This window comes from Temnothorax americanus, unplaced genomic scaffold (assembly GCF_048541705.1).
Source record: "Temnothorax americanus isolate GAGA-0224 unplaced genomic scaffold, ASM4854170v1 Scaffold74, whole genome shotgun sequence".
NCBI lineage: Eukaryota > Metazoa > Arthropoda > Insecta > Hymenoptera > Formicidae > Temnothorax > Temnothorax americanus.
In genome coordinates this window covers 509460-581548 of record NW_027509797.1, presented here as the reverse complement: position 1 = coordinate 581548, position 72089 = coordinate 509460, and the positions used below count along the sequence as shown (strand labels likewise).

Genomic DNA, 72089 nt, shown 5'->3' with positions numbered 1-72089 from the left:
ATACAAGAAGAGGACGAAGAATGGTTGCTAGTAGGAGGTGATTTCAACGCGAGGACGGGAAGCGGAGGAGGACCGATAAATGAGGAGAAAGAGAAAGAAAAGAGAAGTGAGACTAGAAAGTCGGTAGATAAAGTTGTAAATAGAGAAGGACGTATATTAATAGATAAAATAGAAGAGAGGGGATGGGCTATATTAAATGGGAGTTTTGGAAGTGAAGGGGGATGGACGTATATAGGAGAATTGGGATCATCGGTTATAGACTATATCCTAGGGAATGATAGAGCAGGAGAAGACATTAATATGGTTGAAGAAGGAGTTAGAACAGAATCGGATCACGTCCCGCTGGAGGTGGAGTTGACAGGACCACGAGTGTTGGAGACAGGGAGAAAGGAGAAAGAAATGGAATTAGAGAGAAGCGACTGGACAGAAGAAGGGAGGAAAAAATATCATGAGAAATGTGAAGGATGGTCGAGCACACAAATAGATACAGAAGACATCTGGAGGGAGATGAAAGAGAAAGTAAAGAACGCTATCACGAAGCATAAGAAAAGGTTAATACCATGGAGATTAGGAAGAAAAGAATGGTATAATAAAGAATGGAAGGAAAGGAAAAGGAGATTGAGGAGATTGATGAGGGACTGGAAAAAGGGAAGGATCGGAAAAGAAGAATATGTGAGGGAAAGAAGGGAGCACAAGGAATGGTGTAAGGAGCAGAAGATGAGGCACGAAAGAGAGGAAGAAGAAAAGTTAAGGAACATTAAAAATGAAGCGGAGAAGCGTGGAAGTATATAAATAAATACAGGAAAAAGAAAACTGAGGGGATAAGCGAGGAGATACAAATAGATGAGTGGAGAGACCACTTCATGGAAATGTTAGGAGGGACAAAGGAAAGAGTGGTGCTAGACATTGAAGAAAAGAAAGAAGATGGCACGAGAGGGGAGGTAACAAAGGGAGCTGAAGAAATATTGAAGGAAGAGGTGATTGAAGTAATAAAGAAACTGAAGATGGGAAAGGCAACAGGAAAGACGGAATTGAGAACGAGGCGTGGAGATATATGCAAAAAGATGTAGGTGAAGAGTTCTTGAAGCTAATCAACAGAATATGGAAAGGAGAGGGTATACCGGGAGATTGGAACAAAGGCATGATTAGTCCAATATATAAAAAAGGAGAGAGAAACGACCCAAAAAATTACCGAGGAGTTACTTTAATGAATACGGCGTACAAGATATACGCAAGTATCTTAAATGCGAGGTTGGAGAAGAAGACGGAGGCCAAGTTAAGGGAAGTGCAATTCGGGTTTAGAAGGAATAGAGGAAGCTTTCGATAAAGTAGATAAAAAGACATTGAATAAAATAATGAGGAAGATAGGAATTGAAGATAACTCGAGACAAAGAATAATGGAGACATACAAAAAAACGAAAAATGTAGTGAAGATAAGAGATAAAAAAACAGAGGAATTTTGGACAGGAAAGGGACTAAGACAAGGATGCCCTTTGAGCCCGAACCTATTCAACTTATACATAATGAATTTAGAGGAAGGAATGGAAAAAGGACAAGCAGGATGCCTGGTGATAGGGAAAGAAAAATTCTGGACACTATCTTACGCAGATGATATAGTGTTAATGGCGACGAGAAAGGAAGAATTGAAGAAAATGATGAGGAGGCTCAAGAGGTATTTGGAAGGGAAGGGTTTGAGTTTGAGTCCAGAGAAATCAAAGATAATGGCGTTCGAGAAAGCTAGGGGGAAAAGAAAGAAAAGGGAATGGAAATGGGGAGGAGAAGACATAGAGGAGGTCAAAGAAATAAAGTATCTGGGATATATTCTACAGAAGAATGGGGGAGCGGAGAATCATATAAAGGATAGGATGAAAAAAGCTACAATAGCGATGAAGAGGACATGGAGCATTGGAGAGAGAATATTTAAAGAAGATTTTGAAAGAAGGATGAAAATGTTCGAGGCACTGGTAGAAGGAGTGGCATTATACGGAGCTGAAATATGGGGGTGGCTATACAAAAGCAGATTAGATGTGATAAAAAGAAAGTATGTTAAATGGATTTTAGGATTGGATAGTAGAACCCCGAATTATGTATTAGCAGAAGAAGCTAAAATGAAGGAAATAAAAGTAAAGGCAATAAGGAGAGCTGCGAGGTATGAAGAAAAGGCGAGACAGTCAAGAAAGAAAATAGTTCAAGCATGTATAAAGGATCTAGAGAGGAGCAGACCAAAGAAAGAAGAAAATAAGTGGGAGAAGAAGAGAAGAGAACTGATAGAGAGGGCAGGAATGGAAAAGGTGCAGCTAAGGAGAGAAATGGAGGCGGGAGCCCGAGAGGCGGTGGGGAATCTTGTAAAGAGAAAAGAGGAAAGGGAGAAGGAGGAGAGACAGATAAAGATAAAAGAGTCAAGGTACAATAGTAGCTATAAAGAGATTTTAACAGAGGAGTTACCAAAGTATCTACTAGGAAAGAAGAAGAAAAATGATAGAATGCTGATAGCCAGATACAGATGCGGAAGTGAGGTGAAGGGCAGTCAACATTGGAGAGAGGAGGAAGATAGAAGGTGCAGAATATGCCAAAAAGAAGAGGAGAACATAGAACATATACTAAAAGAATGTGAAGCGACAAAAAGCGAGATACAGTTAAAAGAATTTTTAGGAAAGGAAGGAAAAAGACTAGAAGTAATGAAAAAGATAGAAAGGGTTAGAAAAGAGGCGGAGGAAAGGGAAGGATGGGAGGGTGAAGAGTAGGAAAGAAAATTAAAAGACAGTTAGAATGTCGAATTAGTTTTAGAGTTAGTTAAAAAATGATCTAAATGATGTATAATATATATGTATGTTAAAGAGAAAGTTATATGTTTGCAAATTATGTTGTATGTTTGTAAATTTGTGTAAGAGTTGATGGAAGTCATCCTAAGCCGCAAGGCAAGGATTAAATGAAAAAAAAATAATAATAAAAAAATTCAGCGAATTTTTATTATGTCATGACATAATTTTAATTCTGCCGCTAGAGAATTTTTAAGTCGATTCTTATGAATCAAGCTTGAATTCGATGTCTAGGTGTCCCAGTTTGCCGATAACGAGATCCACATAATGCGCTCTATAGTTTTCGGTGTCCAGGTGTAATAATACGTTGAGTTCGATGTCTAGGTGTCCCACGTTGCCGATGACAAAGTCCACATAGTGCGCTCCGTAGTTTTTGGTGTCTACGTGTATTAATACCTCGAATTCGATATCTACGTGTCCTACATTCAGATTTAAAGTTATTAATACACCTAGACACCAAAAACTACAAAGCGCACTATGTGGACCTCGTCATCGGCAACCTGGGACACGTAGACATCGAATTCGAGGTATTATTACACCTAGACACCAAAAACTACGGAGCGCACTATGTGGACATCGTCATCGGCAACCTGAGACACGTAGACATCGAATTCAATGTATTATTACACCTGGACACCGAAAACTATGAAACGCACTATCTGGACCTCGTCATCGGCAACCTGGGATACCTAGACATCGAATTCAAGCTTGATTCATAAGAATCGACTTAAAAATTTCCTATAGCGGCACTTTCTGCCAAGCGTAGAGAACCTTCTTTTCCGGCAGCGGTGGTAATACGATGTAAGGATACGAAATCTCTCCAGATAAACATGAAGCAATTGACTCAATATATATTATATATATACTTTACCTAAATAGAAATCTTCCTCCTGACCGATAAGTTTATCGACCTAATTTAATTTACCTACTAGATCGATCGAAATACGCGCGTGATATCGAAATTGGCGATACCTGCGCCGCCAGCGTCAAAAAAGTGAAAGTGACATTTCTGATTATATATATATGTCATATAAGACATCGGCGTAGGAGAAGAAGTATCTTAATATTAAAATTTTCACATTTGGACTTTGCGTCGCAATATCTCCGCTTGTAGGGCACGTAGCGGAATATTATAAGAGAAACCCTTTCCCCCCCCCATAATTGGACCCCAAGCTATCAATCAAGCCTACTTAGAACTTGATCCGTTCACTTGTTATCGAGATCTCAACATCTCGGGTACTCGCAACCTGTCGCGTCGCGTAAAAGAGTCACGGTCGGTTTCGCTCCGCGTGTACTTGGCACGAGACACTACCGTGGCTCTTGATATGCACTGTGAGGTAATATTTTCTATGAATCGCGCGCGCATTGTTATCGATCCAACAAGTAAATCAGGCCAATAAGTCAGATCGGGACGATAAAGGAATGAAGGAATAAAGATTATTTTTTTACTGATGACTCAGATTATTATGTAGCGTTTCATAAAAAAAAAGTTGAACCAAAAGTAAGGAAATAAAAGCGAGAGTGAAGGAACGTGAGCGATAGAAAGAGAAGGATATTGGAAAAAAAAGAGTGAAATTTTTTCGTTTATGTAATGGTTTCTTTGCTTACAATAATAAATAAATTGTTTTTATTTGGCACAACTTTTAATTTAATAACAGTTTTGAGATATGTACTTGTGTTTGTGTGTGTGTGTATGTGTGACATGCGCGCTTTTTTTTAAAAGGATAATAATTTAATTGATGAATATTGTCAACAATTTACAGGAATAAAATTCATAGTAATAAAGGCTAGGCTAGAATAATATATTTATTAGAAAGAGAGGAGAGTAGGGGAAGAGGTGGAGCCTATACATACAGTCTGCAATAAAATGATAGAGCTATCCTCATTTTTATATAGGTATTTTTCGACTTAAAGAGATTTAAATTTCTTTTTTTCTAAATTGTCACTCACAATCAAAATGGGAGGAAGTATCGATATGCAATGTAAAATTTGCCTATAATAATATTTTTATTTCTTTAAATCAGAATCTCACTTTTTGAGACACAAAAAAGTAATAAAGCTACTGAAAAGCACAGGTTATTTAAGGTGGTCCTTTCGCGGACCCAGTTAGTCAAGTAACAGTCCGTCATGAGGTAATTGAAAACAAACAGTGACAAACATTACACAACATTCCAATAATTATAATAATATAACATGATTTTACACGCACGCGTTAATCGTATATAATTATTTACTAATTAAAAAAATATTACAATAGTAGTGCGGTTGGACTCGATTTAGGTTAGGTCAGGCATGACAGTACGAGTAAAGCAATATGCGATTGGATCCACTACTTATTTAACCTCATATATCAGAGCAAAACATTCGGCAAGCCCTTATTTTCAAGGTATGTACGAAATCCGGAAACTTCAGGGAATATTTTAAGACACGAATAATGTATTCATCTGATCACTAAGTACATGTATTATTCGTTGAAAACCTCGGCCGTGCCGATTTGCATCATTCGATTTTTCTCGTTCATTAGATGTAAACAAGAATAGAATGACAATGGCACGCTCCGCGAACGCACATTTAGAATGACTTATTTCTTGTAAAGTGTCGGTAACCTCACTTGATTTTTCGTATACATGTCCCTTATTACTGTATATTTAACATATATCAAATTTAGGTACTTATCTAATACTTGTTTTCACGAAAGGACCACCTTAAAATGGAAGAGGCACGATTTAATAAATAATTGAGTAAATAAGAAGTGTACACCAATATCTATTCACGGTCGGACTGAATCTTTTGTACCTAATATTATTCACGTAATGTACATTTTTCTTGCTTAGCAAGTTACGTGCCGTCACTATCGATCTTAAAATGTAGTCTTAAGTTGAAATTAGAGAAGAGTACAGTCATATAATTAAATTGATAATAAATTTAATTATTTACTAGCTGGTTACCAGGGCTTCGGCCGGGATTAGTTTTTTTTTTTTTTTTTTTAAACGACTTCATTTGTGTTTCAATATCTTTATTGTGGACAAACATAAAGAGTGTGTCGAGTAGTTGATTTAAAGACGGTAGTTCAACTTTTCCGCATGAATAACACATTCTAGATGTTTAAGTTTTAAACTTTTTTGCTTGACAATGATCACATGGTGGTTCCATTTTCTCAATTACTACTCTCAGATGAAATTGATATTCGTAATTTAAATCATAACTAAATGCCTCTAATTTTAAATCGGTCCGCATTAATGTTTTCATGGATTAAACATATCGTAACCGGTCTTTTTCTAATCGAGTTTCACTATTGAATCATTTCCGCTTTTCCAATATTTCACTTACCGATCAACGACATCATTCCTTCAATTATTTCCCAAAAAATTGGAAAAATTTCTGATACTGGTTTCTAAAAAAATCGGTAACAAAAAATTATACACTTTATGGCACTCTCCGAGAAATTTTACCTTTGTTTTATATACAATTCTTTAAGATTCAATTATTTCCCAAAAAATTGAAAAAATTTTGGATATTGGTTTCCAAAAAGATCGGTAACGAAAAACTATACACTCTATAACACTCCCCGGGAAATTCTACCCCTATTTTATATATTTTTGGTAAAAATTTGGTCGAATAGTTTAAGAGTGTATAAAAAACAGACATACAGACATACAGGCATACAGACATTCTATTTTTTTTTATTTATTTACTAGCTGGTTACCCGGGCTTCGCCCGGGAGTCGTTTTTCTTAAAACAACTTCATTTATGTTTCAATATTCTTATTGTGAACAAACATAAGAAGTAATGGATTAAACATGTCGTAACCAATCTACTCGGTCAATTATTTCCAGAAAAATTGGAAAAATTTCTGATGCCGGTTTCTAAAAAAATCGATAACGAAAAATTATACACTTTATGGCACTCCCCGAGAAATTCTACTCCTGTTTTATATACAATTCTTTAAGATTTGGTCAATTATTTCCCGAAAAATTGGAAAAATTTTGGATAGCGGTTTTAAAAAAAATTGGTAACGAAAAACTATACAGTTTGTAGCATTCCTTGGGAAATTCTACCCCTGTTTTATATACAATTCTTTAAGATTCGGTCAATTATTTCCCTAAAAATTTGAAAAATTTCTGATACCGGTTTCCCAAAAAATCGATAACAAAAAATTATACACTTTACGACACCCACAGGGAAATTCTACCTCTGATTCATATACAATTCTTTAAAATTCGGTCAATTATTTTCCGAAAAATTGGAGAAATTTCGGATACCGGTTCCCAAAAAGATCAGTAACGAAAAACTATACACTTTATAACACTCCCCGGAAAATTTTACCCCTATTTTATGTACTTTTAGTTAAAATTCGGTCGAATAGTTTAAGAGTGTATAAAGAACATACATACGTACAGACATTCTATATTATATATAAAGATTTATTATTTATTATTATTTATTATTTATTATATTGGCACATTTCCTATTTAATTAATTGTTTATTATAATTAGTCATAACATTTAGAATGATATAACTGTATACTTTGTAAAATATTTCATTTTTGTAAAATTTTATCGCTTTTGGCTGATAATTTTATAATATTTCTTTGTACAATGAATTATGTGATTTTGGGCAACATTTACCAGTTTTATCAAGAGACACGGTAGTGTCTCGCGCCAAGTATACGCGGAGCGAGACCAACCGTGACTCTTTTATGCGACGCGACGGGTTGCGAGTCCCCGAGATGTTGAGATCTCGATAACGAGTGAACGGATCAAGTTCTAAATAGGCTTGATCGATAGCTTGTGGTCCAATTAGGGGGGGGGGGGGTTTCTCTTATAATATTCTGCTCCGTGCCCTACGAGCGGAGATATTGCGACGCAAAGTCCAAATGTAAAAATTTTTTATTAAGGTACTTCTACTTCTAACGCCGACGCCTTATGACATATATGTAATCAGAAACGTTACTTTCACTTTTTCGACAAATAGTCTCTCTCTCTCTCTCTCTCTCTCTCTCTCTCTCTCTCTCTCTCTCTCTCTCTCTCTCTCTCTCTCTCTCTCTCTTTCCCTCTCCCTCTCTCGCTCCCTTTTCCTCTCCCTCTCCCTCTTCCTCTCCCTCTTCCTTTCCCTCTCCCTCTCCCTTTCTCTCTACCTCTCCCTCTCCCTCTCCCTCTCCCTCTCCCTCTCTCTTTTCCTTTCCCTCTCCCTCTCCCTCTCCCTCTCCCTCTCCCTCTTTCTTTCTCTCTCTCTTTCTCTCTAAAATGCTGTAAATTGAAAAATACTACTTTCAATTAAACCGATTTCCAAAAAGATACCGGTTCTTAAAAAAATCGGTAACGAAAAAATATACAGTTTATAGCACTCGTCGGAAAATTCTACCTCTGTTTCATATGTAATTCTTTGAGATTCGGTCAGTTATTTTCCGAAAAATTTGAAAAAATTAAAAAAACCGGTAACGAAAAACTATACACATCATGGCATTTCCCAAGAAATTCTACCCCTGTTTCATATATTTTTGGTAAAAATTCGGTCCAATTAATTTCCGAAAAATTGAAAAAATTTCTAATACCGGCTTCTAAAAAGATTGGTAACGAAAAATTATACACTTTATAGCACTCGTCGGAAAATTCTACCCCTGTTTCATATATAATTCTTCGAGATTCGGTCAATTATTTCCCAAAGAATTAAAAAAATCGGTTTCCAGAAAATCGGTAGCAATAAACTATACATTTTATGGCACTCCCCGGGAAATTCTACCCCTATTTCATGTACCCTTGGTAAAAATTCGGTCCACTAACGAATGAGTAGTTCGCGGACAGACGGACGGACGGACGGACGGACGGACAGACAAACAGTCGGGTTTTATATAATAGTATGATATTACTTAAAATTATTTTTTGGATACCATCGACCCAATGTTGTCCATTGCTATAGAGACTGTATATGCTCCTTTTGCGTGATTTATGCGAGAAAAAAGGAAAAGAGATTTATCATGAGAGCGTCACACAGTGTCCATGAGCAAGAAGCATTTACATAGACGCAGCTGAAGTAGCGTCTCAACTTCTCACGCAAATTCAAGATGTGATACGCGAGAAAGAATTATTAAGAATGCACGTCACACCTGAGGAATTAGATATTCTTCGTGGATAATTTTCTGACATTCATAGAAGAAGATATAAAACTGTACGATATGTTTCTTAATTTACGTTTTATTTTCTATTGAAATAAGTTATTATAGAAGTATATCTAAATATAAATTTATTACATGCAGATCAAAAATACTTGAGAATGGCAAGTGTAAATAAGCCATTTATTTATTTTGTGACGTGTAAAATAAGAAATGTAGTAAAATATTATGCAATTTAATTCAGCCTCATATTATTTAAAATCAATTATCTTAAATATATATTAAATGTATTAAATATGCGTTGTATATATTCATATTTCATATTAATTATTTGCTTACTGCATTAAATACAAATATTACGTTATAAAATTATACATGACATTATCCATTAACAAATCTTTTCTAGTTTTAAGAACTATACATATATAGAAAAAGATAAAAAATATATTAAACCGAGATTAAAGTTTGTGATAAAATCCGCATTAGTAGAAATAGACGTTATAGATTATTGTTACATCTAAACGTATTTTATTTTTGACATCCATCACAATAAATATTTAATTAACAAAAACAAAATTAACATCTAGTAATTATTACGTGTATTTCACATAATTTTATTTTACAGCTGATCCACTGATAGGTAGTATAGCCACGCAATACCTACAAAATAGAAAAGAACACGATCGCATAGTGCAGCTTTGGACCAAACGCTATGCTACATAAGCATATTTAAAGTTCGAAAACCAAGAGGCAAAGCTACGGGGATACGACGACAAGAAAAAAGATGTCGTCAGCTAACTGCCATTGGGGTAGACGAGGCAGAAGACCGAGACAATAACATAATTATTTTTAAAACGTATTTTCTATTGTAACTGTTAATAAATATATTATTTACTACGATGTATAATTAAATACTGGTACATTCAAGAAATTTGTAATTCTGATCTGGATTTATATATCCTGTCTAAACTACACATGTACGTTTAAATTAATGTTTTACCATATTGCACCAATAATGTTTAAATAAATTGTAGCTTTAGTTTTTAACGCGGGAAAAGAAATTTTAACGTTTAAGCGCTAACCAATGTTGATGCATTTTTTTGAAGAAATACTTATAATTGATTTTGTTGCATATTCGAAATCTAAAATCCGAGCATGCTAGAAACACTTTCATTATCTTTAATGTGTCAGGTATTTTAAAAGAACCCTAATTTTATCTTTGAAAATAGGCAAAATTCAAGCAGCTGTAACTTTGTTAAAAATGGACAAAATTTAAATTTAAAAATATATATATATATATATATATATATATATATATTTTTTTTTTAAAGCTTGAAATCTCTACTTTTAAAAGTATTTATCGTGGACTAAATAATAAATGAGCATTTTGACTTTGATTGCTCATAACTTCTTTAAAAATCATCGTATTGCAATTCAAAAAACAGATTTTTAAAGCTGAAACTTTGCTTTATTGAACAGTATAATTGCCAAATTTTTTAAAATAACAAATTAGCCCAGTAAAATGACAAAATGTGTAGTGTCTACACATGGGGACTTTTAATATGTTAAATAGTACCCTAAAACAAGCCTGTTTACAAAGTTTTAGTCCAGTCCGAAATTATTTCCTCCAAATCGACAAATTTCGAGTCATTTTACTGGACTAAATAGACATGATACAAATAGATGAAAATAATGTAAATTATCTTTAAATGCAGAGTACTTAAAAAAGTACAAAAAAACATAAAGAATAAATTTGTTTTATTTGTATCATGTCTACATGTTATTAAACAAAATCTATTTTTTTAGAAATAATAGTCTGTAATGCCTTTAGTTTTACAATCTGTACATACTGTTTGTAAGATATACTTTTTATAAGACTAGTTAGAAGAGGATGCGTAACACTACAAAATGCATGATATCAGTACAAAATTACCTTTTTCAAAAAAGGTAAAAAAAAAGGCGCCAAATACACGCGTGGTTGTTACTTCGAAAAAAACCAAGTGGTAGTATCAATAATTTTAAATTAAAAAATAAATAAAATCTATTCTAATCTAGGTGGTAGTAGCTTTAATTTTTCTTAACAAAATTATTATATTACAAAATTGTTACTTTATTCAATCCAAGTGATATCTACCTAAACAAAAACTTAAATAACAAATTGTATATATTTAAAAAAAATATGTGAAATCTTTTAATACTGCGCCAATTACAAAGAGAGAATATATACAGATATATATATATACACACACATATATACCTTAACAAAATTATTATTATATCACAAAATTGCGTTACCAAACTCAATCCAAGTTATAGTACCAACCTAAGTGGTAGTAGCCTTATTTCTCCTTAATAAAATTATATCACAAAATTGCGTTATCTAACTCAACCTAAGTGATGTTATTTCAAAAAAATATATGAAATCAAGAGACACGGTAGTGTCTCGCGCCAAGTACACGCGGAGCGAGACCGACCGTGACTCTTTTACGCGACGCGACGGGTTGCGAGTACCCGAGATGTTGAGATCTCGATAACGAGTGAAAGAATCAAGTTCTAAGTAGGCTTGATCGATAGCTTGGGGTCCAATTAGGGGGGGGGGGGTTTCTCTCATATTATTCCGCTACGTGCCCTACGAGCGGAGATATTGCGACGCAAAGTCTAAATGCGAAAATTTATTTTTAAGATACTCCTCCTCCTCCTAACGCCGACGTCTCAATATTATTATGATTATCAGAGAAACGTTCCTTTCACTTTTTCGACGCTGGCGGCGCAGGTATCGCCAGTTTCGATATCGCGCGCGTATTTCGAAATTAGGTCGATAGACTTATCGGTCAGGAGAAAGATTTCTATTTAGGTAAATATATATATAATAAATATTGAGTCAACGGAAAAGAAGGTTCTCTACGTTTGGCAGAAAGTGCCGCTAGGGAATTTTTAAGTCGATTCTTATGAATTAAGCTTGAATTTGATGTCTATGTATTCCAGGTTGCCGATGACGAGGTCCAGATAGTGCGCTTTATAGTTTTCGGTGTCCAGGTGTAATAATACGTTGAATTCGATGTCTACGTGTCCCAGGTTGCCGATGACAAGGTCCACATAGTGCGCTCCGTAGTTTTCGGTGTCTACGTGTATTAATATTTTGAATTCGATGTCCACGTATCCCAGGTTGCCGATGACGGGATCCAGATAGTGCGCTTCATAGTTTTCGGTGTCCAGGTGTAATCGTACGTTGAATTTGATGTCTAGGTGTCCCAGGTTGCCGATGACGAGGTCCACATAGTGCGCTTCGTAGTTTTCGGTGTCCAGGTGTAATAATATGTTGAATTCAATGTTTATTTAAATTACGCCAACTACAAAGAGAATATATATATTGCTTTGAAAAATGATTGTAGTGCAACTACTCTTAAAAAATAAAAACAAAATTGTGTTACTTAACTTAACCCAAGTAGTATGTATCTTTGTATTTCTAAGGGTTTTTCTATCAAACCAAGTGGTAGTAGTTTTAATTCTCCTTGATAAAATTATATTATTACAAAGAATCATTTTAATTACAAAAAAATTAAAAAGGTAATATTGTAAAATAAAAATATTTAATTAAAACAAAATAAATAAATTTTTCTTGTAGAAAACTTGGCGCTGCTTTTTTAAAGTCAATCCAGACAAATTGCATAGCGCATAAACATAAGCGTAAGAAATTGATTGGTTCATATATATACATATATGTGCAAAAGAAAATAGACCAATCCATCTCTTTATGCATATACTTATGCACCTATGCAAGTTTGTCTGGATACACCTTAAAAAAGCAGCGCCAAGTTTTCTACAAGAAAAATTTATTTATTTTATTTTAATTAAATATTTTTATTTTATAATATTACCTCTTTAATTTTAAAAATGAGGTAAAAATAATTTCATTAAAGCAATGCGTGCGACTTAAGTATTCGGCGTAATAACTAACTGATCATAGAGAAGCTGATTATCGATGTTAAATACATAAACGCAAATACAACGCGTGACGATGATGAGTAGGTACGCACATACATGTACTCCACAGGAAAAGCATTAATTTCATATGATACAGATAACGCGGAGAGATAGGCGCTTTACACAGGATACAGACTAACGAGATAAACGCGATGTTACTGTACTTAAACTTTTGTACTCCTATATGTATAGGATGTGCAAAATCCGATTTGTTTCTAGTTTTGTTATCTCATTTTCATTTTTCGTTCTGCAAGGAAATTAATTGAAACGATAGGCGAATAAATTGAAAAAGTTCAAACAGGAGAAAATGTTCGCGGAAGTTTCAAAGAGAATAAATTTGTTCGTATAATTATACGGATTACAGAAGGAGTAAAAAATGTAATGGACCAAAAGTTATGTACACAAATTAAATAATGAATGATTCATAAGCATAATAGCTTTGCTGATAAAAATTTTCATTAACAACGTATTCCGAGATCTTGCCGAGTTTAAAACAATGTTAATGAACTTCGAAACGTTGTCGATGAGTTTAATATACAACGAAGTGCGTTACATTTGCAACAAATTTACGACAATTATTTACGCGAAGTTTTTAGCAATATTATGTTGTTCATTCGTAAAGTATATCGCAAACTAACCGAGTATTATTTAAGTGTTATTTAAATAAGCATTATTTTAAATTTTACTTCTCTCTCAAAATAAGCAGATATAACAGATAAACATAAAAAGTTATCCCGCCGTCTATTATGAAATTTTTTGATGCTGACGAAATTGTTTGCTAACATGTTCGCGATATTAGCACTTCATATATATAAACTTTTTCTTTTTTTTAGTCTAGATCCTTTCCCTAAACCTTCTTTGTTCTTACTTTTTTCTTTGCAAACAATTTTTTCTCCACTTTAAGTTATATTTTCCTTTCTTAAATTTATGTATATATAGAGATATATATTTATTTTTTCCGCGCATCGCGCGGATGTACCCTTCTAGTCCAAGAGCCAGCTGCACAAAACCCTCTCTCATCGAACATCCGGCTAAATTTTATTCGAATAGATAGCTTTTTTAGTGGTTAACTTTGTGCCGGGTTTTATATGTCCTGAAACTTGACCGAAGTGTTAAAAAAAGGGCCACTTCCGGTATGATTTTTTGAGATGAAACCCCCTTAAAGAACATCCAGCTGAAACTTGTGCCAATCGATTCAGGATGTCAAGCACTTTGATAAAAAAATATGCTGCCACCCTTCACCTTGACAGGAACCATGGCAGCAACCCTTAAACGTGACATATTTTCGTACCGTACCTCCCTCACAGAACATCCGATTTTTTTTGGAAATGTAGCTCGAACATTCCTGAACATAAAAAAACAATGCTGCCATCGCTGGCCTTGACCAAAAATTTTTGTGCCACCCGTAAGTCGCGCGACTTTTAGCTGCCAATTTGTAACGGGTCAATTCTTCTCTCATAGAACATACGGGTAATCTCTTGCCATGTATTTAAATAGAAAATAAGACAATCTTTGACGAGAACGATCTTAAGAACCGACTATGAATACCGTCCATACTAGCGCGAAAATTCCCATCGAATATTTTGTGGAAAAAATAGTTTGTGATAAACAAGCTGCGCGTACATTGGTAGAGGTATGGAATGAAACAATGTAAGTTCATATAACATTCACACAAATTTTTGGTCAAGGCCAGCGATGGCAGCATTGTTTTTTTATGTTCAGTAATGTTCGAGCTACATTTCCAAAAAAAAATCGTATGTTCTGTGAAGGAAGTATTGACCCGTTACAAATTGGCAGCTAAAAGTCGCGCAACTTACGGGTGGCACAAAAATTTTTGGTCAAGGCCAGCGATGGCAGCATTGTTTTTTTTATGTTCAAGAATGTTTGAGCTACATTTCAAAAAAAAATCGGATGTTCTGTGAGGGAGGTACGGTACGAAAATATGTCACGTTTAAGGGTTGCTGCCATGGTTCCTGTCAAGGTGAGGGATGGCAGCATATTTTTTTATCAAAGTGCTTGACATCCTGAATCGATTGGCACAAGTTTCAGCCGGATGTTCTTTAAGGGGGTTTCATCTCAAAAAATCATACCGGAAGTGACCCTTTTTTTAACACTTCGGTCAAGTTTCAGGGCATATAAAACCCGGCACAGGGTTAACCACTAAAAAAGCTATCTATTCGAATAAAATTTAGCCGGATGTTCGATGAGGGAGGGTTTTGTGCAGCCGGCTCTCCTACTATCCGCTGACCGGCCATTTTTGGCTTGCTTTCATTATTTAAATTATTTTTTCTAATTCTAAGACAACCCTTTTATTTATTCTCATTTTGATAAAAATTTATACATTGTTTTTGATTTTAAAGAAATTTCAATTTTTCACATTATAAATGCCTGTGTTTTCTAATTTCCGCAAATTTTGAGATATTGGGCCATTTTTTTGTTTCTCTTTGGAGGAGGAAAATGCCTAATGCATACCCTAGGGCCGGTCCCTAGGGTTATGCCAGGCTTGCACCGGCATTAACGTCTATTATTAAAAAAATTAACTCATTGTCGCCATCCCCGAAAAATTAGAAAAATTTTGGCACCGTTATGAAGAAAATCGGTTCATTAATTGAATGAATAGTTTGCAGTCAGAAAAATTTTAGCACCTGCATTTTCCACAAAATCGGTACATTAATGAAAAATTAAACCCATATGAAAAATTCTACACATCATCACCATCTCCAAAAAATTAGAAAAATTTTGGCACTGGTTTCAAGAAAATTGGTCCGTTAATGAATGAGTAGCTTGCTGTCAGACAGTGTCCAAAAAATTAGAAAAATTTGGAACCGGTTTCCAAAAAATCGGTAACAAAAACTAATACACATCATCGCCATCTCTAGAAAATTCTACCCCTGTTTCATATATAAATCTTTAAGATATTCGGTCCATTAACGAATGAGTAGTTTGCGGTCAGACAAACAGACAGATGTCAGGTCCATTAATAAAAAATTAAACCCATCCTCGTTTAATTAGAAAAATTTTAGCACCAGTTTTAAGAAAATCGGTACATTAATAAAAAATTAAACTCGCGGTTTCAAGAAAATCCGTTAATGAATAAGTAGTTCGCTATAAATATACTTAATAGATACTTATTATTTCCCGAAAAATTACGTATATTTCCTAAAAAATTGGACTTTTGGTACCGGTTTCCAAAAAATCAGAAACGAAAAATTATATACACATTATGGCAATCCCCGGAAAATTCTACCCCTACTTTAGATATAATTCTTTAAGATTCGGTCCGTCGTCCCCAAAAAATTTATGCATCGTCTCAAGAAAATCGGTCCGTTAATGAATGAGTAGCTCGCTGTCGGACATTAGATACTTAGGTATTATTTCCCGAAAACTTACGTATTATTTCCCGATAAATTAGTTTCAAACCGGTTTCAAAATTTTTCAAATTTTTCGGGGATGGCGATGATGTGTATAATTCTTCATAACTAATTTTTTGGAAACCGGTTCAAAAATTAGTAACGCAAAATTATCCATAAAAAAAATTTAGCTTGATATCTTAAAATTTGTGGAAATTAGAGCAATCACGTACATTTTTTTAAACAGAAATCGGAAACTCTTTTATTATCAACAATTTTTCTAATTCTATTACATTCTTTAGTTCTTTTTACCCCTATTTCATATACAATTCTTTAAAATTCGTCCATTAACAAATGAGTAATTCGCGGTCAGACATACAGACGTCAGCTACTTATATATATATATATATATATATATATATATATATATATATATATATATTTATAGATGGTAAAATTATAAAATAAAGAAAATATATATAAAGGGTAATACATTTTTTTTGTTTATTACGTATTGTTTTTATTTATTTCTAATCTTACCATGATTATATAAGAATTAAATTGAAAACAATGCTATAGCAAAATATGCAAAACATGATAATTTTATAACATAAACATCTATCACTTTCATTTTTCTGCAATATCTTGAATCTTGTAGTATTAGGAATATATTTCTCCTGACTTATTAAGCTGCACTGTTTTAGATTAAAAATTAAAATATTAAAGCTCATATTCTTGTTAATAACACATAAATTTATTATAGTATACACATAATCATTCATCATTTGAGTCCATTCGTGTTTCATTTTCTCGTAATATTTCTTATAAGATACAAGACTTCATTTCTTTCATAACTGAGAAAATATCTTTAAAAAGTAGAAGCAATTAAAGAACCCAGATACATTTTTAATCGATTGCTCTTGGCGACTCTATTTACAAAACAGGCATGGAAAAGAATGAAGTATTCATTCATTATTGTTGACGTGTCACTGACATGTGTGCATGAGTAATTACGGAATTGCGAATGGCTTATTTATTTAAAAAGAAAATACAACAATTTTGAAAAATTATTCTCGAGTTATTGAGCTACGATATGATACTACTAAAATCTAATTGCGTGTTTTCTCCTCAAATGCAAGACGTTGCATTGCTGTGACGTAGTAAAACACTTGCACGTATGGGCATTTTTTAAAAACAAGATGAACAACAAAGGCATTGAAAAGCGCAGCGTTAACTCCATTTAGCCAAAAACGTGACTTTTCAAAATAAACGACTATGACTGAAGCTGGATTTGATAATACAAAGCATTATTGACTGGCTGCTAGTCGAAGCCAGACGTTACTGTGCTCGCTTTGTATGCATGCCCTTAAGCGGCACAAATGCGTGAATATGTGCAACATAAAAATATGGTAAATGGTTGCGTTAGTGTTTCCCGCTGGCGCGCGCACTCTCACCCTCGACTAAGGACAGGTTACCCAAGTTGTTATAAAAACTTTTTATCATGAAGTGTTGCGTTCGTTTACCATGATCGGGATATACATACACGCAGAACTGGGAAAGTTACTTTTTTTATACTTTTTTAAAGTTACTCGTTACGATTTAAAAAAAATAACTCGTTTCTGTTATCGTTACTAATTTTAAAAAGTAACTCGTTTTCACACACACATTACCATTACTTAAAAAGTATATATCTAATCGTTATTATTTGCATTATGCTTTAGTTAATTTAAATAAAAAACTAAATTTTTAACACGTTTAATCGTATGTCTATTTGTTAAAGATAAATTAAAGACAAAAAATTATGATTTTAATGATTTTTGTTAAATAAACAAACTCGTGGAATTTTACTAAAATTCTTTATTAACTTTTAAGTACTGATCGTAGATCAGCTTTATTGACTTTTAATAATAGATGCTCCATCGTATTGTCGTGAAGACATCTTCTTTGTTGTGTTAATACGGAACTTCCAACGCTAAATAAGTGCTCTACCGAATCACTACTTGGAAGTAGTGTGTTGTATTTAATGAAGGGTTTTTTAAATATATTTGGATAGTTATTCAACATTTAGACATTACAAAGTTTATATTTTAAAAATTGTTGAAATTTCTCCATCAGTTCGGATTAAAACGGCTTTGTTTCTCGGTGAAAAGCAAAAAATCATTATTGTTATTGGGTACTTTATCGCTCATTGAGGGATTTTCTTTTGATCTGATATTTAATAGATCTTGTAGATTCGGCCTAAAGTAACTATTAAAGTAATACTGTTCCATTCGTTACCGTTACCCAAAAAATGTAACTGTTACCGTTACAGTTACTACCGAAATAAATATATACGCGATACTCCAAAGAGAGTCATTCCACGAGATTTTATACTGTCCTTGCTTATCGGAGATAGTTAAGTGTAAATAATTTTGTTCATTTTTTTGAGTAAAATTTTTGTTATAGATCACTTAATAAATAATAATTATACCGATTAATTTCTACTCAAAAGGCATAGACGAAATCATTTATTAGACGAATATTTGTCAGTAAAAAGGCAGAGGTTATTTATTTCTCTTACCTACACTTTTAACATTTATATTTTTTTTTTCACATATCCCATCGTCGACTAGGTTTTCGGAAAGAGCAGCTCTTTTTACTCCTAAATACCAATTGCGGTCTAAAAATTTTAATTAAAACCCGAGGATTTAAAACAGATCGCGTAGGAACATAGGACGCTTCGTGTACAATATATACATTATATACATATATATATATATATATATATATATATATATATATTACAATATATATATATATATATATATATACGTGTGTAATATATATATATATATATATATATATTACAATATATATATATATATATATATATATATATATATATATATATTGGTCAAATATGGTTAAATTCGAACAGAAATATCGGTACTATTGCTATTTTATATTGTAACGGCCTGCCTTTTGGCTGTTTTTATCGAACGCGGACTAGCTCGCCGGACCAGGAGTTTGATGGTAGGCCCAGAGACAGAAGGCAGTTTTGATACGAAACGTGGTTTATTACAGTGGTTCAATTACAGAGTACGGAAACGCATTCGGTTTATGCGGCGGACGCGGGCGGATTATATGCTATAAGACAGCCGCGATAAGTACAACGCATTCGGTGTATGCGGCGGACGCGAGCGGATTATATTCTATAAGACGGTCGCGATAGTTACAAATGTCGGGAGCGCATTCGGTTTATGCGGCGGACGCGGGCGGATTATATCCTATAAGACGGTCGCGATAATTACAAATGTCGGGAACGCATCTGATTTATGCGGCGGACGCGGGCGGATTATATGCTATGAGACGGCCGCGAGAATTACAACGCATTCGGTGTATGCGGCGGACGCGGGCGGATTATATTCTATAAGACGGTCGCGATAATTACAAATTTCGGGAGCGCATTCGGTTTATGCGGCGGACGCGGGCGGATTGTATTCTATAAGACGGTCGCGATAATTACAAATGTCGGGAACGCATTCGGTTTATGCGGCAAACGCGAATTAGGTGATCCGCACCGGCGCGATGCGGTACGCGTGCGAACGGGCCTTGAGGCCGGCCAATGGCTGGTCGGCCCGCGGCGCGAGAATCGCGGCGCGGGCGCGTGTGTGTTATCCGGCGCGGTTTCTTTTCTCGCGATATGATCCGGTGTTAATTATGCGGCGCGGAGGTAATGGAAACGAACGGCCAGGGGCTAGGCTGGTCGATCGGTTGACGAGGAGGTCCGACTGTTCCGGCGGCAAGAACTCTTGTCGAGAGGCCGAGCACGCTCGACCCCTGGTTACCGTGGCAGACGGGGTGTCCCGGGTAGGAAGGCGGTCAGCGCTCGAGAACTCTCGAGCGAGGCACAGAACGCTGTACCCCGTTTCGTGAGCTGGCCTAGGAAGCGGAAAGGTACTCGTCTCCGAGGGTAGCGGAGCACAGGTAGCTAAGCTCGGATTGCGAGTGTCGATCTGTCGCGGCGCCGGTATTTTATACTCGCCCGGGTGGTACGCTAGGGAGGGGAGGCCGATTCCCGCGTGAGCCGCGCCGCCGGCGGAGCGGAGCGGGATCGGCGCGGCGGCAAGCGCGCTCGCGCTCGGCGGCGCTCGGCTCCCCTCGGTGTCTGTCGGAGACCCGGGACGATGTCGGTGCGGCGGAGCGCCGCGCACACGATCGCGGCTCCTTCGTTCAAAAAATAAGGTGGGCGCACCGCGCCCTTTCCTCGCCCGACGGAGATCGTCAGGCGGCATCCGGCAGCTCCTCGCCGGGAACGATGCATGTGTGGGGGTGCATCGTTACATCACCCCCCCCTTAGTATGCCTGAACTTTGAGGCATGTGTTGATGGCCGGTCGGGGTAGTCGGCTGACCTTGGCTGGACCTACCCCGTGGTGCCCTGGGATTTCTCCTTAATCCATCGGACTGACCCATCTCCATTGAATCGGATGTGCCAGCGCCTGTTCCCGAGTCGGGCTTTGTATTCGCGGGAGACGTGGCGTGCGAAATGTGGCACGTCCACGGTAATCCCGGGCGCGACGATGATCGGTATCGGCGGCGGTGGCAGCGGGCCCATCACTCGGGCCGGGTTGAGAGCTGGTCGTGGCCTTAGCGGTGCCGTATTTCGCGGTTGCAGTCGCCGGGGTAGCGGTGGCGGCGGCGTGGTCAGCCACGCTTGCTTCGCTCGGTTGGCTGCGTCGGACCTCTGCACGATGGTGCCGATGCGTGGCCACGTCCGTGGAGGTGCGGGTCTCTCCGGCGTTGGTGGCGGCGTGGGCTCGGGATCGCCGCGGTATAGGGTGGCCCACCCGTGCCCGATCCCGGGGTTGGCGGGATCGTACGGCTCGGGGTCCTCTCCCAGGATTTCCTCGATCTCTCGCAGGATATTGCGCTCCGTAGCTTGCTCCGTCGCTGTGTCTTCCGTCATGGTGACAGTCGATCTGACGGATCGGTGGCCGCGTTGTTCGCTCGTTTCCTATCGTCGCCAGGTTTCCTGGCTTATCCGGGGGGGAAGGTCGTACCATCTTTATTTTGTTCGGCGTGACAATAATATTCCACGGTGATCTTACCCGTTGACAATAATATTCACGGTCCCTGACAATAATATTTTTGTCGGCGCTAACAGTTTCCGCGCGCGTCGTCGGCGTGGATTCGTAATGTACGGTCGCGGCGGCGGTTTCGTCGGCGGGCTCCCCTTCCAGGTCGGGATCGTGTACGACGGGTGTCGTATCGGTGGGCGCGCGTTTGAGATCCTGTACATGCACGTGACGGTACCATTTTCCCTGGCGGCTACGGAGGTCGACTATTACTGGCGAGATGATGCGACGAACTTCGAGTGGACCGATAAATTTTGGAGCGAGCTTCGCGTTGAATGCGGCTTCTTTGTTAGACAGGGGTCGGTCGCGCTTCCACACCCACTCCCCGATTCGCGGTCGCCAGTCCCGGCGGCGGAGATTGTAATGTTTTTCCTGGCGTTGGAAGGCGCGGGCTAATTGAACGCGCACGAGCTCGTACGCCTCGTTCAAACGACGGTGCACCGGTGTGGCCGGACCGGCCGCGGACGGTAGGCCATTTTCCCCGGGGCGGCGTAATTCGCGGCCGTGATTTAAAAACGCGGGTGTGTAACCGGTCGCGTCGTGCGTTGCGGTGTTATATGCGAACTGGAGTTCTGGCAGGTGCGCGTCCCACGTTTTATGTTTCTTGGCGTACTGCGCTATCATTGTTTTAATGACGCGATTAGTTCTTTCTACGGGGTTGCAGTGGGGTGCGTATGCCGGCGTGAAACGTTGTCGGATACCGCACCCGTTTAGTAGTTGCGCGAGTTGTTTTGACTTTAGTTGCGTACCATTGTCCGAAAGAATCTCCTCCGGACAGCCGTGTCGGAGGATGATGGTTTCGGTAATATGCTTTACGATCGCGGGCGCGGTGGCGCGTCGTAGCGGGCGGAGCTCGACCCATTTCGTAAAACGGTCTTGCATATTGAGCAACCATATGTGCCCGGCGGCGGATCGTGGCAACGGACCGACGAGGTCGATGGTGACCTGTTGCCATGGTCGTTCGAGGGCGGTCGGGTACAGCTGGCCGGCTGGTTTTTCCTGCGCCACCTTATGTGCGAGACAGGTCGCGCATTCGCGGACGTACCGTGCGATATCGCGGAACATGCCGGGCCAGTAAAATCGTTGCGCGATCCGCGCGATTGTTTTGGCGATCCCCAAGTGGCCGGCGGTCGGGGCGTCGTGGTACCGCGCGAGAATCTCGGGGCGTTGATCCTTCGGCACGCACTCTTTCCACTGTTCGTCTGCCGGTGTATCTTTAAAATCGAGACTGTGGAGCACGTGCTTCCACAGTCGGCCCTGGTCTATTCGGAAATCGGGCGCCTCGTGGGGCGCGGTTTCGGCTGCATGCCACATGCGCGTATACCATGGGCACTTCGGGGCGGTGACGCTGAGGAGCTCGGATTGCCTCGACAGCGCGTCCGCCACCTTGTTCAGTGTCCCTTTGCGGTATTTAACGTCGAAGTCGTACTGCTGCAATTCAAAGGACCAACGTCCCAATCGGCCGGACGGCGACTCTAGTTTCTGTAGCCACTTTAACGATTGGTGATCCGTGATCACCGTGAACCGGTACCCCTCGAGGTAATCGCGCATCCGCCTAATTCCCCATACGACTGCCAGACACTCCAGTTCGGTAGCGCTATAGTTTCGCTCGGCGTGATTCAATGTGCGGCTAGCGTACGCGATGACACGCTCGCCCTCCGGAAAGTACTGCGTGAGTACGGCTCCCAGACCCGTGGTGCTGGCGTCCGTCTGGAGGTGAAATTGCCGCGTAAAGTCCGGACAGGCAAGGACCGGCGCGGTGGTCAGCGTACGTTTGAGTGTGTCGAACGCGTTTTGCTCGGCCTCCCCCCAGGCCCATCGGGCCTGCTTGCGTGTCAGCGCGGTGAGCGGCGCGGCGAGGGTGGCGAAGTCTTTGATGAACCGGCGGTACCAGCTCGCGAGCCCTAAAAATTGTCGGATGTGTCGTACGCTCTGGGGCACGGGCCAGTTCGCGACGGCGCTAACCTTGTCTGGGTCGGTGCGGATGCCGTCGCGGTCGACGATGTGGCCGAGATACTTTATACGGTCGGTACAGAAACGGCATTTTTCCGGGTTAATCCTTAGCTTCGCGGCTCGGAGTCGGCGGAAAACTTCGCGCATAACGCGTAGGTGCTCCTCGAACGTTTCAGTGGCGATCACGATGTCGTCCAAGTATACGAACACGTGCGGCCATAATTCGGGGCCGAGGATTGAGTCGAGCAAGCGCTGAAAAGTCGCCGGGGCCGAATGCAAGCCGAATGGCATAACCCGGAATTGCATCAGCCCTTTGCCGGGGACTGTAAATGCGGTTACGGGTCGGCTCTCCGGCGCGAAGGGCACCTGCCAGTACCCGTTTTTTAGATCGAGGGTTGACAAGTACCGAGCCCCCCGTAATCTATCTAGCGTCGCGGTGATTTGCGGTAGTGGATACGCGTCTTTTTCGGTAAGCTCGTTAACCCAGCGGAAATCAATGCAAAAACGCGGTTTGCCGTCTTTCTTTCGTACGATCACGATCGGCGAGCTCCAGGCGCTGTGCGACGGCTCGATGATGCCGTCCTGCAGCATTTTTTCGACTTCTGCGTCTATGATCGCCTGCATCGCAGGGTTCCGCGGTCGATACCTCTGCTTAACCGGGCGGTCGGTTTTTACGCGGATTATGTGTTCCCCGCGGTCCGTGGGGCCCTGCACCCCTTCGAACTGCGCGAGTTCGTCTGCCAGAAAACGGCGGAGGCGGTTCTCCTCGGTCGCCGCGTCCTCCTCGTGAATGCCCCCGACGGTGGCTGCTATCGTGTCGGCGCTGGGCGGCGGCGGGGGCGGGATGGCGAAATCCATTTTGCCCCACAGGTCTACGCCTATCAACATGTCGCAGTCCAGCTTGGGCATGATTTGGAACCGGTGCCAAAACATGCGTCCTTGTACGGTCACGGGAAACGTAATTAAACCCGGGATGTCCGCGCGCGTCCCATCGGCGAGATATACCCGCCCGGTAATTGTCGTGATTGTGAAGTTTGCCGCCAACGTTTCCGCGGTGCTCGCGTTCACGAAGGAGGCTTCGGACCCGGTGTCTAAGAGAGCGTCGAACGTTTGGTCCGCTACGCGGACGCTCAGGTGCGGACGCGGTTTGTACGTTATGCGGAGGACCGGGGGGCGGCCGCCTCTTCCCCGGCCCGCGTGGCATTTCCCGCCGGCGGGTGACAATCACGCGTAAACACGCCGTCCCGCCCACATTGTGAGCAAAACCGTTTGGGTGGCCGGCGGCAATCAAAACGGGTGTGCCCGCGCTGTTTACAGCGCCAGCAACACTCGTGTCGGTCGTATGCGGTAGCGGCGAGCGCGGGTTGCGGGGCGGCAGGCTGTCGCGCGCGAGTCCGCTCTTCGATGCGCTCGAACTCTTCCGCCTGGCGCAGGATCTCGCGCGTCCGGGTGACGGAATCGCGTCGGATGTAGAGCTGGTACCGCGGATGCATATTATCGTAGAGCGCGTCGAGCCGGTCTTCCTCTGTGAACCCGGTCGCTCGGCGCATCATGGTGAGCATTTCGGTGGCAAATTTGCGGTACGGTTCGTCTGGTCGCTGCATTCGCGTCTGTATCTCGCGAATGAGTTGAGCGCGGTATCGTCGCGGGAGGTAATGCTCGCGGAAATCGGCGTGGAAGTCCTCCCAGCCCTGCCTTGTGTGCCGGTTATTTCGGTACCAAAGAAGCGCGTCGCCCTTAAGTAACTCCGGAAGCCCCGCCAGTATTTGCGCGCCGGAAATCTGGTACGCGTCTTTAAGTTCCTCTAGCCGCTCGAGAAACGCGACGGGATCTTTGCCATCAAAATGGCACCCCCATTTTCTTATTTGATCCACGACTTGACCGGGGAATCCGGCCGGGCGATCGCTTGCCGCCGGAAAAAAAACTTCGTACGGGGTTGCCGGAGCCGACGGCGGGCCGGTCGTTGTCGGCGCGAGGAGCGATCCCGGCGGCTGTATGACGATCGGAGGCACCGTTTTCGTCTCGTTGCCCCCCGCGGCGTCGGTTCGCGTCATCTCGGGATGGTCGGTCGCATGGGCACTCAGGCGTTGCCGTAGCTCGTCCATCGTGCCGTCGGCGTCGAGTTCGCGTCGCGTGAGTTCTTCGATTAGCTCGTTTTTCGGTAGTTTATATATCCACGCTTTGGCCATTGCGTATCCTGGTCTTCTGTCTCTCGGAACGATCAAAACGGTCCCTGTTCGGGCGCCATGTAACGGCCTGCCTTTTGGCTGTTTTTATCGAACGCGGACTAGCTCGCCGGACCAGGAGTTCGATGGTAGGCCCAGAGACAGAAGGCAGTTTTGATACGAAACGTGGTTTATTACAGTGGTTCAATTACAGAGTACGGAAACGCATTCGGTTTATGCGGCGGACGCGGGCGGATTATATGCTATAAGACAGCCGCGATAAGTACAACGCATTCGGTGTATGCGGCGGACGCGAGCGGATTATATTCTATAAGACGGTCGCGATAGTTACAAATGTCGGGAGCGCATTCGGTTTATGCGGCGGACGCGGGCGGATTATATCCTATAAGACGGTCGCGATAATTACAAATGTCGGGAACGCATCTGATTTATGCGGCGGACGCGGGCGGATTATATGCTATGAGACGGCCGCGAGAATTACAACGCATTCGGTGTATGCGGCGGACGCGGGCGGATTATATTCTATAAGACGGTCGCGATAATTACAAATTTCGGGAGCGCATTCGGTTTATGCGGCGGACGCGGGCGGATTGTATTCTATAAGACGGTCGCGATAATTACAAATGTCGGGAACGCATTCGGTTTATGCGGCAAACGCGAATCAGGTGATCCGCACCGGCGCGATGCGGTACGCGTGCGAACGGGCCTTGAGGCCGGCCAATGGCTGGTCGGCCCGCGGCGCGAGAATCGCGGCGCGGGCGCGTGTGTGTTATCCGGCGCGGTTTCTTTTCTCGCGATATGATCCGGTGTTAATTATGCGGCGCGGAGGTAATGGAAACGAACGGCCAGGGGCTAGGCTGGTCGATCGGTTGACGAGGAGGTCCGACTGTTCCGGCGGCAAGAACTCTTGTCGAGAGGCCGAGCACGCTCGACCCCTGGTTACCGTGGCAGACGGGGTGTCCCGGGTAGGAAGGCGGTCAGCGCTCGAGAACTCTCGAGCGAGGCACAGAACGCTGTACCCCGTTTCGTGAGCTGGCCTAGGAAGCGGAAAGGTACTCGTCTCCGAGGGTAGCGGAGCACAGGTAGCTAAGCTCGGATTGCGAGTGTCGATCTGTCGCGGCGCCGGTATTTTATACTCGCCCGGGTGGTACGCTAGGGAGGGGAGGCCGATTCCCGCGTGAGCCGCGCCGCCGGCGGAGCGGAGCGGGATCGGCGCGGCGGCAAGCGCGCTCGCGCTCGGCGGCGCTCGGCTCCCCTCGGTGTCTGTCGGAGACCCGGGACGATGTCGGTGCGGCGGAGCGCCGCGCACACGATCGCGGCTCCTTCGTTCAAAAAATAAGGTGGGCGCACCGCGCCCTTTCCTCGCCCGACGGAGATCGTCAGGCGGCATCCGGCAGCTCCTCGCCGGGAACGATGCATGTGTGGGAGTGCATCGTTACAATATAAATATATATTTACTCAATGAACAACATTGCACGAGTGTATAACTATATCCTTTTCTTTTCCATAAAATTGTATATCTTTTTACGGAACATATTATAAAAAGGTGTCGCTTGTTATCTTCTCTAAGGGTTTTTTTAACCGAAGCTTAGCGCTTTTACTCCTGGCGCAGGCTTTTAAATCTAATTACATACTGAAGATCCGGGTCACATCTCCCGGCTGAAACAAGACTTTGATATCGTCGCAGTTTTGCGTCATGTAATTTTTTTCGATAAACCAACAACTCTCAACAGAAGTATTTCTCGCAATTGTTAAAAATATTAGTTTTGTTAAAAAAATTAAGTTTTTTCTTGGTAAAGGGTAAAGACAAAGTGAAGAAATAATAATTAAGTGCGATGTAAATTTCTATTGCGCGAGTGTTTTATTTCAACTAAGGGAACTACCACAACTGTCCGGCTCCGATTTGAATTTCCTTTAAGTATGTTGTTAAACACAAAAATCCAAAAGACACGTATTTTCTTATAGGCGCTCTAATTCATTTTTAGGGGGTGAAATACCCCGTCGAAAAAATCGGTTTTTCTCTTTTGGGCCAAATATCTCCAAAACTATAAGAGATAGAAAAATTTTCCAAAATAGGAATTAAATGGCTTTAAAAGTACTTTGTAATAATGACAAAATAATTTTTTTATTTCTTTTATTTTTAAATATACCCCCGCCACTAATACATTTTTTCAAAATTTTAAAAATTCTTTATTACCAAATAAAAGGTTATTTTTTTACGAATTCAACCATATATGATAAAGTTATGTTGCAATAAACCATTTTCAAGAATTAATTACAAACGCCTCCATATATACGCTATCCATGCTCATCCGTACTATGTGCGTAAGTAATTATTGTCGAAACAATAAGATATATAAAAAATGTTGTAAGTAAATTTTTATAATTTTCTATATGCTTTATAATTGTATACAGTGCCTACCGAAAGTTCGGGGCCACTTAAATAATTTGTGAACGGTTTGAAATATAGGATTAAAATTTATATAGGAATACAATGGGAACACAAAGTCTATTATTTAACCACAAAAACACCCACCTCCACATTCCTGGGGGATGGGGGAGCCAAAAAATCTTAAATGGCATGTGGGGTTGAGTGAAGGCTCGTTCGAAAGGAATTTCCGAGACGAAAACGAAAACGAAAACGAAAACAACGCGATGTCGCCGAGGTCTGTACGATTTTTTTTCGCAGAGTTATGATTATTTGAGCAGTCAGCAGAGATAAGGACCCCACGGTTCGTCACTTCCGCGGTAGTTAAGGAGGTTCGATCATTACTTGTGAGTAAAAAATGCGATTGGAATAAATGTCATTATAGCGATTCCGAATTATATGCAATATTAGTATAATGAATTGTGGATACTACTTACGTGCTATATTCTTCGTCAATTATTAGTGTATAGAATAACAAACATATACTGGGGTATGAGAGCGTCAACGACTCGGGAATTGCTTATTTTGGCCAACATTATTATAGGTTAGAACCGGTCACTTTGTGACAATAAGTTTTCTATACTCGAAAGTTAACTTAGAACCTTAATTTTTTTTATATAATTTACATAAACACTTTACATAAATAATATCGCAAAATTTGAGAAATATTGACCGTATAGTTTTTTTGTAATATTATTCAGAAGTTGACCACTTTTAGCCTATACCCTTATGGAGAAAGTCGCACCGAGATAAATTATCAGTGGTTTAGTACACACTTAGTTTTTCTAGGACTTTGAAAAACTAGCATTTGATAGATGAAACATCAAGGATTGTGTAAAGACTTTAAAAATCGGATTTTACCGTGTGGATTGAAGGCTTTATTGTCACAAAGTTCAGGTCCCAGCGTAGAATAAGCGATTCCCGAGTCGTTGACGCTCTCATACCCCAGTATATGTTTGTTAATATTCTATACACTGCTAATAATTGACGAAGAATATAGCGCGTAAGTAGCATCTACAATTTATTATACTAATATTGCATATAATTCGGAATCGCTGTAATGACATTTATTTCAATCGCATTTTTGACTCACAAGTAATGATCGAACCTCCTTAACTACCGCGGAAGTGACGAACCGTGGGGTCCTTATCTCTGCTGACTGCTCAAATAATCATAACTCTGCGAAAAAAAATCGTACAGACCTCGGCGACATCGCATTGTTTTCGTCTCGGAAATCCCTTTCGAACGAGCCTTCACTCAACCCCACATGCCATTTAAAATTTTTTGGCTCCCCCATCCCCCAGGAATGTGAAGGTGGGTGTTTTTGTGGTTAAATAATAGACTTTGTGATCCCATTGTATCAGTATAAATTTCAATTCTATATTTCAAACCGTTCACAAATTATTTAGGTGGCCCCGAACTTTCGGTAGGCACTGTATACAATTATAAAGCATATAGAAAATTATAAAAATTTTACTTACAACATTTTTTATATATCTTATTGTTTCGACAATAATTACTTATGCACATAGTACGGATGAGCATGGATAGCGTATATACGGAGGCGTTTATAATTAATTCTTGAAAATGGTTTATTGTAACATTTCTTTATCATATATGGTTCACGGAGAAAAAGTTACGGTTGCTACAACAGAATAATGCTGTTAATTTTCGCCCATCCATACAAAAGGGTTATGGGAACCATAGTACTCTGGAAGTGACCTATGGTTTCCATATGGTTTCCATATGGTTGCCCTAACCTTAGTGAGGGTAGCTACTATATGGATGTTGCAACCATAATATATGGATGTTACAACCATAATAAACAAATATTCACCCGACAAAAAAAATTATTTATTTCGAAATTTTATTACTATTTTTTAACTAAATTTGTTTCTTAAGATGCAGTCTATAATTATAAATATTTTCTCGTATTTAAAAACACATATAAAAACACACTTACCTTGGTGGGATTCGAACTCGGGACCTCTGGATTGTGAGCCAACTGCCTTACGTGGTAGACCACTTCTTAATTTAATGTTAGTGTTATATATAGTCTACATGTGTCAACCAGCGCAAATATATAATTTTTCAAAAATCATCTTAAGAAACAAATTCAGTTTAAAAAGAGTAATAAAATTTTGAATTGGATATATAATATAATCGGATATAATATTTCTTATAATGTCGGGTGAATGTCAGAAACCGGTGTCGGCTCATTACGAAATTTTGTGTTCGTAAATATATTTATGAAAAAAGTATATTTATAAAGACCTATCTACATAAGACGCAGAACGCGAGTCGCAAGACACACGCACAGTCTACGTGTCAATCTAACCTCTATACACAAAGAAGTTAGATTGACATGTAGACTGTGTGTGTGCTTGCAACTCGCGTTCTGCGTCTTATATAGATAAGCCTTAAAGTTAAAACATCCTTATCAAATCCACTTTATTCGATGCAGAAATTATTTTGCGCGCGCAATGGAACTAAACTCTCAATCATGCAGGGATTCAGTGCTGTACCGTGCAGCTATATCTTATGGATCTCTCAACCATAATAGTTGTGCTGCAGACCACATAAGAAGGATAGCAATAATCCTTTGGTTGAGGCAACCATATACGAGGGTATTATAATCGAATGTTACGTATCGTAAGAACTACGGTTATGACAACTGTATAAATGGGCATATCTTAACAGCTACATTGAATGTAATATCAATTTAACTTGAATTTACATACATTTCTCTTTTAATCATAGAGAACATTGTTGTAACAACCGTAACAATTTTCTCCGTGTTGAATTCGTAAAAAAAATAACCTTTTATTTAATAATAAGTGCGAAATTAAGCGACCCAACTAGCCAGTATCAATTTATTTATTGACTCACTACGTTTCGACCTTAATTAGGTCCTTTTCAAGTGAGAAATACATAGCTTACGCAACAATATCATGCGTCGCCAAATGCTGCGTCCAAGCCACATTGTGCGAACGCCACGCTAGAACGAATATGTACATATAAATATGTCGATATAAAGATGGAAGCCATATCAGTGGTAAATCGTAAAAACTTACATGTAATGTGCGTCAAAAAAATAAAATAAAAGCATCCGAGAGTCGCAATGTAAGTTTTAGAAAAATAAGGCAGCTCATTTTCTCCACTAGCTCCGTACCGTGCCATATTCAAAGTCACAATGACATATAATACACAATAACTAAATACATAAGATGTGTTCCGAAAATAACCAAATCATAAACTAATTAACGTGTTCCGAAATACTACATACACAGACCAAACTCAATTACATGTTATACAGCCTCAATAATTCGATCATATATCGCAGGCAAATTCTCCGTATCCTTCTGAAGGTTGACAGTATGCTTACTCTTTTTTATGAAAAACATCTCAGAAATCTCTCTTTTTCTGAAATGCTTCTCCTTATATAGAATTTTCGGGTTCTGCCAATCAAAATCGTGGTTTTGAGAGAGACGATGTTTAGTAACGACCGAATGATTATCAAAATGTTTCTTGACATCGCTCCGATGTTCCTTTATGCGTGTCTCTAAATGTCGCTTTGTTTGTCCGATGTAGCACGAATCACAATTCACACAATCTATCTCGTAAACAAGTTCGGTCTGTTTGTAAGGTTGTAATCTGTCTTTCCCTTTCCTAATTATACAATCCAGCTTTTTCGGAATCGTCAAGCTCCTTAAACTTTACCCCCCTCATTGTGCGTTCAACATTGCGCTAAGGCCTTCGACATACGGTATCGTTATCGAGCTGACAGGATGTCGACGCACCTGTCTGTCTGTACTCGCACCGCACGGATTATTAAATTTTTTTAAAAGTTCAACTCCGATGGGATCCCCCCTTTCCCCAATCCTCGCTGACCTTGTTATGGATGATCTTGAGACGCACTGTCTGCAGTCGCTGAGTTTTGTTGTATCATTCTATTGTAGATACGTCGATGATATTTTTGCGGTAGTTCCCAAGTCAAAAATTGATGAGCTTCTCACGACATTTAATAACTATCACACAAGATTAAAGTTCACTTATGAAATGGAAACAGATGGTGCATTAAACTTTCTTGACACCACTGTGATTCGAGAGAATAATGCATTAATAACAAATTGGTACAGAAAACCGACATTCTCGGGACGCTACATTAATTATTTCTCGAATCACCCTTTCAAGTATAAAGTCAACATTATATACGCAATTTAGTGGATAGAGCTACTCTACTCTCCAATGCACGGTTTCATTCAAATAATATTTCAATAGTTAGAAATATACTCTTAAATAACTGTTTCCCGATTGATGTCGTTAATAAGTATACCAATGTCCGACGAGTTGAACTTTTAAAAAAATTTAATAATCCGGGCGGTGCGAGTACAGACAGACAGGTGCGTCGAGATCCTGTCAGCTCGATAACGATACCGTATGTCGAAGGCCTTAGCGCTAATGTTGAACGCACAATGAGGGGGGTCAAGTTTAAGACTCTCTTGACGATTCCGAAAAAGCTGGATTGTATAATTAGGAAAGGGAAAGACAGATTACAACCTTACAAACAGACCGAACTTGTTTACGAGATAGATTGTGTGAATTGTGATTCGTTCTACATCGGACAAACAAAGCGACATTTAGAGACACGCATAAAGGAACATCGGAGCGATGTCAAGAAACATTTTGATAATCATTCGGTCGTTACTAAACATCGTCTCTCTCAAAACCACGATTTTGATTGGCAGAACCCGAAAATTCTATATAAGGAGAAGCATTTCAGAAAAAGAGAGATTTCTGAGATGTTTTTCATAAAAAAGAGTAAGCACACTGTCAACCTTCAGAAGGATACGGAGAATTTGCCTGCGATATATGATCGAATTATTGAGGCTGTATAACATGTAATTGAGTTCGGTCTGTGTATGTAGTATTTCGGAACACGTTATTTAGTTTATGATTTGGTTATTTTTGGAACACATCTTATGTATTTAGTTATTGTGTATTATATGTCATTGTGACTTTGAATATGGCACGGTACGGAGCTAGTGGAGAAAATGAGCTGCCTTATTTTTCTAAAACTTACATTGCGACTCTCGGATGCTTTTATTTTATTTTTTTGACGCACATTACATGTAAGTTTTTACGATTTACCACTGATATGGCTTCCATCTTTATATCGACATATTTATATGTACATATTCGTTCTAGCGTGGCGTTCGCACAATGTGGCTCGGACGCAGCATTTGGCGACGCATGATATTGTTGCGTAATCTATGTATTTCTCACTTGAAAAGGACCTAATTAAGGTCGAAACGTAGTGAGTCAATAAATAAATTGATACTGGCCAGTTGGGTCGCTTAATTTTGCACTTATTTTTAACTACGCACTGGCGGATCTAACAAGTTATCCAATCTTTTATTTAGTAATAAAGAATTTTTAAAATTTTGAAAAAAATGTATTGGTGGCGGGAGTATATTTAAAAATAAAAGAAATAAAATAATCATTTTGTTATTATTTCAAAGTACTTTTAAAGCCATTTAATTTTCATTTTGGAAAATTTTTCTATCTCTTATAGTTTTGGAGATATTCGGCCCGAAAAAGAAAAACCGATTTCTTCGACGGGGTGTTTCACCCCCTAAAGATGAATTAGAGCGCCTATAAAAAAATGCGTGTCTTTTGGATTTTTGTGAACAACATATACTTAAAGGAAATTCAAATTGGAGCCGGACAGTTGCGGTAGTTCTCTTGCAATTAGTAGAGAATTTAATTGTCTGTCTCATCTCGCATGTGAATATCGAGACGCTATAATAGTCGAGTATTAATCTTGTTTTAACGCGGCGAGACGCATTATTAAAAGATGATACATGTGCAACAAGTTAGTGATTACAATACCAATCGCGTACGCAATGGAAATATGGTGTAAGCTTTCCGGATAACAGATGATTATGCACCGATATATTGTTGGTACATTAAACATATCATGAAATGTTTCCAGTATTTCAGTTACAGTATCTCAGTACGCTGGTACTGACAATTTTTGGTATTATAGTTTAATTTGCATAACAAGATTTTTTCATATATTTCATAGCAATGTAATTAAGGGAAAGAATAAAAAAGCAAAAACATACATATATAAAATAATAAAATAGATATATAAAAAAATTTTTGTATTGTTCTACAAAAATATAATTTTTATCAGAATTTTTGAACATAGTAATTAAACGATAACAATAAAGATTTTTTATTCAATCGGCTATCTTCATTCAGTATAATCGTTATGACATTTCGATCACTGATTTTGGTCATTCTCAATTGATGTAACTTTGATGCTAATATATGTATACATATAAGTATTTTCTCTCTTTAAAAATTACTGTAAAGATTATAATTAATATAGATAGCCAGAGTTAAGTGTCGAATAAAAAATTCTTATAGTTAATCATTTACTGGCGAAATGAAAGTTTCTGATTTGGTGAACAATAAAACATTTTTGCCATTTATTTTAAATTATGATATAATTTATTGATAAGATTATTGAAGATATTATTTTAAAAACAATTCTAATTTATTTACTTACTATACCGGTTTAAAAAAGATCGGTAACAAAAAATTATATACTTTATAGCACTCTCCGGAAAACTCTACCCCTACTTCATATACAATACTTTGAAATTTGGTCTATTAACGAATGAGTAATTCGCGGTCAGACAGACAAACAGACGTCAAGTACTTATAATAATAGATATGTAGTACTTATATGATGAAATCAAATCTAATCAAAATCATATTTTATGTATGACATGTGGTAAAAAATGCGGTAAACATTTAAATAAAAAAATTATTACAGAAAAATACAAATTACAATTAGTCTTTTACTTCCTCTCACTTTTAACACGCTTATTCCATCGTTTTTGCTATTTTCTTAGCAAGTACTAAAAGTCCTCATTTGTGAGTTTCTTCAGTTGCATTGTCGTGGCTGCCTCACTGGAATTTATTCAAAATGTTTACTTCTTAATTGGTCAATTTAACTTTGAAAAAGAGTCAGAAGTCGCGCAAACCCAAATCTGCACTGTAATATTTTGATCTGATAAAAATTGCTGTAAGGATAGAACGATGTGTGACACGAAACATTGTCATGATGATGGATGAAATCGTTTAAAATTGTCTTAAGAATCATCACCATAAACAAACTTTAACATTTCATGTGTTTCTTTAGAACTTTTTTGAAATTTAAAACAAAATTTATGTGATTCATGATTTACAACATACTTAAGAAACTTGCTTTTATAATACCGTAGTTCAAAACTGACCGACTGCATCGAACTAATTAAAACTTGTCACATAATGTTACGAAGATTCAACACGGTTCGCTCCTGATAATGAAGTTCTTTATTTAGCTTTCTGTTGGATGGTTCTCTGCAATAGCATTCAACGTATTTTTTTATCACACCTTGTAAATCTTCCAAGCGTAAACTTCAAAAGGCATTTGGAAATTCTCTAAAGATACATGCGTGAAAACATACAAATTAAAAAATAGTCGTTGCTTATCTGTTATCATATTTATAAAATGCTGTTTTTTTTTCTTTTTCTAGAATAATATAACTACAATAAACAAAATTAAAAAAATTAAAAAATTAAAAAACTCTAAAAAAAATAAAATAATACTTTTAAGAATTCCTTTAAATTTTTTGAAATCGGCGCCAAATTAATAATACTTTTAAGAATTTTTTTCAATTTTTGAAGTTAATGCCAAATTAATTTAGAAATTATTAATTTGGTGCCGACTTTAAAAAATTCAATTTTTTAGAACTTTTTAATTTTATAATTTACAAAAATTTTTTTAAAATTCTTTTTAGAGCTTTTTTAAAGTTGGCCCTATTTTTAAAAAAATTTTTTTATTTTAAATTTTTTTAGTACGTTTTTAGTGCGTTTTTTAATTAATATAAATCAAAAATAATAATTCATTATTTGCTTGTAATTACTATTACATATTTCCTTACTGCGTACCCTGATGTTCTAACGCGATTTTTTATATAAGTACTAAAACCTTCCTGAAGGATTGCTCTACTATAAGACAGTGAAAACCGCATCCAAATCCGTCCAGTAGTTTTAGAGAAAATCGTGGACATATCCACATACATACCCGCCAAATTGAGAATTTCCTTTTGAAGTCAGTTAAAAGTTAGCTATTATATATTGCCTTGCCGTAAGTAAAGTATCATACAGCATGGAAAAATAGTATAGCAAAATAAACCTCGTAAAAGATAGAGTATATATCATAACTTGTGACAATGGCTCATCGCAGTCCAGTGTATTAATTGCTAGTTATATTAGAGATGTCCACATCATATCAGAACGCTGTAGAGTATGGAAGTCCGTGGTTATATAGAAGTATAAATAAAAGCGTAGGAAATGTGTAGCACAGTGATCCCGCTTGATGGAAGAAATTCGAAAAAATAGTTTACCACGTGATCTCATTTAGAAAATACATAATGTCGGGAACGTGCCGTAGAAATCAGCTTTTCGGCCATTTCGAGTGAAACTCGAAATATATAGAATATTTGGCAAAAACGTGGGCGAGGTCTTAAAGAAGATTGTTATCATCAAATCGTCTTGCAAAAATATCGATATATCGAGACTTGTTGGTACTATTTAGCTTCCGAGAAAGTTCGATTGTTACCGCGATTTGATATTCTCGCCACTTTAAAGAAAAAACCTTTTCAATTATGGTGATAGTCAAGTGCGACGTTAATAATACAGTTAGTGTTGCGTGTTTTGCGTGTAAATTTTGAGCAGTTCCACAAGCGACGCAAACGAGGAGAGCTCTGACTTCTTATAATTGAGCCGCGGACTCTTGGGAGGCAGGTAAATTAAACCGTCCCGTACTTTAATTTGATAGGCGGATTTATTTGACTCGGTTGCGGGCATTATCTCGTATTGATGTCGGAAGCGAAAGTGATTAGCGAGAGGTATCTAAAAAGCTAAACATCAATCAGGATCGATATAGGTCGTCAATAGCGACATCTTATATTCCGACAATAGTTAAATTCTCATGATAGTAATCCGAAGATTAGATTCGTTATTCAGACTTTTATACTAGATAATGTGATATAAATAAAGTAAGACGATAATACGAGATAGATATAGTATAAAAATCCACCTCTCAAACTGCAAACATCGCTCGCAGGCACGTATGCGTGTCAACTTTTACTCTAATTTTAACATGCACTGAAATCAAATAAAAGGAAAGTTTTTCACATTGTCGCGTGTATATGGATCATACTGCAATATCACACTCTGCGCGTTTTCTGCATGCGATTGAATTTAACACCTGCTGCCTGCCACCTTCTTCATTTCAATATAAATCAATATAATTCAATATAAATTTTTGTTTCCTCGTTGCTTAACTTCAATTCTCTACTTCCGTAAAACCTCACAGATGTTTACACGGCGTGTATATTTTTCGAAATCGTCAACCTATATCAAACCAAAAATATACGAATATATTTTTTATGTATACAGTAATATGTACTCTCCTTTCTCTTTCTCTGTCTGTCTCTCTCTCTCTCTCTCTCTCTCTCTCTCTCTCTCTCTCTCTCTCCCCCCCTTCTCTCTCTCTCCCCTCCTTCTCTCTCCCTTCTTCCCCTCTCTATATATGTGTGTGCGTGTGCGTGCGTGCGTGTGTGTATGTGTGTGTGTGTGTATGTATTTCTTTTATAAACTTTTATGTATTTAGTTATTCCTGGATCATGCAGTAGGTACTGTATAGGTAATTCTTTCACTTATTTAAAGAACTTATTTTAATCTTGTAATCTTTTGATGACGAGTCATTCTTCTTACTTAAATGTGTTCGAGTATCGCCACTACGCATCAGAGAATCTTTGTCAAATGTATTGTTAAAATTGTTAAAAACAAAATTCTTAATTTTTGATCGAATAATTATACCTAAGCATTATGTTATTCATAAAAAATTACAATCTTGTAAGTAGCGATCTTGATAGTTCCACAATACTCTACAAGCTTAAGTCAAATAAGAGCATTAAAATTGTCGTTAATGTTTTGCGTATGTTTTCCCAAGCATCATTCTAATAAATTTTTGTTTAATTAATATTTATACATACACCCTAACCCTGATAGCACAGTGTCAGTTGGTGCCGTCAAAATGCCGTCGTGTTGCTGTTAATATACACGAATTATTCGTGTATATTAACAGCAATATACACGAATTATTCGTGTATATTAACAGCAACACGACGGCATTTTGACGGCACCAACTGACACTGTGCTATCAAGGAAAAAAACACAAATAAACTTATACGTACATAATCTTTATACATTACCGTTTAAAAGTTTGGAAGCACTACCTTCTTAAGAAAAACAACAACGGTGCCAATAAAAATCTTTAAATAAAATTAAATAAAATAATTAAGTATAGAATAAGTTTATTTATTTATTTAAAATTTCGAGGTCTAACAGCGCCAAGTTTTTTTACAAGAAAAATTTATATATTTTAATAAAATATTTTTATTTTGTACTGTTACCTCTGTAATTCTTTGTGACCATTAAAAAATACACATGTAAACTTTGTATTTAAATATCTAAGTATTCCCTTGTTAAATTTAAATAAAATGTTTTAATCTTATAAAATTGTTATTATACATTCTCTTTTCTAATTGACACAATGTAAAGATTTTTCAAAGTAATGCAACAATTATTTTTTGAGGCAATATACATGTTCTCTCTGTAATTGGCGCTGTAATTTAAAGAGATATTATTTCTTTTTTGTAATTGTAATAGATCACTTGAATCGCGACTCTTCTTTTTGATAAGGTAATATAATTTTGTGACGTGTATCACTTGGGTTATAATTTTTCGAAAATAAAGATATTACTGCTTAGATTTTTTTGAAATTTTTTGAGATATAAAGATCTACCACTTGTTACTTAGGTTTTTTCGAGGTATAATACTTACTACTTTCTTTTTTTTAGGTAACAACATATACACTACTATACGTGTACTTGGCGCTTTTTTTTACCTTTTTTTAAAAAAGGTAATTTTGTGCGGATATCACGCCTTTTTGTAGTATATTATGCATTTTATAAACAGTATGTACAGGATAAAGCTATTTGGAGGTATAATACTACCATTTTGTTTTTTTCGAGGTAACAACATAACACGGTAACAACATAATACATATACACTACTATGCGTGTACTTGGCGCTCTTTTTTACCTTTTTTTTTAAAAAGGTAATTTTGTACGGATATCACGCCTTTTTGTAGTGTTACGCATCTTAATCTTATAAACAATATATCTTATAATCTTATAAACAGTATATAATACAAGGTATGAAGCTAAAAGTGTTACGGACTATTATTTCTAAAGAAAACAACAATTTAATATTTTGCTTAGTTTTTTTTAAATAATAATCTGTAACCCTTTTAGTTGTACACCTTGTATATATTTTTCAATTTCAACATAAAACATAATCGCAATAAAGCATGATTAATGTTAATAAGTCGTTAACTGTAAAATTCTTTATTTATTTCTATTTGCGTGTCTTACACTGAATGTTGTTCGCAACTGTATATGTACCGATATCTTCAGGTATCGATATTTTTGATAATTATTTTTACGTCAGACATAATTTTAATTCATCCAATTTTTATTATGTCTAGACATAATTTTAATTCAGCGATTTTTATTATGTCATGACATAATTTTAATTCTGCCGCTAAGGAAATTTTAAGTCGATTCTTATGAATCAAGCTTGAATTCAATGTCTAGGTGTCCCAGGTTGCCGATGACGAGGTCCACATAGTGCGCTCTATAGTTTTCGGTGTCCAGGTGTATTAATACCTTGAATTCGATGGCCACGTGTTCCAAGTTGCCAATGACGAGGTCCACATAGTGCGCTTCGTAGTTTTCGGTGTCTACATGTATTAATACCTCAAATTCGATATCTACGTGTCCTACATTGGGTGCGTTCAACCGATACTCCGCTAGCTTAGCAATCGTGAGCAGTCGCTCGTTTTTGCTCGTTTCCTCTCTTTTGACCTAATGGATTAAAAAGAGAGGAAACGAGTAAAAACGAGCGACTGCACACGATTGCTAGGCTAGCGGAGTATCGGCTGAACGCACCCATTCAGATTTAAAGTTATTAATACACCTAGACACCAAAAACTATGAAACGCACTATGTGGACCTCGTCATTAGCAACCTGGGACACCTAGACATCAATTTCAAGGTATTAATACACGTAGACACCAAAAACTACGGAGCTCACTATCTAGACATCGTCATCGGCAACCTTGGATACTTAAACATCGCATTCAACGTATTATTACACCTGGACACCGAAAACTACGAAGCGCACTATGTAGACCTCGTCATCGGCAACCTGGGACACCTAGACATTGAATTCAACGTACGATTACACCTGGACACCGAAAACTACGGAGCGCACTATGTGGACCTCGTCATCGGCAACCTGGGACACGTACACATCGAATTCTACGTATTATTACACCTGGACACCGAAAACTATGAAGCGTACTATCAGGACCTCGTCATCGGCAACCTGGGATACCTATACATCGAATTCAAGCTTGATTCATAAGAATTGACTTAAAAATTCTTTAGCGGCACTTTCTGCTAAGCGTAGAGAACCTTCTTTTCCGGCAGCGGTAGTAATAATAATGTAAGGATACGAAATCTCTCCAGATAAACATGAAGCAATTGACTCAATATATATATTATATATATACCTAATTTACCTAAATAGAAATCTTCCTCCTGACCGATAAGTCTATAGACCTAATTTCGAAATACGCGCGCGATATCGAAACTGGCGATACCTGCGCCGCCAGCGTCGAAAAAGTGAAAGTAACGTTTCTGATTATGACGTCATCATATAAAACGTCGGCGTTAGAAGTAGAAGAAGAAGAAAAAGTATCTTAATAAAAAATTTTAACATTTGTACTTTGCGTCGCAATATCTCCGCTCGTAGGGCACGTAGCGGAATATTATGAGAGAAACCCCCCCCCCCTAATTGGACCCCAAGCTATCGATCAAGCCTACTTAGAAATTGATCCGTTCACTCGTTATCGAGATCTCAACATCTCGAGTACTCGCAACCCGTCGCGTCGCGTAAAAGAGTCACGGTCGGTCTCGCTCCGCGTGTACTTGGCGCGAGACACTGCCGTGTCTCTTGATACGCTAATACCATAAATATACGTATATTATACCTTCTTGCGTACTATACTTATCTGCCCAGAACACACAAACTTGCAAGTAAAAAAATAATATTAAAATTATTTTTCGACATTATATATAATTATTATACATTTTTCTTTACTATACAGTACAATTATTATTAACATAAATTAAGATATAATTACCTCTTGGCAAAAATTGAACCAATCTGTAATCGTGGCTGACGCCACACAGTGCGGCCGAAGCCCGCATTGTGCGGCCAAAAGTCGAAAAGTTAAGGGAACGATCTACAATTTCGTATTCGGGGGTTTTTGGGGTCGCTGATTACGAATCCGTTATCAAAATTAAAAAATTCCAAATGGTGGTTCCAATATGGCGTCGTGTTATATGAAAAAACTTGTCAAAAATAGAAAAAATATAGCAATTGGTCTAAAACTTATTGTTTTGTGGTTATTAGGGTCTGTGATTACGAATTTATCAAAAATAAAAAAATTCAAAATGGCGGAATGTAATATGGCGATACAAAAATTTTTATTAAAATTAAACATAGTGACGTACAAATTAAGAATTTTGAACTTTAATGTAATAAAATAAAATGTAATAAAATGTAATGTAATAAAATTATATTACAAGAAAAAGTTTTCATTGTCATTGTAAGATTCGTAAGTTTCTTCATCTGTACCTGACTCAGAGGCCGAGCTACTTGACATCATTTCTTGTTCATATTCTTCTTGAATATTTACAGATGGAGGTGATAATAAATTGATAGTTTCTGTGGACAAAGATTTGAGCGGTTTAACGGGCAACTTTCGGCAACTGGAAATGTACGGATCAGATGCAACTAAAAATCTTTTAAAAACATCCTCCATTGTTTTTTTACGATAATTTTTTCTTGCAAAATGCAGGCGATAGATTCCAAAAAATTTATTGCAGGCCTCCTGCGCATCTTCGGACATTTGACCGATAGGTAACACTGAATGTTGTATTATTTCTGGACCATGAATCAAAAGTTTATGAACTAAAGTAGGCATGTAATACCAATCAAATGATTTTACGATTTTCTTAGCTAATTCCACGGCATACTGCCGAAAATTGTCCAAATTAATATTATGACCACATGAAATAGCTTGCAATATAATATAAAACCGATGTATAATATCTTGATCAATTCCAGTTATTTGTGCAGATTTTTGATAATTTTCAAAAAAAACATCGAGCCGTGTTTCCATCGTTAGAAGTTCCACTGCCGGCTTTCGGCTTGTCAACATTCAAGCCCAATTCTGTTTTAAAAGCTGCTTGTATATTTTTTTTCTTTCTTTCGACCGATTCTTTTTCTTCTTTTGAACGAGCCTGCCATTTTAGGATTCCCAATTTGTAAGACAAATGTAATAAAAATTCAAAGCACCGAATCCAACAATGTAAAGACGATAGACCGAATTTTAAGTGATGTGTAAAAATTTCCTGGTTTAACATTTTATCTATATCGTTAAAACTTTTAGATGTACAATTGCATAGATAACAACGCATCGCAGATGTTGTATCTGATAATGAATTGCATACTTTAGTATCTATCATTGTCAACGTCAAAATATATTTAACACATACTTTTTTTCCGTTAATAATAGTTTCAAACGGATTTAAATTCTTTATTTGCTGTTCTACATAATCAGTTGTTTTTTTGGTTAAATCCACTGATTCTTTTGCACATTCAATTTTAATGGGCCGACAAAGTCTTGGTGATGACGGTCTTGGATTTTTCCAGACTACAGTAGTTTCCTTTGTCAAAGTGTCTACGTGTATAAGTTGCAATGGGACATAAAACCTAAAAAACAAATAGCACTGTTATGTGATAGTTATGAGAAATATGTTAATACATCAGATAAAATTTGTAACTTAAAAAAATTAAACAACAAATCTTTCTCTTTCTCTCTTTATCTCTTCTTTTTGCTTTCTGTATTATATTATACATGTACATTTCTGTCTTTCTTTTTCGATGCTCCTTTTTTTCTTTCTTTTTCTCTTCATTTTTTGATTTGTATGCTTTATTTCTTTCATTATTATTATAACTCTTGAAACGAATATCCTACTTCATTTTTGAAAAAAATTCATAAAAGTTCAATAGGCAGATATAGGCAGCTGAATTTTGTTTTATTCAGTACATAATACTTTTATGTATAACCTCCAATAAATTTTAAAACAGCATTTTACGGCTATCTATTACTTTTTTATCTAACAATTCAAATTTTCTTAATATTAATTCTCAGAAATTTTTTCGCATACTTTACTAATCTTCAGATGTTGATTCCATTTTGTTCCGCTTAATTTTCTTTATTAAAAAAATTTTGCACGTTTGTAACAAAAGCGTCCACCGTTTGCTCTGTATCTATGATAGTGTAGCGCTCGACGAAAACCACATTCCGGCTGAGATTGAGGAGGGGATTTAGGGAAAGGGAAGTTACTATGAACGATTTTCGTTTCTTAGGGGATCCCTTTAGCCAACCCAATAATGAAAAAACCCTAGCTAGAAATTTTTTTTTCGACTTTTGGCCGCACAATGCGGGCTTCGGCCGCACTGCGCCACTCTCATCCATTGTGTCATCGTGACGCGGATGTCGAAGCATAAAAAAACATGCTACTATTTTACAAATAGTAGCGATGTCTAAATGACTTTTATGGAACCAAGTACCGGTTTTCGCACTTTTGTAACAATCGCACGTTTTGCAGACACGTTTTTTATGTACATCTTTTACATAATATCGTCTTCCACATCGATATGTTAATGTATTTTTATTAATATTTATATAATTACCACACTGACTACACTTAATTGTATTTGCTATTACGCCATGCTGAATTAAAAAATCTATTAATTTGCTTTGGCTATATGTTAAATGGGAGAACTCTAACAAGCCCAACATTATTGCACGTGTCTGCAACTTCACATATGACTTTAGCGCGTTTCATTTGTTTAATTCTACTTGTTATTTTGCACACTAGTTTCAAATTGGCGCACTTTGCATGCGCGTGCGACCACTGAGCATGCGCATGTGGCCGCAGGGCATGGTCGTAGTCGCTGCATCTCGTCGGTATGCTAGGAATCCTAACCTGATTTCTGTCAACTTTAACGTTTAATGTTTCGCATCGCGGGGCAGAGCGACACTTTTTTCTGCCAGATTCGGTCGTTTCGTGCAAAAACGCGTCGAATGAGCCTAAATTCATCGTTTTTTGTGCTGCTGTAGCTAAACTGAAGAATTACCATCAAGAGACACGGTATATTAGTGTCTCGCGCCAAGTACACGCGCAGTGAGACACTACCGAGTATATTTACGCGAACGCACGGATTTTTAGTATGTACTATATCTATATATGATTTTCTTCTAGGTACACTAAGAGCCGAAAAACAGTAATAATTCCTGTATTATTTTTGCTCACTCTCAACTTTTAATCTTTCTTACAGTAACCATTATATACGTACTACTACAATAAACATTCTCCCAGTAACCATCAGTACGGATTTCACAGTAACCATTACGATAAAGACCAGTAATGATTCCGTTATAATATTATAACGAAAAAAAAAAGATTTTTTTTATTTTAAATAGTTTTTATTTTTTTCTAATATCTTTATAGTTTAATTTGTATTCGTGATTTCGCATATATTCTATTTTATTCATTAAAATTACGCACTGTTTTACAATTTTTAAAAACACATTGACGGCAGACGGGATTCGAACCTAAGATTCTGGAATTACAGCCTAATACGCTAACGCTGAGCTAACAATCTATTCTATAATAACTATTATGAATCTCATATATCTCATGAACAGTCTGAACTGCTCTGAACTCGCGCAATAGAACGAATATCGAGAGACAACAGTAATGGTTACAAAATCGCACATGATTGAATAATGGAACTTCTCAGTAATTATTTCTTTTCTATTATTTCTTTCAGACAGTATCGCTTACGATCTTATTCTTTAGATATTACTGTGTTTTTCAGCAAACATTACTTTTTTAAAAGTAAGCATCTGTGTATTGAGATTAAAAGTTGAGAATGAACAAAAATTCAAAGACTTACTGTTTTTCGGCTCTCATCAGTGTATAAGGTTGCAATTTCTGACGTAAAAATGCGCTGGCGATCAAGCCTAGCAGCGACGCATTGAGAGCGTAAGCGAGTGAGAGAGTGAGGGAGCGAGAAAGTGGTGTATATTTATATCAGTACAAAATTACCTTTTTTAAAAAAGGTAAAAAAGGCGCCAAGTGTGTACACGCGCAATGTTGTAAATCCAAAAATCCAACCTAAGTGGTAGTAGCTTTACTTCTCCTAAACAAAATTATTATATCACAAAATTGCGTTACCTAACTCAACCCAAATGACATGTATTTCAAAAAAAAGATGTGAAACCTTTAAATGTGCGCCAATTGCAAAGAGAATATATACATATATTGTTTTGAAAAATAATTGTTGTGCAACTACTTTTAAAAAATAAAACCCAAGTGGTACATATCTTTATGTTCCCATTCAAGGGTCTTCCTATTCCAACCCAAATGGTAGTAGCTTTAAGGTATTCCTTTCACGGAGGAGCGTATTTTGTAGGCGCTTAAGCAGGGCCTCAGCAAACTCTTGTATATTGCATTAAACTTATATAAAATCAAGTTATAATTGATTATTATGTTTAATTATAAGAAAAAAGTGAAAATATTATGTGTATTTAGAAATTTTTCATTTTTCGGTAAATTTTACTGTCAGAACAATATGGCAACGCTGCTCTTTTCAGGGCGCCAATTATAAAATGTGAAGTTGATAACAAAAGTGTCAATGTAAGTGTCAATTTCATTAATCAAAGAATATTGTGACATTTTCTTTTTATCAAATAGAAATTTTATAATAATAATGAGTGATAAGAAACATAAAGTGAGGAGTAATGTGGGCAAAAATAAGGGACCATTTGTGAAAATAAAAGTGAAGCAACGCACTCAAAATATATACAATATACAATATATACAATATGTATATGTTCGATAATAATATATGCATAAAATATAAACTATAACCTATTATTATATATGTAAAATAAATTATTTATGCGTATCTATGTTTTACCTAACTATTAATTTTTTTTAAATTAAAATTTTGATTTATATTTTTATATTTATATATTTATCTTTATCTTTATATTTAAATTTTTATGCAATATATATATATATATGGGGCATTCTCCGTGAAATCAGACACCCCCTCTGTCCAAAAATTGGAGTCACCTAAAAAATTCTTTCGGGGCTCATTTTATAGCTACACATATGTAGTTTTAGTAGAGCTGCGGCCTTTTGAAAAATCAACATGGCGGACCCCAATATGGTGGCCGAAGTCTGCGGGTAACGAGGTACGACAGATGAAATCGTTACTTGGAAGTTATAGACTGTCATAGAAAAATGTGTTAATGTGTTTATTTAGTAGTTAGCATTGGGACTTCCGTTTGCGGTTGGTTAGGTGTGAGTTGGCGATTTGTGCGAGCGAAAAGCGAAGTGCGAGTGTGAGAGATAGAGCGAGTGAGAGAGCGTGGAGAGTGAGAGGTGAGCTCGGTGAGGGAAAGGGAAGGTAGGAGAGTGGAGGCAGCGCGGAGGATAAGGGAGGAGAGTCCGTGGAGGCGAAGGAGAATTGGGAAGGTTGAGGTTAGAGAGCCGAGCGTAGAAGGGGAAGGATAGAGAGCGCGAGAGTGAAAGGCTAAGGAATTCTGGGGACTTCGGGATAACGCCGGGAAGTAGTACGGCCGTAGAGTAGAGGATAGATGGCGCATTTTGCGGATAGGTTGGGGAAAGAGAGACGCGGAAGTACGGGGAATATAGATGAGCTTTCCAAGAGGAAAGGAAGTATAGAGGAGATGTTCAAGAGGAAGAGGGATAAAATAGAAAAGGAAGAGGGCGCGGGGGGGGAAGAGGACGAAGACTTCTCGAAGAGAAGCAACAAAACGGTGAGAACGCCACCAGGGGGGGCAGGGGGGGAGGATATGGATGTGAAGGGGTTGCTGAGAGGAATAAGGGAGGAGATGAGGGAGGGGTTAAGAGGAGTGAGAGAGGAGATTAGAGAGGTGGCGAAGGAGCAAAAGGAGGCAATGATGGAAGAAGTAAAGAAGATAAAAAGCGAATTGAAAGAGAGAGAGGAGATGTGGAGAAGGGAGAAAGGAGAGCTCCAGAAAAGAATAGAGGACATGGAACGAAAGCTGGAGGGGATGCAGATGGAGGTAAAGGGAGGAGGTCTTGGGGGAGGAAGAGGTAGAGAGGAAAGCGGAGGAGGGCCGAGGGAGGAGGGGAGGGGAGAGACTGATTGGAAGGAGAGGGTGGAAAGGCTGGAAAGGAGGTACGAAGTAAAGGAGAGGGGAGAAAGGAGAAGAAACATTCTGATAAAAGGAGTGAAGGAAGATGCGGGAGGAATAAAGGGGGGAGTGGCGGAGGTGATGAAAAAGTTAGGCGTGGAGGTGAAGATAGAGGAGATTAGAAAAATAGAGGCGGGGAGAAGAGAGAAGGGGGGTATGGCAGTGGTGAAAGTGGGAAGTGAAGAAGAGAAGGCGAAAATAATGAGAAATAAGTGGAAACTGAGAGGCGAAAATACGTGGATAGACGAAGACTTGACATGGGAGGAAAGAAGGATAAAATGGAAGATAAACCAAGTGGCATGGAAGGCAAGAGGAGAGGGTAAAAAGGTACGGATAGGGATGGGAAGAGTATGGATAGAGGGGGAATGGTGGGTGTGGGATGAGGTTAGAGGTGTGCTTAGGAATGGCAGAGAGAGGTGCTGGGAGGAAGGGCAAGGGAAAGGAAAAGAAAATGAAAGAGAGGAAGACCAAAGGCAGGGGGAATAGAGGAGGGAGAGGGAACGGGTAGGGGGGAAGAAAGAGGAGCAGAAATGGAGAAGGATAAGAGAGAGGAGCTGGGTGGAAGAGTGGGAGAGGAAGAGGGGGAGGAGGGAGAGAGGAGAGAGAGAGGGGGGGGAAGTAGTATTTATAAGGTGGCCTTTTGGAATGTGGCGGGGCTAACAAATAAAGATAAAGAGTTTTGGAAAAGGCTGGAGGATTGGGACGTAATGGTGTTATGCGAAACGTGGGTGGACGGTAAGGGGTGGGAAAGGATAAAGGAAAAAATGCCAAGAGGCTACGTATGGGAAGTGCAGAGAGCAGGGAGGAAGAGCCGGAAGGGAAGGGCGATAGGAGGAATGATAGTAGGGGTGAGGGCAGGGATCAAAATGGAAAGAGAGAAGACGAAAAAAGATAAGGAAGGGATAGTATCGATAAAAGTGAAACTTGGAAAAGAGTGGTGGAGGGTAGTGGGAGTATATATAAATAAGGATATGGACCGGAAGTTGGAAGACCTGAAAGAATGGGTGGAGGAGATTGAGAGGGGAGTGAGAGTGCTGATAGGAGGGGATTTTAACGCAAGGACCGGTAAGGAAGGAGGGTTCGTGGAAGAGGGAGAAGAAGAGATGGGGGAAGGAGAGAGGAGATCGAAGGATGGCAAAGTAAATGGGGAAGGAAAAAAGCTGTGTAGATTCCTGGGGGAACGTGGGTGGGCGATTTTTAACGGAGGAATAAGAGGTGATGAAGAAGGAGAATGGACGTATACAGGGGGAAGAGGGGAGTCGGTGATTGACTACGTGTTAGGGGACAGGAGGACAAGGGAAAGGGTAGAACGGGTGGTGGTAGAAGAGAAGGTCGATTCAGACCATCAGCCAGTGACAGCGTGGGTGGAAGGGTGGGAGGAAAGTATAGATAAGGGGCAGGGGGGAAGGAGCGGAAGTAAGAGAGGGGACTGGTCAGAAGAGGGCAGGAATAAATTTAGAGAGTTAATGGGGGACAGGCAAGCTCGAGGAGGGGGAGTGGAGGAAGAGTGGCAGAGGTTGAAGGGGAGGATAAGGGAGGTATTAAAGGAAGTGAATGGAAGGTGCAAAAAAAGCGGAGGAAGGGGCTGGTGGGATGAGGAATGTAGGGAGGGAAAAAAGAGAGTTGGCAACATGTTAAGGAAATGGAGAAGGGAAGGAGGAGAGGGGGACAGTTACAGGGAAGAAAAACAGCGATACAAGAAGCTATGTGAAAGGAAGAAAAAAAGAGAAGTGGAGAAATGGGAAGAGGAAGTAAAGGAGGTCAGGACGGAGGGGCAGGTATGGAAGGTGGTAAACAGGGAGAGAAAGAGGAGAAGGAGGGTGAATGAGGGAATTAGTATGCAGGAATGGGATGGGTACTTTAAAGAGTTGTTGGGAGGAGTGAATGGGAGGGTGGTGATGGGAACAAGGAGAGGAGGGGAGAGGAGGGAGGAGGAAGAGGAGATAAGGAGAGAAGAGGTGTGGGAGGTAGTGAGGAAGCTTAGAGAGAGAAAAGCGTTGGGAAGTGATGGAATTCCGAATGAGGTTTGGAAGTTTGGAGGGGAGGTTGTGAAAGAATGGCTATGGGAAGTGTGTAATAGAGTGTGGAAAGGAGAGGGATGGCCAGAAGATTGGAGGGAGGGAATTATAGTGCCTATAGGAAAAAAGGGGGAGGGGGAAAGAGTGGGGGACTACAGAGGGGTGACGTTAGCACAAACGGCATACAAAGTGTATGCTGCCGTACTGGCGGAAAGGTTGAGGAAAGAGGTTGAAGAGAAGGGCTTGCTGCCACCGAGTCAGACAGGGTTTAGAAGAGGGGTTGGGACCACGGACAACATTTACGTATTGAATCACCTGATAAACAGGCAAGTAAATGGAAAGAAAGGGAAGATGGTGGTGATGTTCGTGGACTTAAAAGCAGCTTTTGACTCGGTGGACAGGAGGATTCTAGTGGAAGCCATGAGAAAAAGGGGAGTAAGAGAGGGCTTGGTGGAGAGGTGTAAAGAACTGCTGGGGGAGACGATATGCAGAGTAAGGGTGGGGGAGGAGATGGGAGAGAGATTTTGGACAGGAAGGGGAGTCAGACAAGGGTGTCCGTTAAGTCCGATTCTGTTCACCTTGCTGCTGGCGGACATTGACGATGAACTGAAAAAAGGGGGCTGGGGTGGAATAAAGCTGGGAGGGAGAAAGATATATACACTGGCTTATGCAGACGATATAGCGATGTTGGCGGAGAATGAGGAAGATATGAAAGGAATGATAGGAAAACTGGAGGGGTATTTGGACAGAAAGGGATTGGTATTGAACAGTGAAAAAACGAAGATAATGAGATGCAGAAAAGGGGGAGGAAGATGGAAAAAGGTGAGTTGGAGGTGGAAGGGTAGGATAATAGAGGAGGTGAGAAAATTCTGCTACTTGGGATATGTAGTAAAATGTAATGGGAGGCAGGATGAACATGTAAAAGAGAGGACGAGGAGAGGGGCGGCGTTGCTGGGACAAGTATGGGGGATCGGAAAGAGGAGGTTTGGGGGGGATTGGGGTAGGAGAATATGGTTGTTTGATAAGTTGATTTGGACGGTGATAAGTTACGGAGTGGAAATATGGGGGTGGAGGGAAAGAGGGGAAATAGAGAGATTACAGGAAAGATATTTAAGGTGGGTGTTGGGAGTGGAAAGATGTATACCGGGATATATGATTAGGGAGGAGTTACAAAGGGAGAAACTAAGAGGAAGGGCGGTTATGAGAGCATGGGGGTATGAGAAAAAATTGGAGGAGGGAAAGGGAGGGGAGTTGGCAAGGGAATGCTGGGAGGAGGTAAAGAGGAGGGCGAAAAGAGGGGTGAGCAGGGGGGGATGGGAGGAGGAGAGAAAAGAAGCGGTGGAGAGCAGGGGATGGAAGATAGAGGAAGTGGAGGAGCTGAGGGAGGAGGGGAGGTGGAGGGGGGAGGACGTGCTTGAGAGAGAAAAGAGAATACAAAGAGAAGAGAGGTGGAAGGAGATAGGGGAGGCAAAATTTAACAAGTGGTATGGCATGATAAAAGGGGAGGGGATACCGGAGTACTTAAAAAAGAACTGGGGAGAAAATAGATGGCAGAGGGTGGCTAGATACAGGCTGGGAGGTGGTATGAGGGGGGTGAAACATTGGATGACAGAGGAGAGAAGAGTGTGCAGGGTGTGTGGAGGGGGGGAGGAGACGTGGGAACACGTGTGGGAAGATTGTGCAGATTGGGGGGGAGGGAGATCATGGCAGGAAGCGGTGGGGGAGGTGTTGGGGGAAGAAGGGGAGGGGGAGAGATGGCTGAGGAAATTAGAGAGAGTAAGGGAGGGAGAGGGTGATGGAGGGGATTGGGAGGTAGGGGAGGGGAGGAGTGAATGAGAGAAAGAGGAGAAATGAGGAGATTGTAAACGGAAACGGAAGTCCACAGAGATAGGGAACTTGCGAGCGTGTGTGTGTGTGTAAAGATAGGTAGGGCGATTAGTATGTAAGGTTAATTGTAAAATAGGCTAAGGTAGGTTAAGTGATTGTAAAGGGTTGGGAACGTCCCTACAAAACGCCTTGCAACCCTGAGGGGAGCCAATAAATATATCTATCTAGTAGTTAGCATTGAATCCATGGAAAAAAATAAATTTTTAGTTTGTCCAAAACCGTGTGACATGAGCGCACAGCTTGCAGCGTTGCCAAATAATTCCTTGAAAGTCGCCATTAAAAATATTCATCTATAAACCACATTTCAAGTCAACTTTCAACGTGGAAAATAGACTTTTTCGATAACGTCACATATAAATATTGAATTTTCAAAGTCGTAATTTTTCTTTATATGTTCGGTAATGTGGTTTAATTTTTTTCTAGCGTAAAGATATGCATTTTAACTTTCTCGTACCAAAAAGTCAGTTAATTCTTAAGACTTTGGTGTCATGAAAGGAATACCTTAATTTTTCTTAATAAAATTATAATAGTACAAAGAATCATTTTAATCACTAGGAATTAAAGACGTAACAGTATAAAATAAAAATATTTAATCAAAACAAAATGAATTTTTCTTCTAAAAAAAACTTGGCGCTGCTAGACAAAATTTAATAAAATACTAAAATTTCTGATTGAATAAAAAAACAGTAAATAGGAAATATATACATAATTTAGGGAAGAATGCAACAAGAGTAAAAAAGCAGCGCTAAGTTTTTTTATAAAAAAATTTTATTTTAATTAAATATTTTATTTTATACTGTTACCTCTTTAATTCATTGTGATTAAAATAATTATTTGTATTAATATTATAATTTTATTATAAGCGAGGAGAGAGGAAAGATAGGAGAAGAGAGGAAAGCGAGAATGCTTACCTGCCAGGCGTGGCGGCGTGAAGGCGCAGAGGCGGCCGTGGGGGTGAGCAGACTTGAAGGGCCAGAAGGAAGCACGGGATCCGGCGAAACAGGTGAGTTGGTAAAATAGAGAGGTGAGGTACCGATGGGGAGGTTTCGACCGGAGATCGAGCGAGTCGATAAAAAGGAGAAGCGGGCGCTGCTGGATCGACAGGAGGATCGATGGAATGGGTCGGTAGAGAGATGCCAGTACGGAGTGGCGATCGAAGCAAGACGCGTGCCATCAGATTGCATGAGCAAGAGGCGTGAGTAAGTGTACGCGTTGTTCTGAGGCATCCCAAACGCAGAACGAGAGAAGAGTAGCGAAAATAAGTACAATTACGTAGAGGGGAGAGAAGAAGAAGAAGATGTTTTGGTTACGGTACGACGAAGGAAGGGAGAAGAGGAAGCAGCGCAAGCGGAAAGAACGACGAGAGGGTGGTGCAAGATGAAGAGAGAGAGAAAGGGGAGAGAAGAGAAATCAGAGAAGAGAGCGGGGAAACGGAGCGATCGGAGGACCGGCTTAGGGTCTTAAATAGGATGGGGGATGAGTTAGGAGGAGGACTGTGGAGAGGGTGAGGGAGGAGAGAGCGAAGGGAGGGAAGGTTAGGACTGCGAATGGGAGGATTTGGATAAATGATGGAGAGTGGAGATGGGACGGGGAGAGGGAGGAATGGGAGAAAGAGTAAGATAGGAAGGGGGGCTAAGGGGTATGGGGTGGTAAGGTAGAGGGTGGAAGGGTAGAAGATGAGGAAGAAAGGCAGGGTATGAAATTGTAAAGGCCCGCAACATGGCCAAGACGCGATGGGGTGAATTATGTATTTAGGATAAGGATGTAGGTTAAGATTTGTGTAGGATAAGATATGTACACACACACACACGTAAACGCACGGGGGGAGCGAGGAGGAGAATTGTGAAGAGAGCGAGGGATGAGAGGGCGAAGGGAGGGAAGGTTAGGATTGCGGATGGGAGGATTTGGATGGACGATGGAGAGTGGAGATGGGACAGGGAGAAGGAGGAATGGGAGAAAGAGTAAGATAGGAAGAGGGGCCGAGGGGAATGGGATGGCGAGGTAAAGGGTGAAAAGGTAGAGAACGAGGAAAAGAGAGAGGGTATGAGATTGTAAAGGGCCGCAACATGGCCAGGACGTGAGGGGGTAAATTATGTATTATGTATTTAGGATAAGGATGCAGGTTGAGATTTGTGTTAGATAAAATTGATGTGTTATGTATTTGTAAAAGGTTTGGGATCGTTCCTAAAAAAAAAAACGCCTTTTGAACCCTACGGGAAAATGAAATAAAGCATACATACATACATACATACATACAACTGAGATAAAAGTCTATAAGCAGTATTGCGTGTTGCAAGAGATGGCGCAGCGATCGGACAAGGACAGATATCTATAGTTGGACAAAGACTGATATAGGCCGATGACATAGAAAACAGGATTAGAAATGTTGACATTATTGACATCGAGGAAGTTCGGCCTTCGCTATAGAATCCCCTTAAGAGAAATCCCTATAAGAAAGAATAGCAAAAAATAGAGAAAATTTGACCATTTTTGAAAACAAAAAATTTCTTAACGCAATAGAACTATTGTTGTCTGTCATGATATCATTTCAATCAGTTTGGCACATTTTGACTCGGCACAATAAAACAAAAACAGAAAGTTTAAACAATAAATAAATATAATGTGCATCAAAGCAAGAGACATCAGCGAAAATAATATATCCACCTCATGCGCATTGAGCTGTTCTCTACGCAGCAATAAAATCGAAATTCAATTTACAAACAAGATTGCAAAAAAATTTAGCAATAAAATATTACAGCGCTAGATTTCGTAAGCATGGCAATTGAATTGCGGAAAAGCTTTCTCTCGCGGATAGAATATTAGTATGGCTATTTAATAACGTATCAGCGATTTAATTTTCTGGAAGTAACGCGATTACGCTGTTTGTGCAAAATCAACAGGTGTGTATAAATGCGACGGTGTTCTACAATTATTTAAATTAATTAATAATACTAATAATCAATAAAGTTGCATATAATTTTATTTGATTACGACAGATATTTAGAAGAATTTTTTAATATTTAGCAAACAATTTAAAAAGCAGAATAATGGTGCTTATTAATATGTGATAAATAGTCGAATAACAAAAAAGTTACAGTATATTTAGTAGAATTGGTTGTAAAATTGACTCCACCAACGAGCTTTAGGTTCAATAAAGATATATAACTTTTGTAAAGCTTAAATCAATGTTAGTTTTTGTGTAACTCTGACAAAACTTTTGAAAAAATACTTTTGAGATAACGCGTTTTAAGTTTGAACATTATGTTTTTACGCAATAGCGTAAAACTAAATTTTTGAAACAATAACAGTATAATCGATTTAAAAAAACTTTTGGGGAAAACACCTATATATTCATAGTATATGATATATCACAAAAAGGCTCTGTGGTATAACACCCGGGAAAAAAAAATTATATATAATTATATATATATATAGATGTTTATATGTGATTATACATATATGAAATTTGGTACTTTATATAAAATTATATATGGGTCCATATATCATTATGTATGGACATATATAATTCTAAATATAACTAGATATGAACAATGGATCATATATGCACTCATGTATGGATACATATAAGATTCATATGGAAGTATATATATATATAACTCTATATGATTATATATAATTTCATGTAGCGTTATAAAAAGCAAAATTTCCGTACTTATATATGATATCATATATGATTATATACGACTATATATAATTATATAAGCGATTAAAATATATTTAAATAGGGGAGACCGAAGTAAACTCGACACCGGCCCAAACTTGACACTATAGGCTTTTTGCCAATTTAAATCTATCGCAGAAACTTGCCTTTCCTACTGTAAATGGATCTTTATAGTATTATCAACGGAATTTGGTGACATATTCTGAGTTATGGTGTAATTTTTAGCGAACATAAGCGTTTTTGATGGTGAAAAGTAATTTTTGTGATCTCTCGACTACTCTTTCATCGAGCTTTACTCTTGCAAATCTACCGGTAAGTAATTTTTATGGAAAATTTGATACTCTATACGAATCCGATAATAGTTTTTGCATATTTTCAAATTTTTTATATTTTTAGAGTGACGAAAGTGAAAAACGGCGTTCGGGGCAAAATCAACACCACGCCGTTTTATTGGCTCCTATAATAACAAACAATGCTTGTCATGCAGCTATATGGCCCATGACAAATATATGCGTACGTCTAATCGCGAATTTACTTGCATAAATTGTTTTTCAGACATGAGTTTAGATGAAAATAATTAATTGTTCAACAATTTTTGTTCTCATTATTTCCAAAGATTGTTTTACTTAATTCCGAATTTTTGTACTTTCTAAATACACGATAAACAATGTATGTTTAGTTTCAGACAATAAAAAAAAGTTCCAGATCAAATTGTGTCGATCAGGCAAAGTGTCGAGTTTGCCTCGGCATTTTTCAATTTGAAAATTTGTTTTCGTGTCACTTTTCCTTTCCTGGAGGCAAAACTAAGCGACGTACAGCAAAACTTCCTTAAGCAATTTTGTACCTGAAGGAACACTCTTTAAATGTGTATCATTAAATTTGCTTAAAAATTTTAATTAATAGTTGAAAATTGCTTTTGAAAAAATCGTCTTTGCCCCGGTCTCCCCTATATACATATAATGTTTTATATACAATTGAACATGATTATATATGAGTTCTTATAATTTATATATAAATTATATATAAAAGCATTTATCCACGTAGATTACATAGATCCATATATAAACACAACACATGTGCATTATATTTATTACACTTTTAAATTTGTATTATTCGATATATAGATGGCATCCGATAGGATTTGTTTCTTGTATTAAAAATTTGACGAACAGTGGTATAAGAACGGTATTAAAAGACACGGCAGCGTCTCACGCCAAGCAGCGCCAAGTTATAATATGGGATAAATCGCTTCACTTTTGATTGTATAGTTTTTGAAAAAATATACACTTAATTTATCAATGTTTTATTCTTATTGAAAAGTTAACAGTTCTTTTTTATACATATATTGACTATATATAGTCATATATGATTATATATATTTACATATATATATATATATATATATATATATATATTGTGTTGCGCTGCGCTCCGCTATTTCTTAAGGGGTTAGTCTACTCGAGAGAGCCAAAAACAGGCGAATTTTCAAGTATTAATTTCAGACGAAGTATCGGTGATAAATGAATGTTTTTTTTTTTATTTTCTTTGTTAAAGTTTCGAGAACATGTCCAAATTTTTATGCGTTGAAAAATTTTAAGATGGCGATGAGGCACTCCTTCGCGCGCAACCATGTCTTTTAGAGGTGGTCAAACGGTGTACATGGTTTCTGGAATGTGGATGGTCTGAAACCAAAAAAAAAATATAGTCATAAACTATATTGTATTGTCTACGGAATGACGAAGCGTTTTTTCTCTCCTTGTTTTTGGCGTCAAGAAAAAAATTCCTGAATTTTTTTGCTGCATTTTTGGACTCAAATTACGTGTTATTATTATTAATAATTATTGAACAAAATATTATAATGATAAAATCGTTCGTCATTCCGTAACTACTATTCCATAGAATATGTGTACCAAATTTGAAGTCGATTCATCGATTAGAACTCGAGATATCGTGTACACCGTTTTGAAAAACATAGTTTTGAGAAAAACGCGTTTAAAGTTTCGGTACTAGTTTTTTGAGTAAAAAATTGCATTTTAAGCGTCTTACCATTAATCAGCTATTCCTGCGTCATACAGTAAACCTTCCACCTCGTAAAAATTCTCTTCGAGAGCCGATTGTGCTATTCTTCTATTAATTCTTTCTTGTTTGGAGGTCTCGAACGACCGCTTGTCAGCAATCGCAATTCGCAGCTCATCCGCTTTATCGCACATTTCGACGGCATTTGGCCCAATTTGTAAGTTCAGGACGTCCATCATATGTAGAATACTCTTGTACCCGTGATTAAAAATGCTTGCTGCAAAATACGATGCCACTTCCACGGTTTTCGCGCCACTAAACACTCGTTTCAGAGCAAAATGATGCAATACTGGCGTGCTGTCTGTTGAAAATACTTCTGACTGACTATAAAATATTTTTAACGACATCTGTTGGTGTCGTTAGTGTATTAGAGAAATTCAAAATTGAATGGTAAATCGTTATGTTGTACCCGCCGAACAGGTAACGATTTGCAGCAGATAGGCGTTTCGGAGCACTCCGGAGCGCTTGGGTAGGAGCTCGAAATTTCAATGAAAACGAGTTCTGGCAGGTATAAGACTTTTCGTCCCTTATTCTAAAGGGTTCAAAGGATTTTTTAAGCCAATAAAAAAAAATCGATTTTTTGACCATTCTCGAGTAGACTAACCCCTTAAGCACTCGCGTTCGCGCCGCGCACTCCCGGATTCGCGAAAAAAAGAAGCACTCTTTTAAAAAGGAGGATCTCGGATTTATTCAGGTTCAGAACAATTATACATAAAAAGGTCTGGAGAACAGGTCCATTTAAGAGGCTTTCCTCCCTAGTGTAACAGGGCCTAAAATAAATAATTTTTAAAAGGAAAACGACAAAGCCAATTGATAAACAGTTTTTCCCACATATTTTACTATATTTCAAGAGTGCATACAAATTTTTTCAAAATTTTATATCTGTTATTAAACCCGTGCTAGCCATTTTTTGGAGCGCCGCGAAAAAACGGTGACCACGATTGCAGCCATGTAGTTATCTGAAACAAAAAAACAAAAGGATTCTTAATCTACTTGAGTGTGGCTATTGTCTGAAACAGAGAATCATAAAAAAATATTGAAAATTTAAAAAATTATAGCGATTATAATTATTTTAATAATTATTTTAATAATTATAATTGCTATAATTTTTTAAATTTTCAATATTTTTTCATGATTCTCTGTTTCAGACGATAGCCACACTCAAGTAGATTAAGAATACTTATGTTTTTTTTGTTTCAGATAACTACAACGGCTGCAATCGTGGTCACCGTTTTTTCGCGGCGCTCCAAAAAAATGGCTAGCACGGGCTTAATAACAGATATAAAATTTTAAAAAAATTTGTATGCACTCTTGAAATATAGTAAAATATGTGGGAATAGTTGTTCATCAATTGGCTTTGTCGTTTTCCTTTTAAAAATTATTCATTTTAGGCCCTGTTACACTAGGGAAGCCTCTTAAACAAAAACTTTCAATGCAAATATCTTGCGAATGCTCGAGTATTGCATCGTGCCACTTTACCATTAATTAGTGGGGGATTAACCCTACAACATATTAAAAATTTATTTAAATCGGTGAGGGCACTACCTGGTCCTCCCCTTGTCAGCACGGGCGCAACATTGCCCTCCCTCTTTAAGATTGTCGTCGCGACAATTCGGAAGGGCAGCTGAATAAGCGAACGGTTCCCAGGACTCCGAGACAATCCTGCCCTACCCCGAGCTGCTGCTACGGGTTACCGGGCTACGTCTCTATCGGGTCCTCTTCCTCAGGAAGCCCTGGTCTTCCTCCGAGACGGATTCTCGTCCTACCCCGAGCTGCTGCTGCAGGTTACCGGACTACGTCTCTTCTGGATCAACCTCTTCCTCTACGAGTCTCCTGTCACAGCGTCTTCTGGGAGAGAGCTGGCCAGGCTCCTCCCCCTTGCCGATTTCAGGACGACTCCGCTGGAACTCCACTTTATTCTGGCTCGGTGCGGACTCCTTGTTTCCAGCGCTGAACCGCTCCTCTTGAAAGTCTTCGGACTTGGGGGGGGAGGGGGAACTGCCGTAAACCCAGCGTCACTTAGACTCCCCAAATCCCTGTCTCGGCATTCGCTCTTCGTCCCACGGAAAACCACGGCTCGAAAACCGTGGGCGAGACAGTCTTCTTTAGTTATTATTTTTTTTCCTTTTTTGTACAACTTCGCCTGATGTCACTCGGCACCTTCACCGCACGCGGAAGCAATCCTTTAAGTTCCCTCTTCCAACAGTATTGAAACTGAAAGGGTACACAGAAAAAAAGTATCTTTTTTCACTAAAAAAAATAAACTATAAATAATCAACAGACACGGTAGTGTCTCGCGCCAAGTACACGCGGAGCGAGACCGACCGTGATTATTTTACGCGACGCGACGGGTTGCGAGTATTCGAGATGTTGAGATCTCGATAACGAGTGAACGAATCAAGTTCTAAGTAGGCTTGATCGATAGCTTGGAGTCCAATTAGGGGGGGGTTTTTCTCATAATATTCCGCTACGTGCCCTACGAGCGGAGATATTGCGACGCAAAGTCCAAATGCGAAAATTTATTTTTAAGATACTCCTCCTCCTCCTAACGCCGACGTCTCAATATCATTATGATTATCAGAGAAACGTCCCTTTCACTTTTTCGACGCTGGCGGCGCAGGTATCGCCAGTTTCGATATTGCGCGCGTATTTCGAAATTAGGTCGATAGACTTATCGGTCAGGAGGAAAATTTCTATTTAGGTAAATTAGGTATATATATAATAAATATTGAGTCAACGGAAAAGAAGGTTCTCTACGCTTGGCAGAAAGTGCCGCTAGGGAAGTTTTAAGTCGATTCTTATGAATCAAGCTTGAATTTGATGTCCATGTATCCCAGGTTGCCGATGACGAGGTCCATATAGTGCGCTTTATAATTTTCGGTGTCCAGGTGTAATAATACGTTGAATTCGATGTCTACGTGTCCCAGGTTGCCGATGACGAGGTCCACATAGTGCGCTCCGTAGTTTTCGGTGTCTACGTGTATTAATATTTTGAATTCGATGTCCACGAATCCCAGGTTGCCGATGACGGGATCCAGATAGTGCGTTTCATAGTTTCCGGTGTCCAGGTGTAACCGTACGTTGAATTTGATGTCTAGGTGTCCCAGGTTGCCGATGACAAAGTCCACATATTGCGCTCCGTAGTTTTCGGTGTCTACGTGTATTAATACCTTGAAATTGATGTCTAGGTGTCTCAGGTTGCTGATGACGAAGTCCACATAGTGCGCTTCATAGTTTTTGGTGTCTAGGTGCATTAATAACTGTAAATCTGAATGGGTGGGTTCAGCCGATACTTCGCTAGCCTAACAATCGTGAGCAGTCGCTCGTTTCTGCTCGTTTCCTCTTTTTTTAATCCAGTAGGTCAAAAGAGAGGAAACGAGCGAAAACGAGCGACTGCTCACGATTGCTAGGCTAGCAAAGTATCGGCTGAACGCACCCAATGTAGGACACGTAGATATCAAATTCGAGGTATTAATACATGTAGACACTGAAAACTACGAAACGCACTATGTGGACCTCGTCATCGGCAACTTGGAACACGTGGCCATCAAATTCAAAGTATTAATACACTTGGACACCAAAAACTATAGAGGGCGCTATGTGGACCTCGTCATCGGCAACCTGGGACACCTAAACATTGAATTCAAGCTTGATTCATAACAATCGACTTAAAATTTCCCTAGCGGCAGAATTACAATTATGTCATGACATAATAAAAATCGCTGAATTAAAATTATGTCTAGACATAATAAAAATTGGACAAAAATTATGTCTAGACATAATAAAAATTGGATAAATTAAAATTATGTTTGACGTAAAAATAATTATCAAAAATATCGATACCTGAAGATATCGGTACATATACAGTTGCGAACAACATTCAGTAAGACACGCAAATAAAAATAAATAAAGAATTTTACATTTAATGACTTATTAACATTAATCATGCTTTATTGCGATTATGTTTTATGTTGAAATTGAAAAATATATACAAAGTGTACAACTAAAAGGGTTACAGATTATTATTTTAAAAAAACTAAGCAAAATATTAAATTGTTGTTTTTTTTAGAAATAATAGTCCGTAACACTTTTTGCTTCATACCTTGTATTATATACGGTTTATAAGATTATAAGATATATTGTTTATAAGATTAAGATGCGTAACACTACAAAAAGGCGTGATATCCGTACAAAATTATCTTTTAAAAAAAAAAGTAAAAAAGAGCGCCAAGTACACGCATAATAGTGTATATGTATTATGTTGTTACCCTGTTATGTTGTTACTTCGAAAAAAACAAAGTGGTAGTATTATACCTCCAAATAGCTTTATCCTGTACATACTGTTTATACAATGCGTAATATACTACAAAAAGGCGTGATATCCGCACAAAATTACCTTTTTTAAAAAAAGGTAAAAAATGGCGCCAAGTACACGTATAGTAGTGTATATGTTGTTACCTAAAAAAAAAAAAAAAGAAAGTGGTAGTATTATACCTCCAAAAAACCTAAGTAACAAGTGGTAGATCTTTATATTTTGAAAAATCTCGAATAAATCTAAGCAGTAGTATCTTTATTTCCGAAAAATTATAACTCAAGTGATACACGTCACAAAATTATGTTATCTTATCAAAAAGAAGAGTCGCGCTTCAAGTGATCTATTACAATTACAAAATAGAAATGATATCTCTTTAAATTAGAGCGCCAATTACAGAGAGAACATGTATATTTCCTCAAAAAACAATTGTTGCACTACTTTGAAAAATCTTTACATTGTGTCAATTAGAAAAGAATGTATAATAACAATTTTATAAGATTAAAAAATTTTATTTAAATTTAACAAGGGAATACAAGATATTTAAATACAAAGTTATTTACATGTGTATTTTTTAATGGCCACAAAGAATTACAGAGGTAACAGTACAAAATAAAAATATTTTATTAAAATACATAAATTTTTCTTGTAAAAAAACTTGGCGCTGCTAGACCTCGAAATTTTAAATAAATAAATGAACTTATTCTATACTTAATTATAAGCCGCATTATCCGCCGTCCGCGTCGTCACGCACATCCATATCACTCACTCCCACATCCACGCTGATAATCATTTAATATTACTCCCATCGCATTCTTCTCTGAATTATTTTTATTTAATGTTGTCCTTATTTATTTAAAATTTCGAGATCTAGCAGCGCCAAGTTTTTTTACAAGAAAAATTTATGTATTTTAATAAAATATTTTTATTTTGTACTGTTACCTCTGTAATTTTTTGTGGCCATTAAAAAATACACATGTAAATAACTTTGTATTTAAATATCTTGTATTCCCTTGTTAAATTATAATAAAATTTTTAATCTTATAAAATTGTTATTATACATTCTTTTCTAATTGACACAATGTAAAGATTTTTCAAAGTAGTGCAACAATTATTTTTTGAGGCAATATACATGTTCTTTCTGTAATTGGCGCTCTAATTTAAAGAGATATCATTTCTTTTTTGTAATTGTAATAGATCACTTGAAGCGCGACTCTTCTTTTTGATAAGGTAACATAATTTTGTGACGTGTATCACTTGGGTTATAATTTTTCGAAAATAAAGATACTACTGCTTAGATTTTTTCGAGATTTTTTGAGATATAAAGATCTACTACTTGTTACTTAGGTTTTTTCGAGGTATAATACTACCACTTTTTTTAGGTTAAATATAACTCTAATCCTTCAAGCTCCAGATATAAAAAAAAAATAACTTTCTCTCAAAGAAGGCTAAAGCCACGGTCTTCGCAGACTTGCTCCAATTATTTGCCCGCGCCATTAAATTAAATTGAGCCAACAATTTTTGAAGAGGCACACTCCCGTCGTACGTATCGAGCTTTAATTTATAACCGAGCTCTATCCATGCGTCCCTTTCCCTCACGGATACGTTTCTCAACTCCAAATTCGCGGAAAGTCTATTATTGGTGAGACTTAGCTGTGCAGTTTGAGGCCGCTGCGAATCCTTATCCCGCTGTCGAAGCACCGCTGCAAGCTTCTTCTGCTCCTTTCCAATCCGGCGGATCTCCTGCATTATTGTCTGCAGGGCCGCTGTTTCTGCCGTCGTCTCCGGAGCGTCCTCCCGAGGCGTGTCCGCTCAGATCCTTCTTCTTGATCGAGGAAACCGCCGTAGCCATTTCGTCGTATCCCGGACGAGCCCCCAAAAATGTTGCGTTGCGCTCCGCTTTTTCTTAAGCACTTGCGTTCGCGCCGCGCACTCCCGGATTCGGGAAAGAAAGAAGCACTATTTTTAAAAAGGAGGATCTCGAATTTATTCAGGTTCAGAACGATTATACATAAAAAGGTCTGGAGATCAGGTCCGAACGGTTCGAGTCCTCAGATAAATTTGACAGGCGGAGATAAATCAATCAATTATACGCTAGTTAAGCATCTGTTTGAGGCGGACGCCGCGCCATATCGCGTAATAAATCTCAACTTTTTCGGGAGAAATGTAAGTGACGCGTAATAAATAGTTTTGACAAAACGCATTAATTTGCATATCTTAGCATAACACTTGCATTTAATAATGTCCGTAATTATTAAATGTGGATTTCAAAGCGTGAAGTTAAATTTGTTTAGAAAGAAAAGTGTTTCAAAAGGGAAAAAATTGTTTTACAGCAATCATGTTGGTCATATTAGCGAAGAAATTTTGCAGTTTAAAAGAATATTGCGAACGACAGTTTTGAGCGAAACTCCTGGTGGATTTAGCACCAAAAATAATACTAATTTTTATAAACCTGTAATTGAGGTATAACACATAATATAGTAATATATATATATATATATATATATATATATATATATATATATATATATATATACTATATATATATATATATATATTACTATATTATACCTCAATTACAGGTTTATAAAAATTAGTATTATTTTTGGTATAACACATGAGGTATAACATATAATATAGTAATATATATATATATATATATATATATATATATATATATACTATATATATTGTCACGACTTTTTCACTCCCGGACCGCTCCGGAACGTGTGTCGGATCAAAAGGAGTAAGGAGAGCGGGATGACGGGCCTCTCCGACGATCCCCTCGCACCTCCGGCACTTCGCGAAACGAATTTACCGTTGGGCGCCAGACGCGTCAACGCGCGTCCGCGAAATCGCGAAAGAGAACCAACACGAGACGCAAAGCGAGACGTGCGGATGTGCGAGGAATCGGCTAGCTCGACCTAAGGGCTGGGGCGGGGGTGATGAAGGGCGGCGCGATCTTCGGCAGGGTGACACGCCATAAGGAAGGACACGACTCAAGCAATTAACAAATCAAAATAACATTTATTCGGTCGGTCAGACAATCATATCATCAGTCGCGTGAGCGCCAGAAATGAAATAAAAGAATTAGTAATAGCGTGGACGCCAGAATAACGAAGCGCGGCGTGATCGTATAATAAACGCGCAGAAGGCGCTGAGAGATACAGTATGACAAAACTTACAATTAATATAGAACATCAACCGTGAACGCGAAATACTCACGGAATTCGAAAGTAAGATTTCGCAGGAAAGGTCGCGAAAGGGCGATACCTTCCGCTCAGAGCGCGTGAACGCAACACCGGGAGTCGTGCGAGAATTCTGTCGCCAATTATCGTAAGCCTAACGAAAGTATGAATCGGGGCGTAAGCCACGTCCCAACGTAATGAGGATCGAACGCAATACAATAACGCGAGATCAATTTCGGCGCGATCGCCAGGAGGCGCGAAATACTATAACAAACGCGAAAATACAGACTTAATTTAACGCGAGAAATGACCCAAGGTAGCGCCAGTCATTCGGGCAAAGACACTACTGTCCTCAGTAATTTCCGAACGCGAAAACGAGACGCCGAGGCAATCGGCGTAACGCGAAATACTGGGAGAAACGCGAGGAACATGTGCGGGATTACCGCGAGCAATAATAACACGCGATTACACGGCCGATTACGCGAATGGTGTGCCGACGCATGCGAAACTCCGCAAGAGCGATGTTTGGTTATCTGATACGCCGGGAATACGGAAGGCGCGAGGCACAACCACGAGCGCGGACATTATGCGAAACGGACGCGCAGTAACCGATTTCGCCACGAATCTATTGCGATCTCCAGAGGCTCGCAATCGCGTCTTTACTTCAATTCCGCGGCCACGATACCATCCCGAGGCCCTTCGCTCTCGCTGTCGATCGCCATTCGGTACGCGGTCTCAAGGGACCGCACGCGTCGCGATATTACAACGTTATCCCGGACGAGAGCGTGCACCGGAGGGCGGCGTCGTGGCGTTACATTTCGCGATTATATACTGCGGGCAACCTCACCGGTGTGATGTCTCCTCGTAGGGCTCCTTGCCGTCACCTCGTATGGAGGATCGCCGCAGCGCAACAGATTTTCCCGCCTCGGGGCGGCTATCGCGTAGCTTCTAAGGAAAACGTTCGTACTCGCCGACGGACGACCAGAGAGTGTCTCGCTATATTCGCTCGATAACGGAATCGATGCGGCACCCCCTTCCGTAGGGGCGTGCCAACCAATCGAGAGCGAGCGTGCAAGCTCGCGCGATATTCTCACGCAGGATCGTCGTAAGTTGGATCCTTCGGGGGCGCGCAACGGTCCCTCGGCGGCGCAGCGATTTCTACAATTTGTCCCTGAGCAGCGGACTGGATTTCGTTCTAGCCGGTGCGCCTCTGGTTTGGCCTCGGGGTGGTGATTAGTCACCCCGCGGGCCGGTACTTCGTGGAGGCAGATTGCTGAGGCCGGGTTTTCCCCAGGCCTGGGGCCCCGCTATCGGCGGCCTTGTCCATCGCTGTCTCATTCGCCGTACGCCTGCCGCGCTGCTCTCGCCGCCCGGGATCCATGTAGCTCCCGCTTTCGCCACCCCTCCTCGGTCCTTGGTCCTCCCGGAACTCTCTCGGTCTCGGTACTCCCTCGAAGATTAGCCGTGGTGGGGTGAGGCGCCGTACGCATTACAATTACACATGAAAATAAGAGAACAATCAAAACGCGAAAACGATATCGATTTTTGGCCTCTGGAGATCTCGTCGTCGCCTCTCTGGCTCGTCCCTGGGCGCAAATTTCCGCGCCTTGTGACGACGGCGGGGCGCTGCCACGAAGCGGCAGGCCGCAACGTCACAACACCCCACCCCAAGAGGAAGCATACCGGGTGCGGTTGCCCCGCTCAGCCACTCGCCCTCCGGGGTGAGCCTAAGAGCGCTCCGCGATCGAGATCTCCAGCTCAGGCCTCGGCACCGTGGAACGAACACAAAATAAGACGTCATAACGCAAAGAAAAATTAAGAACTAACAACTACTTTTAGTCTACGAAATTCTGTCCCATCTCCACGCCTTGTCAGACCTCGGAACTCGTACTCGGGAGCAGTCATCTACCGCCTCGTCTTTCCCTTTCGGATTTATCGTCGCGATACAAGTCGGACCTTCCTACGATTGCCTACGACGGCGAACGCCTCGCGCTTGCTGTCGACCGCTTACTTAACTCTACCTAACGTCCTTTTAAACGGGAGGCTAACTCCCTTTTGGGGGCCGAGTACGCCGGCAGTACTCGGCTAAGTTTTGCTACGTCGTCCTCGACGAGCGGCCCTAACGCGACACCAACGTAACACGACGTGTCGACTGCATAGCGGGAGCGCGGCTTTATGCCTTATCGTGGCTTTATTACGTGGGGTCGGACCAACGCGGTACTACCGAGTAAAGGTGACGGGGGTTAACGGCGGGATCCCTTATGACCCGTAAATGAGCGAATAACCGGAGGGTTCGGGGGGGGAGAAGTTAGGGTTCTATCGCACCACTTTGATTCCTTTACCCATTTATCCGCCTTGATAAAGGCGTTCGTACAAAAATAAAAGATTGATTATACAAAAGGTTCTCTTCCGTACGAGAATGACGAGAAAAGAAAAAAAAAGGAAAGGAAGAATCAAGTGGGCGCGAAAGTCTATTCGTAATATGGTTTTAAATCCTTAACGTGGATTTTTCCGATCGAATTACCTAATGAATCGGCAAGTTCGTATACTACCGGCGACAGAATTCTTAGTACGGTGAAGGGACCATGAAATTTGGTCGCTAATTTTGCAGACACGTGTTGAGCGGCGGACGATAAGACGTGCTGTCGCTTCAACACTCGGTCGCCTACGGCAAACCGACGGTCTCGCCTACGCAAATTATAATACCGAGTTTGCTTCATTCGCGCGGCCTCCAAGTTGTCGACAACCCAGGCCCGCAACTGGTGGATTCGTTCCATCCTCTCCCTCCAAATGGCGGGGTCGGAGTTCTCTACCTCGACCGCAGCGTCTGCTCGTTCGCGAAACAGATTAACAGGTTGGGGTTCCCTCCCGAAATTCAGAAACGCCGGAGTCGTTTGAAGCGAAGTATGGTGCGCGGAATTATAAGCAAAACGAAATTCGTTAATGTTTCGGTCCCACTCGCGGTGGTCTTGACCCAAGAAAGCCGTAATCATCGTTTTAAGTACGCGATTAACTCGTTCGACGGGGTTCGCCTGGGGATGATAGGGCGGTACCGTCGTATGCTGAATTCCGTACTGTGTCGTTAACGCCTGTAATTCTCGGTTTAAAAATTCCGTGCCATTGTCGGTTAATAAGACGCGTGGTGCTCCCCAACGAAAAATAACGAGGTTTTCGATAGCCTCTCGGATATTCTTACCGGTCGCTTTACGTAGCGGACAACACTCAACCCATTTGGTGAACAAGTCCTGCATTACGAGAAGGTACGCGTGCCCCGACTTACTGGGCGGAAGCGGCCCCATAATATTGGCGGCGACAACCGTCCACGGAGCTTCGATCACTCGTTGGCCCATTAATCCCGCGGGAACATCCTGTTCTACTTTTGCTCGCTGGCACGTGTCGCACCGGCGCACGTACCGGGCGATATCGTTGAACATCCGCGGCCAATAATACCTCGTCGCGACACGGCGGTAAGTTTTCTCCACGCCCAAGTGTCCGGCTTGAGGTGGATCATGGTTGGCGCGAATAATCTCATCGCGAGAGTCCCTTGGTACAACAAACTTCCATTGGTCGAGGTCATCTACGGTTTCGTTAATTACGGGATGAGGTCTACGAAAATATAACCGATCCCCCTCTACTTTCCATCCCGGAAATTTTTGCGGGTGCTCGAGAACCTCGTTAAATCTCTTCGCGTACCAGTCGTTCTCAACCACGGCGACCGCGCACAAGTCGTCATCTTGCTCGTAAATTCGCGAGAGTGCGTCCGGCACATGGTGCATCGCACCTTTTCTGTGCTCGATTCGGTAGTCGTATTCAAGCAGCTCGAGAGCCCACCTCGCTAACCGTCCCGTCGGATTTTTTAAATTATGCAGCCACCGGAGGCTGCTATGGTCCGTTACGACGGTAAATCGGTAGCCCTCGAGGTAGGGCCTAAGTTTTCTAATCGCCCATATGACCGCGAGGCATTCCTGCTCGGTGGTCGAGTATTTTCTTTCCGCGTCGGACAAAGCCCTACTCGCGAAAGCTATTACGTGTTCGACTCCGTCTATTTTCTGAGTGAGTACTGCGCCCAAGCCGACAGAACTGGCGTCCGTTTGTAGCTCGAACGAGATGCTGAAGTCGGGACACGATAAGGTGGGTGGGGAAGTAAGACACCCTTTAATAGTCTCGAACGCGGCTTGCTGTTCCTCGCCCCACCCCCACGGCTGATTCTTTTTAAGCAGTCGCGTTAGCGGCTTTAAGTGAGTAGCGCACTGCGGGATAAAACGGCGGTACCACGACGCCATACCAATAAATCGACGCAATTGCCGGAGGTTACGCGGCGCGGAATATTCCCTGATCGCGACTGTCTTATCGGGATCGACCTTTAGACCCTCGCGCTGCACCAAAAATCCGAGATACTTCACCTGCGAGCGGCAGAACTTACTCTTCTCGGGATTGATCGTCAAGCCCGCTTCGCGAATACGCTCGAAAACGCGTCCTAACCACTCGAGATGTTCCTCGAACGTTTCGGTAGCCACCACGATATCATCTAGATACGCGAACGCATACGGATCCATCTCTGGTCCGATTAAGCGATCCAACAACCTCTGGAAAGTCGCAGGGGCCCCCGTTAAACCGAACGGCATCCGTTTAAAATGAAATAGGCCCTTTCCCGGCACCGCGAAAGCCGTGATTTCCCGGCTCTTTTGAGATAGCGGAATCTGAAAATAGGCTTGGCTTAAGTCAATGGTCGAAATGTACCGAGCTTTCCTTAATTTATCGAGGATCCCGTTCATGTACGGTAACGGGTACGCGTCCTTTTTCGAAACATCGTTCACTTTTCGGAAATCTAAGCAGAAACGATATGTTTCGTTAGGCTTTTTAATCATGACGACGGGGGTCGACCACTCGCTCTGCGACGGCTCGATTATACCGGCTTTCAGCAGGCGGTCTACTTCCTCATAAATGGCCTCTTTGATTTTCGGCGACACGGGATAACATCGTTGCCGAATAGGAGGGTGATCCCCGACCTCGATATGGTGTTCGGTTAACGTGTTGGCTCCGAGCTCTTCCGAATTGACCGTCGCTTTAGACGCTAAAAATTCTTGAAGACGCTTCTCTTGGTCCGGCGTTAATTCACTCAATCCGCAACAAACGAGGGGCGACGCTTCCGGTTTTCGCGCCCTCCCCCCTTTTTCCGCTAAGTCCGGTTCGAGATTTACGGCATCTCCCTCGGCTGACGCTACGCGCACGCTTGCGAGAGAACTCAAAGAACCCATCTCAAACTGATATTGCCGCAAGGGATCTTCTCTAAAATTCCACGTATCGCCCGCAAAATCCACGATTATTCCAAACGCCTTCAAAAAATCTACCCCTAATATACACGGGGACGCTAAATGTGGTAACAAACCGACTATGATATTTTGGATCTTACCTTGAACGCACATTGGGACCTCTACCCTTCCCCTCACTCTCGTAGTCTGGTTAGTCGCGGTAGTCACGCGTTGTCCGCTCGCCGTATAAACGGGGAAACCGAGCTGTTTGAACAACGCGGTGACCTCCGGACCCGCAAACGTACGGCTAGACCCGGAATCTACCAACGCTCTTATCTCATTTCCGGCAATTTGTACGCGTAGAAAATGGAGAGAGGCCGAGCCCCCCCTTTCATCAAAGGTGCTATACGAGGCATCGCGATCTCTTGTCAGTAACAAATCGTTAGGGGCTAAGGGGTTAGGAGTCGGGTGGCCCCACTTCCGCGACTCCTCTAATCGTTTCCCGAGCACGTCGGACAGGTACGGGTAGTGAATCCGACCTTCCCGCAACGATAACAATGTCTCCTCGTCGGAGCTCTGCAGTCGCGCGAGAAGTGCCCCGTCTGGTCGCAATTCCAGCACGTGGCGGGGAGGTTCACACTCGCGGAAACCGAGGAACTGATCGACGCGCCGGTTGTAGCGACGGTAGTCGCGGCCGGGGTATCTGCCTTTGATCCGCGGGCCCTGACCGGCCTTTCATTTTGTGCGGCCGCCCTAGTTCCACTCGGATTTGCGGAGGACACGCCGAGACCGGCCACCATATCGCGTTGATTCCCTCCCGCAGTGCAGTTTGCGCCTCTGGGCGCTCGGTATGCTAGATCCGGGAAGAGAGAGCGTTCCGGCGTGGGAGGAGCGCGATATTTTTGGGCGGCGCGGCTACTAGCCTCCGCCTGGACGGCCCATCGTTCGAGCGCGTCCATATCTGGAACCCAATCCCGAGGTATCTGGGTTTGTAGACGGGGAAGCATGTGTCGGTGTGCGTAGCCGACTTTTTCCCCCTCACTCCACGGCGGCGATAACCGATCGAAAAGCGTATTTAAACACGTCAGGTAATCCGTCGCGGCCTCGTGTTCCCCTTGCGTCCGTCGCATTATCTCGTCGCGAAGGGCGAACTGAAAATCCGGGTCCCCGAAACGTGTACGCCACGCGGTTTTAAACGCGGCCCATGTCGTTAGGCGTTCCCTCTTTCCACGAAACCAATAAAGCGCAATGCCCGATAAAAAGAACGGGAGGCACCGCAAAATGTCCTCGTCCGCAACGGGAATCAATTCGCGGCCCTCCTCGACACGTAGTAGAAACGTCTCGGCATCCTTTCCGCGCGCGCCTGTGAACTTCAGATCCCATTTCCGCATGATATTATAAATAGCCGTCGCGGAGTTACCGTCGGGATCGTGCGAGGCCCTAGGCGTATAACTCCGCGAAACGTCGGAGTGATCACGACGCGCTCGCGCACCCATCGTAGCGGACGGACTATCTGGGCGAACGATTTCTACCGGGACACCGAGATATTCGGTATGGACCGGGGGGTTCGCTTCGGTCCCCGTTGTCTGATTCAAATCCAGGTTCGTCGCGCGGTTTACGTTGACGTCGGCCACGCGGCTCGACTCTCGACGTGTGGCCGTCAATAAACGCAACAAACGAAGGGTCAACTCGGGATCGGATCCTTCGATAGGTAGCTCGCGTCGACTCAACTCGGCGATTCGTTCCTCGCGCGAAGCGTGGATAATCCACTCGTCGGTGAGCTCGATTGGATCCATCTCGTCTATTTGAACTTTTATTATTAAATAGAGAACCTAATTTTCGCGAGAGCTAACGGAGCACCACTGTATCGCGGAAAGAGAATAATAGTACGCGAGCTCGAATATACGGTCAACAATACACACGAAGGACTGTGAAAGTCTCTATTCAGCGCGAAATCTACGGAAGGCTACCGTATTCTCAAAAGAAAATAATAATACGCGAACACTAACACTCGCGAATGGAATGCGAAGGTAACGCGAGATAGGCAAATAGTTTTTCAGACGCGACAGCTCGCTGAACGTAAACACCGAATTCCAAAGCGCTACGCCGTATCGAATAATATCGCGAAATCACCGATT

General features: G+C 40.0%; 2 protein-coding genes and 1 pseudogene across 2 annotated transcripts; 2 read left to right on the top strand and 1 right to left on the bottom strand.

The window, feature by feature from the left end:
• Positions 1–1355: 1355 nt before the first annotated feature.
• LOC143906639 (uncharacterized) lies at positions 1356–2971 on the top strand. The gene has a single exon (XM_077422831.1). The coding sequence runs from the start codon at positions 1356–1358 to the stop codon at positions 2742–2744; it is 1389 nt and encodes a 462-aa protein (XP_077278957.1). The 3' UTR covers positions 2745–2971.
• A 38673-nt stretch (positions 2972–41644) lies between these two features.
• LOC143906633 (uncharacterized) lies at positions 41645–43363 on the bottom strand (annotated as a pseudogene).
• A 4703-nt stretch (positions 43364–48066) lies between these two features.
• On the top strand, positions 48067–51684 carry LOC143906617 (uncharacterized). The gene has a single exon (XM_077422812.1). It carries the CDS (start codon positions 48067–48069, stop codon positions 51388–51390), a length of 3324 nt encoding a protein of 1107 aa, XP_077278938.1. The 3' UTR covers positions 51391–51684.
• The last annotated feature ends 20405 nt before the right edge of the window (positions 51685–72089 follow it).

Bases quoted from the DNA above. Each gene is read 5' to 3' on its own strand.
- LOC143906617 (XM_077422812.1), top strand. From the start codon at position 48,067: ATGGAGAAGGATAAGAGAGAGGAGCTGGGTGGAAGAGTGGGAGAGGAA.
- LOC143906639 (XM_077422831.1), top strand. From the start codon at position 1,356: ATGAGGAAGATAGGAATTGAAGATAACTCGAGACAAAGAATAATGGAG.